The sequence below is a fragment of the Brassica napus genome, chromosome C5 (assembly GCF_020379485.1).
Source record: "Brassica napus cultivar Da-Ae chromosome C5, Da-Ae, whole genome shotgun sequence".
Lineage (NCBI taxonomy): Eukaryota > Viridiplantae > Streptophyta > Magnoliopsida > Brassicales > Brassicaceae > Brassica > Brassica napus.
This window is the reverse complement of record NC_063448.1, coordinates 52,211,939-52,281,349: the sequence shown is the minus strand read 5'-3', so window position 1 is coordinate 52,281,349 and position 69,411 is coordinate 52,211,939. Positions and strand designations below refer to the sequence as shown.

At 35.8% G+C, this 69,411-nt stretch overlaps 9 protein-coding genes and 1 long non-coding RNA gene across 20 annotated transcripts; 6 read left to right on the top strand and 4 right to left on the bottom strand.

Annotated features, from left to right (window-relative positions):
- Window positions 1–2,795: 2,795 nt before the first annotated feature.
- LOC106377157 (SCY1-like protein 2 A) lies at window positions 2,796–4,882 on the bottom strand. 11 transcript variants are annotated; one of them, XR_007324322.1, is made up of 6 exons: window positions 4,313–4,882; window positions 4,026–4,208; window positions 3,583–3,666; window positions 3,326–3,454; window positions 3,085–3,165; window positions 2,796–2,986 (listed from the first exon to the last, which is right to left on the bottom strand). XR_007324322.1 is itself a non-coding variant. In XM_022712038.2 (6 exons), exons 2-5 carry the CDS (start codon window positions 4,202–4,204, stop codon window positions 3,088–3,090), a joined length of 465 nt encoding a protein of 154 aa, XP_022567759.1. In that variant the 5' UTR covers window positions 4,205–4,208; window positions 4,313–4,881; the 3' UTR covers window positions 2,796–2,986; window positions 3,085–3,087. The 11 variants fall into 11 exon arrangements, 3 of the variants coding, with proteins under 3 accessions (XP_022567759.1, XP_022567760.1, XP_048615244.1); XR_007324323.1 differs by having other exon boundaries at window positions 4,552–4,881; XM_022712038.2 differs by having other exon boundaries at window positions 3,583–3,661; window positions 4,313–4,881.
- Window positions 4,883–6,381: 1,499 nt separating this feature from the next.
- On the top strand, window positions 6,382–10,866 carry LOC106374961. Its single transcript, XR_001275155.3, has 3 exons — window positions 6,382–6,823; window positions 8,354–8,499; window positions 8,575–10,866. It is a non-coding gene; the product is annotated as an uncharacterized LOC106374961 (long non-coding RNA).
- A 2,668-nt stretch (window positions 10,867–13,534) lies between these two features.
- LOC106377154 (serine carboxypeptidase-like 7) lies at window positions 13,535–16,296 on the top strand. The gene is made up of 14 exons (XM_013817332.3): window positions 13,535–13,715; window positions 13,800–13,945; window positions 14,021–14,097; window positions 14,220–14,345; window positions 14,419–14,521; window positions 14,615–14,652; window positions 14,737–14,838; window positions 14,916–15,002; window positions 15,079–15,156; window positions 15,231–15,302; window positions 15,499–15,617; window positions 15,706–15,819; window positions 15,899–15,944; window positions 16,035–16,296. The coding sequence occupies exons 1-14, from the start codon at window positions 13,573–13,575 to the stop codon at window positions 16,113–16,115; spliced, it is 1,332 nt and encodes a 443-aa protein (XP_013672786.2). The 5' UTR covers window positions 13,535–13,572; the 3' UTR covers window positions 16,116–16,296.
- A 6,248-nt stretch (window positions 16,297–22,544) lies between these two features.
- LOC106373955 lies at window positions 22,545–24,674 on the top strand. Its single transcript, XM_013814065.2, has one exon. The coding sequence runs from the start codon at window positions 22,545–22,547 to the stop codon at window positions 24,672–24,674; it is 2,130 nt and encodes a 709-aa protein (XP_013669519.2).
- An 8,916-nt stretch (window positions 24,675–33,590) lies between these two features.
- On the top strand, window positions 33,591–36,670 carry LOC106374959 (zinc finger protein ZAT5-like). The gene has a single exon (XM_013814873.3). The coding sequence runs from the start codon at window positions 35,318–35,320 to the stop codon at window positions 36,470–36,472; it is 1,155 nt and encodes a 384-aa protein (XP_013670327.1). The 5' UTR covers window positions 33,591–35,317; the 3' UTR covers window positions 36,473–36,670.
- A 2,531-nt stretch (window positions 36,671–39,201) lies between these two features.
- On the top strand, window positions 39,202–42,231 carry LOC106377152 (NAC domain containing protein 50). The gene is made up of 4 exons (XM_013817330.3): window positions 39,202–39,673; window positions 40,702–40,979; window positions 41,059–41,244; window positions 41,376–42,231. The coding sequence occupies exons 1-4, from the start codon at window positions 39,451–39,453 to the stop codon at window positions 42,042–42,044; spliced, it is 1,356 nt and encodes a 451-aa protein (XP_013672784.1). The 5' UTR covers window positions 39,202–39,450; the 3' UTR covers window positions 42,045–42,231.
- Window positions 42,232–42,595: 364 nt separating this feature from the next.
- LOC106377153 (protein BTR1) lies at window positions 42,596–45,374 on the bottom strand. Its single transcript, XM_013817331.3, has 9 exons — window positions 45,171–45,374; window positions 45,018–45,083; window positions 44,493–44,731; window positions 44,284–44,387; window positions 43,857–44,044; window positions 43,487–43,566; window positions 43,128–43,223; window positions 42,963–43,024; window positions 42,596–42,865 (listed from the first exon to the last, which is right to left on the bottom strand). The coding sequence occupies exons 2-9, from the start codon at window positions 45,076–45,078 to the stop codon at window positions 42,745–42,747; spliced, it is 951 nt and encodes a 316-aa protein (XP_013672785.1). The 5' UTR covers window positions 45,079–45,083; window positions 45,171–45,374; the 3' UTR covers window positions 42,596–42,744.
- Window positions 45,375–47,234: 1,860 nt separating this feature from the next.
- On the top strand, window positions 47,235–51,617 carry LOC106377149. Its single transcript, XM_048759285.1, has 9 exons — window positions 47,235–47,528; window positions 47,619–48,879; window positions 49,229–49,347; window positions 49,571–50,146; window positions 50,232–50,514; window positions 50,651–50,816; window positions 50,894–50,996; window positions 51,071–51,261; window positions 51,387–51,617. Exons 2-8 carry the CDS (start codon window positions 47,815–47,817, stop codon window positions 51,186–51,188), a joined length of 2,430 nt encoding a protein of 809 aa, XP_048615242.1. The 5' UTR covers window positions 47,235–47,528; window positions 47,619–47,814; the 3' UTR covers window positions 51,189–51,261; window positions 51,387–51,617.
- On the bottom strand, window positions 51,510–52,978 carry LOC106377150 (non-symbiotic hemoglobin 2-like). Its single transcript, XM_013817329.3, has 4 exons — window positions 52,779–52,978; window positions 52,570–52,684; window positions 51,872–51,988; window positions 51,510–51,789 (listed from the first exon to the last, which is right to left on the bottom strand). The coding sequence occupies exons 1-4, from the start codon at window positions 52,880–52,882 to the stop codon at window positions 51,640–51,642; spliced, it is 486 nt and encodes a 161-aa protein (XP_013672783.1). The 5' UTR covers window positions 52,883–52,978; the 3' UTR covers window positions 51,510–51,639.
- An 8,322-nt stretch (window positions 52,979–61,300) lies between these two features.
- LOC106452688 (cyclin-dependent protein kinase inhibitor SMR1-like) lies at window positions 61,301–62,206 on the bottom strand. The gene has a single exon (XM_013894859.3). It carries the CDS (start codon window positions 62,023–62,025, stop codon window positions 61,495–61,497), a length of 531 nt encoding a protein of 176 aa, XP_013750313.3. The 5' UTR covers window positions 62,026–62,206; the 3' UTR covers window positions 61,301–61,494.
- Between the last annotated feature and the right edge of the window lie 7,205 nt (window positions 62,207–69,411).

Genomic DNA, 69,411 nt, shown 5'->3' with positions numbered 1-69,411 from the left:
TAAAGAATAAATAAAATATGAAAAATGATGAGAAATATTTGGGGCTGTGCGTGCAGTCTCTTTTGTTCTTCACTGTTGGTGAAAGAAGCAAATGGTAGTTATCTCTAGGGATGATAAATACAGGGTTAGGGCCCAACCCTATTTTGTTTATTATAAGTCCAGCCCTATTTTAATCAAGCCCTATTTTAACCCTATTATAATCAAGGGTTAGGGCTGGTACCAGGGTTAGTTCATTTAATTGAAAAAAATATTTCATTTATTTTTGTTCTTAAATTTTAAAGATAAAACTAGAAAAATTTAGATATGATATGATTTTTTCCTCCAATTTATTGAACATCAAAATCAAAAGTTTTTCTCCCAAAATCGCAAAATCGAGTTTTTGCTCTACAACTAAAAATAAAGTTTTTCCGTCAAAAAAAAAATGTGTTTTTTCCCCCAAAACCACAAAATCAAGTTTTCCCGCCAAACCCGCAAAATCGAGTTTTCCCGCAAAAACCGCAAAATCGAGTTTTACTGCCAAAACCGACAAATCGAGTTTTCCCGCCAAAACTGTAAAATCGCATTTTCCCGCCAAAACAGTAAAATCAAGTTTTCCGCCGAAACCGGCAAACCGAGTTTTCCCGCCGAAACAGCAAAATCTAGTTTTCCCCTCAAAACCACAAAATCGAGTTTTCCCGCCAAAACCGCAAAATCAAGTTTTTCTGCCAAAACCGCAAAAACGAGTTTTCCCGCCGAAACCGGCAAGTCGAGTTTTCCCGCCAAAACTACAAAATCGCGTTTTCCCGCCGAAACAGCAAAAAACGAGATTTCCGCTGAAAATGACAAATAGGGTTTTCCCGCCGAAACCGGAAAATCGAATTTTTCCGCCGAAACCGCAAAATCGAGTTTTTCCGCCAAAACTAAAACCGCAATATCGAGTTTTCCCTCCAAAACCGGCAAATCGAGTTTTCCCGCCAAAATCGTGAAATTGAGTTTTACGGGTTTTCGAGTAAAAACTTAATTTTACGTTTTCACGGGAAAATTCGATTTTGAGGTTTTGGCGAAAAACTCGATTTTGAGTTTTTGGCGGAAAAACTCGATTTTGAAGTTTTGACGAAAAACTCGATTTTGCGTTTTTAGAGGGAAAACTCGATTTTGTTGTTTTAGTTGAAAACTCGATTTTGCGGTTTTTGACAAAAAATTTCGTTGTTTAGTTTTTGACGAGGAAACTTGACTCTAAGTTTTTTTTTGTGGAAAACATTATTAAATATTGTATAATAGTTGTGTGAATCAAAATAATAGAGTTAGAATTTAAACTCTAATCTTATTAGGGCCAACCCTGTTTAAAAAATAAGGATTAGGGTTACAAATGGGTTTGCAGTTAGGTTGAGCTCATATTAACATCTCTGGTTATCTCCAGCTTTGTATTCAGATATTATGCTTTCGTATTAATAAAATTTAAGATTAAAAAAATAAATATGGTGGCCGACAGTGCATGATTTTCAAGATCATTCTCAACTTCTTATCTTCGCTGCCAACGAATCCGTCTTGTTTTATGTTTTTTTTCTTCTAAGACCCAAGACCTCCTTCTCCGACTAAGCTTTGGGACTCCGGCTACCAATGATTGGATAGAACTGAATGGTTGGCGCGCCATTACACACACATCGCTGAGTCAAGGAGACCCCACAGTGTTATCCCAGTATCTACCCAACGTCCGCGTTAAAAATCTCTAATCGTGAATTCTCACCAGAAAAAAATATATTAATATGATATCTCACCACAGTATTAGCTCAGTATCTATCTATGGCCATCCCATCAAAGATTTTTCAAGAAAAAGTCACTTGCATATATTAAATATTTGAATGGAGAGTCTATCAAAATATTGAAAAACTCAAGCTAAATTTTTCAGTTTTTTTTCGATAACCGTGGAGATCCGGAGACCGAAATCAAACGACTAATCCCACGAGACCTGCAGCAGCCATGCATTCTTACCATTCAAGGCAGCTCGGTTAGCCAGCGGAGATCGAACCAAAGTTTTGCCTTACTTGGTTTTTATTTCACTCAAGCGCCATTAGACTACCGCCACTGGTTAATTTTTAAGTTTTTTTTTGAAAGATTCACTAATTAAATGTTTGATATTTTTTTTTGTAAAAAACTCCAACGGTGGATTCCCTAATACAACTAGTTTTAGCGTTTTCTTTTTCTAAACAATAAACTCTTAGAGCATCATTATCTCTGAGAGACACTTAAGGGCACTTAATCTTTTTTTAATATTTTTTAGTTGGAAAAGTGAGTTTAAGAAACTTAGTTAATAGATGAGTATATTTGTGTGGTCCAATGCAAGTTTCTTATTTAAGGGTTCTTAAAAAAATATTAAACATTTTTTTATTAAACTTAAAATTTATTGATTAAATAAAATATAGTAAACGATAACATTTTTAACATAGATTTTAAATAAAAACATAAAAACAAAGATTAGTAAAATAAACGAAAATAATTTGAAAGAAGCCTCCGAACTCAGTTGTTGTCTTCATCGCGTCTAAATTTACGTCATATATTCAACTAAATTAACTTTAAATTGTTGATGCATTTGTCTATCTTGAATTTTTGTTCGAAGACCCATTACATTAGCAATATTTATATGGATATCTATGAAAGAAACTCGTTTATAAAATTTAAACACAAGTCGAAGGAAATTTGTTTACAAACTTATTTTCAAAGAAGAACTTGAGTAGGAACTTGATTAACCCTTAATGAACTTGAGAAGGAAGGAGTAACTTGAGAATAAACAAACTTGTTTTCAAGAAAAAAGTTAATTGAGAAGGAAGAAGTAACTTGAGAACTTGTGAATACTAGTTTCATTTATACAAGTTTCTAAGACATGTGAATACTAGTAGTTACAAAAACATACAAAGTCCGTGACACTTCATTACAACAACACAAGCGAGTACAAGACATATCTTCCGCTGTCAACTTTCCTATAGCCTCCTGAGAACCACCAACGGTCCTGTAAGTGAACACAAAGTGTGTTCATGATAACTTCTTATCAACAATAGTTTATGTTCAGAAATCAAAACCAACAAAAGTAGAGAATCTTTTACTTACCCTTCAAACACAAGTTCCTTCTTCTTTTGAAGCTTCAGAATCTTTTCCTCCACTGTGATCTCTATTATGAATCTTCACAACCTGCAAGACAAGAGAGAAACAAAAAAAGAAAGATAAAATAACTAAAAGCCTAAACGTGTGTGACACTATCTATGTGCAAGCCACAGATTGAAATTGAATCTATCCTTCTGGACAGAAAGATTCTTATAATTAAACATAAGAAGAAAGCATTGAGCATTACCTGACCATCGAGTTGCTTAGCGACAGATGTTGATCTTTTAAGAACTTCCTCCTGTATGCGGACATCGTTATCATTGTAGGCTCGGAGAAGCAAAGGGAGAACATGCGATACAAGATGCTCGCTATCAGTCTGAAAAATTACATAAAAATATAAGTCAAGCAAGGATCTTACCCTGTATGCAATAGAAAACAAAAAGAAAAGTGATTTCAATGCATATTTAGAACTGGTATTCGGAAACATAGAGAAGCCAGTCTAACATCAATATGGAAGCTTTCAAAGCTTTCAGTACTCAGAAGAGGAACAAGAGCGGGCAGTGTTGTCAACTCAAAGTCATTCCTATCCTGTAAATGTAATTATCAGGTTGGTCAAGGAAACTTCAAAGTTTTGTACAAAGTTACAGGTTGAGAAATAAATACATACACCATTTGTTACAACTAAAAAGTTAAAGGAGAACCTTTGCTGAGCTCGGATACAAGTAGAGTAAATAATAAGGAAAACAAGTTTTATCTAGAAACCACTGAGATCTATATATCAACAACAATCTAGTGAAGAAACACATGGGAGACTGATTATCAAATTTAAAGTTACCTGAGACTGTGCTATAGTTAGAAACATTGGCAAGATGATTGGTTGCAAAACCAAATTCCGAAGATACAAAGCATGAGACGATAAATCAAAACCAGAGGGTATTGAGAGTTACCATCTTGACATTGTTATTGCAATCCAACAATGGTTTCCTAGCAACCAAATGATAGGCAATGCATCCAAAACTGAAACTGTCTGACGAAGCTCCAGCTGAAGGACTTTTGCTGCGCACAAATTCAGGTGCAGTGTAACATAGGGATGGCTGGACCAGCGGTATTGAATCCTCGACATCATACTCCTGCACGGTCCATATCAAAAGACAAGCATCATATCTCGCTTGTACATTTGAATACAGGAAGTATAAGTACAGAAGTCTAGTAACATTTAAAAGTCTAAACTCACAGAATAGTGGTCGCTTAAAGGGTTGAAGCAAAGTTCTGACCTTTGACAGAGTAATTAGAAAATTAAAGTAACAATGACGATCGCAAGAACTTTACAAACCCAAACTCTCAAGTTTCCAATAGAATATTACTTGCTTGCAAAGAGGAATTAAACACCAAAGCAGAACAGAACTACAGAACTACACAATCAACAGATCAGACTACAATAGATGGAGTAAGAAAGAGAAGATGGAAGGTTACTTATTTGCTTAAAAATAGGAGAGATGAAGCCACGATAGATATATTAGATCACACAAAAGCCACAAAAGCAGAAGGTGATGACGATGAACAAGAAGAAGAATCATCAGCGTGAGAAGCCCTATCGACCTAGGCTCAACTTAAGACGAAGGTCGAGACTGTTCTCTGTCGGAGAATAAGAGTGAGAATTGCCCAGAGAGATTAATTTGGTTGGAGATTTGATTGCAAGGGAAGGTGAGAGATGGGTTAAACTTAAATCCGAAGCAAAAGTTTACTACTTTGATCCAGAGAGAGAAAGAACAGAACCAAACGACTACACATGCTTATTAAGAACCGTCCCTTGCTTCCCCTCATTAAAATATGTCTGTTTTTTATTTTTTTTTAAATCAAAACTAGATCTCGAATTTTTATTTCATTTATTTTTATATAAACATTTTGTTTTCAATTATAAATTGATATATATTATAATATACATATGTGTATCAATTTTTAAAACATAATATATTTTTGGTATATTTTTTTCATTAAATAAATTATTTCAAACTTTCACATGTATTTGTATCTTCTTCTATATATATATTTTTGAATTATTATTTCATTATTAAAATCGTAACTATATATATAAAGATTAGTAAAATATTTTTTTATTGTCATATTCAAAGATATTGTAACATTTCACAAATTTAGAAAGTTTTTAAATGAGCAAATCTCCAAAATGACACATTTATAAGTTTATATCACAAAAATAGCACTCAAAAACTAAAATGACCAAAATAGCATTTTATCTTTTGAAAATTTTAATTTTTTTTATTTTTCAAAATTTGAAATCTTATCCCCAAAACCTAATTTCTCAACTCTAAACCCTAAACTCTAAACCCTAAACCCTAAACTCTAAACTCTAAACCTTAAACCCTAAACCCTAAACCCTAAACTCTAAACCCTAAACCCTAAACTCTAAACCCTAAACCCTAAACCCTAAATTCTAAACCCCACCCTTTAACTCTAAACCCTAAGTTTGTGACTTTTGATAAAACATTAAGTGCTATTTTTGTGACTTTTGACCTTTAGTGCTAGTTTGGGAACAAAAACTTGATTTAGTGATATTTTTGTCTTTTTCTCTTTTTAAATCTATATATATATTTTCGGATTATTATTTCATTATTAAAATTGTAACTATATATATATAAATTAGTAAAATATTGTTTTATTGTCATATTCAAAGATATTGTAACATTTCATAAATTTAGAAAGTTTTTAAAAGATTTAACTTTTCGCTTCATAGATTTATATTATCGAGTAAATAATTAAACACTTAGTTTTTGTTTAATTTTTAAAATAAACCATATAGTTTTAATTTTGTTTACATTGGTTTAAGGTAGTAAAGATTAATCATTGTTAGATAATATGATTTTTTTTATTTTAAAAATCTTTATAATTTTAAAAGTTAACATCAACAAATATTTAAATAATTATCATATGGAGGTATAGTATTACAACATTAAATTATATCTATTTAATTTATACTATCTATAAATTCAATGGATCATCTATTGTTTAAATCCAATTATTGATAGCCCAATAAAAATTTTCTAGTAGGCGCAAAATTTAAATGATAAGATCAAAGATTAAATATAACATGACTTTAGGAATAGATTTATTAGGTCTATTTTTTTAAAAAATCACATATGAATCAAGGTTGTGACTTTTGTTTTAATAAGATTAACTTAAGAGATCCACTAAGAAATTGCAATAATGATGCTCTGATTTATGCCGTGATTAATATGTTTTCTAATTTGTTTATTTTTATTAATAAAAAATACGTGATAGATTCGGATAAAAAGTAAAAACAAAAGATAAAATCCAAAGATGGAGACAGAGAGAACTATGAAGAGGAGACACTGCGATTTGCGACATGCAACCAATCGCAGGTCGCAGGTTACGCGACAGCAAAACGAACAACAACCTGCAAACTGCGATCAGGTTTCAGGTCGCATCGCAGGTCGCATGTCACATGTTGCATAGGTAAACGAACATGAACATGGCTAAAGTAAATTACGGTACGCCTTTTGTGTGTGTGCACTTTTCTAATATAAAAGGTTCAATAATTGGTCCTAAAAGACACTGGTTTATCTGAACACCGATGGCTAACGACTACATTTTCTCTATCCAGAAGCTCCTTCTTTTCTTCCTTATTATCTCGTGTCGCAATGCTGTTGGTTCTGCATCTATTATCTTCCTGGTTTTGATGGCCTCTTCCTTTTGAGCTTGAAACCGGGTTCGTTTCCTGAAAAAAAGCTCTACCAGAATAAACCGGATTTGTTCTGAGTTTGGAGTTAAGCAGGCCCAGCTCACAACATATTTAGGCCCCGTGCACAGACAAAATTTTAGGGCCCTTTCTTATACAAATCAAAATTTTAGGGTCTTTTTTTGCTTGTTTCAAAAAAACAAAAAAAAACTTTTTCTTGTATAAAATTAAAACTGCACGACTCTGAATATACAAAAAACTAGATGTTTTCATGCACCATATGCAGTAAAAAAAATTTAAAATATTTTTTAACAGATAAATATAAATTATATTTTAAAATAAAATTTTATTAATATTGCAAAAAAAAAATTTGTATCAATATTTTAATATAAATTTGACTTAATTAAACATAAAAATTATATTTAAAAATATGCATGTATATATTTGAAATTATAATCTTAGATAGTTTTCTATCTATTTATTTTAATTAAATATATTAAATAAATTTGTAAAAGTTGCTTAATTACCAAAAATTAAAATTAAACAATATTTATAAAATTTATAGATATATAAGAAAATAATGATTTTAAGATTAAATTTATAATTTTCTAAATTGTATATTTAAAAAATATATAATTAAATTATATTTCAAAATTTATAATGTCTTATTTGAATATATTTATTTTAATGATGATTTATGAGTTATTCACATATTCTAAAAAAAATTCTAAAAATATAAATTGACATTAAATGTAATATATGAGTTATTATCATATTTTAAAAAGTTTACCAAACATATAAATTAACATTAAATGCAATTGTCCATGTCATATTAAACTATAAGACATGTCATCAATTTCAGAAGCCATGTCATATTTTTTTTGTGAAATTGATTGTAGAAAGAACATGTGGCAAAATCACTTGGCAAATATAGTCTAGGGGATATATTTTAAAAATATATAATTATATTATATTTCAAAATTTATAATGCCTTATTTGAATATATTTATTTTAATGATGATTTATGAGTTATTTCCATATTCTAAAAAAAATTCCAAAAATATAAATTGACATTAAATGTAATATATGAGTTATTACCATATTTTAAAAAGTTTACCAAAAATATAAATTAACATTAAATGCAATTGTCCATGTCATATTAAACTATAAGACATGTCATCTATTTCAGTAGCCATGTCATATTTGTTTTGTGAAATTGATTGTAAAAAGGACATGTGTAAAAATCACTTGGCAAGTATAGTTTAGGGGAAACCACATCGTGGTGGTCTAGTGGTTTCCATTAGAGGAAGAGTTGCCCTGTTGGTCCAGGCCAGGGATCGATTCTCCTCAAGTGCGAAATTATTAGCTCCACATGCGGCCACGCGGATATAGATCTATGCTTATGGCCTATTTGAATACCCGGGAGAAGATCCATCGGTGGGTTGCACCTCCAGTCTAAGGGATTTACAAAAAAATGGTGGGACCCTGTGCCAAAGCACCGTCCGCACACGTCCAGAGCAGGCGAGGGAGTTCAGTTTGTATGTTTTTTTTTCTTGAAAGGTATATTGGTGTTGGTGAGGAAGAACAAGTGCAGTTGTTCTACTATTTCATCAAATATGAGGGGAATCCTGAAGAAGACCCTATTCTTCTCTGGTTAAGTGGAGGACCTGGTTGCTCTTCAATCTCTGGTCTTCTTTACGAGAATGGTAAATTCTTGTTGTTATCTTGTGTCTCTTGTTTTTGTTCAGTGAATCAAAATTAAAATAAAAATAAATAAACAGGGCCTATGACTATGAAGTTGGAGGTTTACAATGGAACTGTTCCTTCCTTGGTCTCTACTACATATTTCATGGACTAAGGTATATCACAAAGTGTTGTACGTATTTAAAAATATGACTGAGATTACAACTCCACGCCTCATCTTTTTCAAGCTGTGCATCAGATTTCGAGTATAATAGTTTGGACCAACCTGTTGAAACTGGCTTCTCCTACTCAACAACTCATAAACTCGCTAGTAAACCTAGTGATTCTGGAGAAGCCAAGTGTATCCACGAGTTTCTTCACAAGGTACTTTTAAAAAAACTTACTTGGGGGGTCTCTTGGAGCATTTATGAGCCTTTTTGTGTGTGGTTGTTGTGCAGTGGCTAAACAAGCATCAAGAGTTCGTCTCCAACCCTTTCTATGTAGGTGGAGATCAACGATGATACTCCAGAGAGCAAACCAAGTTTAGAAGAACTTGATGCCCTCGAGGTAAAACTAGCATCTCTTAGTTCACTAGGATTTATACATTTTCATGTTACAAAAGGCTCAATAGGGTTCCAACACTTGTCTAACAATGGAATACATTGTCATCCCAGGAGGTTGACCGGTGGAGCTTCTTCCAAGAGGGTCAGACATAATAGTCCGACGCAGCTAGAGCTGGTGGAGAGTTATCAACTCGCAGTGGAGAATCTGGGAACTCATCTTAACCCTCGTCTTCAGATACTTCCTCGTCAGTTTCGTAGCCGCGCCCTCTGTTGCCGGGAAAATAAAGGACGACTACAAAGACCAAAGACTCTTTTTATCTATTTTATTTTGTGTTGTCTCTGAAGTTTCACATTATTGTTCACAAGGAAACCGACATTTGAAAGTCGGTTTTTATTATGTTTGAACAAAAGTGGTTTGGTTTAGCTGTTTGACTCTTTGGTGGTCTATCAAATTCACTGTGGTTCCGAAAATATATGTGGTGCTGCTCGTTCCAAATTATACTTATTTGTTTTTTTTTTTTTTTTTTTTACTTATTTGTTTTTTATTAAAGGAAAAAACAGTGATGCAGCTGAAAACAAAAAAAATTATGTGGCACCGAATAAATCAAGACCAGTACTCTTAGAAATTAGATCCGCATGCACGGTTTCGAATTACACCAACTATATATAGGGTGAAACAAAAAAAAATGGTAATAAAACTAATGTCTTTGAAGCACAATATATCGGCAGAAACATCCTACATGCCGAAACCTTAAACATTTGCTACTCCAAGGCAATCAATCTTCTGACAAAGTTATCTACCTTTAATGGTTTTCATTATCAGATCATAGTGGTTGATTCTTTTAGAAACGTAATATAAATAATTATTAGCATCAAACAATTTCTGAAATAAAAATTATATGGAAAAACTGTAAAAATAATAATACAAATTTACTATTATTATGTATTTCATCTCTAATGGTAAGCTAGCAAATTTTTGTGACAGTTCATTGAAATGTTTGAATCAAGCGTAGCAAATTAATTGAAGACGATACGTTGATCCATGCGATGGATGAAATACATTTAGACTACAATATTTATGGGTAAACTCTTATTCATTTTTTCGCTTAGATCTATAGGGAAAATTGAGATATTTTTTTATTTTAAGTAAAAATTGGAGAATACATTAGTTATATTGTACAACATTTGTTCAAATTAATAAAGGCGGTTAGTTATTAAGTTTATCGAGTGAAACCAAAAAAATGTTATTAAATTTTTATTATTTATGTTTTGAGTCTTGTATTTGTGTCTTGTTTAAATTAAGTCCTCCGATAATCATTCTCGAACTCGTAGATCGTAACCAATGTTTCACCATTGAGAAACTTAAACCGGATATTGGAAAACCGTATGATCATGTAACCATCATCACGACACTTGTATCCAATCCCCAAGATATTGTAACGCGCCAAACATCGCAAGAACATTGTGCTTCTTTAATCTTTTTATTTGGCGGCAATTATCATCTTTTATCGATTTTAATATACAAAAACTATATTATTTTTTAAATATCCTCTTTCTTATTTAATGTTTTTTCTAAAAATAATAATTAAATTCACTTTTATGAATAAAAAGAAATAAAAAAAATTTGTAATTGGATATAATATTTAATCCATTACGGTTATTTATGTAATTGGTTTTTTAAGAATTAATATGAAGATGATTTCTCAAATTTATATCTATGTAAATTAATTAAATTTTCATTTTATTTTTTAGTATTTTTTCTTAATGTGGATGGGATTTGAGAAATACGATATTAGACTATCAGTTTATGTTATTTAAAAGTTATTTCCTTTTAAATTATTTGATCAAAATATAATCATAACAAATATTATTTAAAAAAGAATATTTAACTTCTTTCAAATTTTTGGCAAATTATGTTTATATATATAAAATTATATACTTTTAAAATTTATAGAATATTATTAAAAGAAAAAATAAATAATTTTTTTTAATTTTTCAAATGTGTTGCAAATTAAGGTTCATATATAAACATATATTTTGAATATTTATCACTACTTTTTAATTTCTGTTGTTTAGGTAAAATATAAAGTAAAAATCGTTTTATATATAAAAAATCTGTATAGTATTTCCTTTTATTATTTATGTGGTTTTATAAAAAGGAATTAAAATTAAAATGATTAATTTAAATTTATTAATGAAAAAGGAAATACATTTTTTTAGTATTGGCAATTGAATGTAATTTTAATTCATTAGAGATATTCATGTAATAGAATTTTGTAAGAATTAATATGAGTGCGACATGCTAAAAAACTGACTTCTCAAATAATATTTTAAATATTTATAGCTATTTTCTTTTTAAAAAAAATTTCTCTTGTTCATAGAAAATATATAAAATCTTTTGTATATACAAAATCTATATAATATTTCTTTTTATTATTTATTAAGATGATGAATTAAATTTAATTGTATAAATAGCTAAATTTTATTAATAGAAATTTTTTTCTAAAAAGAAAATTAAAATTAATGATGAATTAAATTTTGTTAATAAAAAGGAAATAAAACAATTTTGGTGGAGACAACAGTTTGACGATACTATTTTGGTGGAGACAACAGTATTGTTGATGCTTTGGCGAGACAAACAATACCTTCTCAACAACACTTTGTTTTTCATTTTTAAGTACCAAATTTCATTTCTAATTTGTGACATAATAACTATGTAAACTCCATTAACTAATCAAATGAAGAAATTATTTTTTTAAAAAAGTAATGGCAATTGAATGGAATTTTAATTCATTAAAGATATACGGAATTTTAATTCATTAAAGATATTCATGTAATTGAATTTTGTAAGAATTAACGTAAGCGTAACACGTAGAAAATTGAGTTTCAAATAATGTTTTAGAGATTGGCTAAAGCAATCGAATCGGTTAAGGATTAACCAAACCAAATCGGTGAGATTCCTTAAACCACGATAACAGTAGGAGACGATTCTTCAACCCGGTTTAATGATTGTTTGACTCATGCTCATGCTTCATTTTGGTTATTTGCTTCTTTTTTTTTTTTTTTGTCTTTGTATTTCTTAAGCAAAAAGAAGCATAAAAACCTCATATAAGTTGCAAGTCAAAGAAAGATCTGGAGGCGGAAATGCAAATCTTTATTGATCACGAACTTTGAAAGACATGCAACTAGTATGTATGAAAAAATTTGTTTGTCAAAATATCAGTTTATGTTAGGAAAATAGTGAGAGGTATCATCTTTAGTTTCGATGGAGCTTAAAAAAGAATCAGAGAACAAATCTAGAGGTGATGAAGCAGAGGAGATGAGAAAAAAAAACACATGTATTGGAAGACCATTAAAGGCAGGCGGCTACACGAAAAAAATCAAATTATACAAGGAAGTCTCACTAAAGGAGAAAATGCCGAGGGACTTGCGAGTAAACTTAAAACACTCAGAAAACTACATATATATCAATCCAAAATAATTCTACTAGGGGCCGTGCATGCAGCCTTTTGTGTTCTTCATTGTTGGTGAAAGAGGCGAATGTATGGTGGGCCACTTGATCAATAAGTCATGCCCGACACTGCATGTTATTCAAGATCACTCTAGACTTCGAGCATGCGCATCAGGAGTTCAAGGGGAGGGGGTCGCACGTTTTACGGAAAAAAAAAATATTAAAATAAGCATAAATGAAGACTTCGGTTCGTCCCGCCTCTCCCGAGTGAACCCGGGTCGTGACTGTTCAGCGGGCCCCACGCCACGTAGCCCGCTATTGGTCACTTTATTTAAATTTTTTTTTTTTAAATCAAACAAAAAAAACTAATAATAAAAAATTAGTTTCTTGAACCCCAATGAGCGGTTCACCGCTGCCCATGCTCTTATCTTCACTGCCAACGAATCTTTCTTATTTTATGTTTTTTTTTCTAAATCGACCCAACATCTCCTTCTCCGACCAGGCTTCGGGCCTCTGGCCAGCTAAGTGGCCAATGATTGGATAGAAGTTAGAACTGAATGATTGGCGCGCTATTACTCACGCATCGCTGGGTCAAGAAGGCCCCACAGCAATATCTTTCTACGGCCATCCCATCCCATCAAGGATTTTTCAAGAAAAATTTCTTACATATATTAAATATTATAAATTTATAATGGAGTCTATCAAAATATTGAAAAGCTAATGCTAAATTTTTCAATTTTTTTTGAAAGATTTAACTAATTAAATGTTATTTTTTTGTAAAAGACTCCAACTGTGGATACCCTAATACAACTAGTTTTAGCATTTTCTTTTTCTAAACAATAAGCTCGTAGGATTTATGCCGTGATTAATTCGTTTTATAATTTGTTTATTTTTATTAATAAGAAAAAACATAACAGATAAATAGTAAAAAACAAAAGACAAAATCCAAAGATGGAGACAAAGAGGACTGAGGAGGAGACAAAGTAAATTACGGTACGCCTTTTGTGTGTTTGTATGCACTTTTCTAATATAAAAGGTTCTATAATTGGTCCTAAAAGACACTGTGGTTTATCAAAACACCGATGGCTAACGACTACATTTTCTCTATCCAGAAGCTCCTTCTTTTCTTTCTTATTATCTCGTGTCGCAATGCTGTTGGTTCTGCATCTATTATCAAGTATCTTCCTGGTTTTGAAGGTCCTCTTCCTTTTGAGCTTGAAACCGGGTTCGTTTTCTGAAAAAAGCTCTACCAGAATAAACCGGATTTGTTCTGAGTTTGGAAGTTTGTATGTTTTTTTTTTCTTGAAAGGTATATTGGTGTTGGTGAGGAAGAACAAGTGCAGTTGTTCTACTACTTCATCAAATCTGAGGGGAATCCTGAAGAAGACCCCATTCTTCTCTGGTTAAGTGGAGGACCTGGTTGCTCTTCAATCTCTGGTCTTCTTTACGAGAATGGTAAATTCTTGTTGTTATCTTGTGTCTCTTGTTTTTGTTCAGTGAATCAAAATTAAAACAAAAATAAATAAACAGGGCCTATGACTATGAGGTTGGAGGTTTACAATGGAACTGTTCCTTCCTTGGTCTCTACTACATATTCATGGACTAAGGTATATCACAAATTGTTTTTTTTTCTTTTTTGAAAAAGGGTATATCACAAATTGTTGTACATATTTTATAATATGACTGAAATTACAACTCCCTGCCTCATCTTTTTCAAGTTGTGTATCAGATTTCAAGTATAATATATTTGGATCAGCCTGTTGGAACTGGCTTCTCTTACTCAAGAACTCATAAACTCGCTAGTAAACCTAGTGATTTAGGAGAAGCCAAACGGATCCACGAGTTTCTTCACAAGGTACTTAGAAAAAAAAACTTACTGGGGGATCTCTTGGAGCATTTATGAGCCTTTTTGTGTTGTTGTTGTGCAGTGGCTAAAGAAGCATCAAGAGTTTCTCTCCAACCCTTTCTATGTAGGTGGAGATTCTTATGCCGGTATGGTTGTTCCAGCACTCGTTCAAGAAATCTCAAAAGGTATGAATGTTTGTTCCAGCACTCGTTCAAGAAAATTTCATTTCCTAATCAATATTTTTGCAATTTCATAATAATATAGACATGATGATGCAGGAAACTATGTATGCTGCAACCCTCCAATAAACCTTCAGGTTCATAGTATCTACTTGTTACTTAGGTACACATATATGTACCTTGACGAACACATATAAAACTGATGGTTACATTCAAAACAGGGCTATGTGCTCGGAAACCCGTCAACGGAAGTTGCATTTGATTATAACCATCGCATTCCTTATGCTCATGGAATGGCACTGATCTCTGATGAACTTTACGAGGTATTGAAACACAGACATACGTACTGTTGTTTGAAAGAATATAACAAAAGTAGCTCAAAACTCTGTTTTGTAAGCAGTCATTGAAGAGAATCTGCAAAGGAGAATATGAAAATGTTGATCCAAGTAACACGGAATGCTTGAAACTCGTTGAAGAATATCACAAGGTACACATATTCATGAAGAGTTTAGTTGTTGTAAGATTTATCACTAACTCAGATTTCTGTGGTGCTTTTTTAATAGTGCGTTGATAAAATAAACTCAGCACTTATTTTAACGCCATTGTGCGAAGAATCTGAAGACACACTTCCCGATTGCTATGTAAGTAATCTATATTATCTTCAGTTAACTGTTACAGCATTGATAAAAGTAAACATGCGAGTTTTCATTTGCAGACTTATCGTTACGTCTTAACTGCCTACTGGACCAATGATGAGAGTGTCCGCAAGGCTCTTCAAATTCATAAGGTATTATTAGATATGGCAAAAGTTTCTCCTACTTTTTGTAACAAAAAGGAACAGTGTTTTTAACGTAAAATCAATTGGTGATAATGGATTGACCCGCTTCTCATATATCTTATTTAAGATATCTTCCAACTAACATATTCCCTATTTAGCAACAAAAAAAAAAACCCCAATGTATTCCCTAATACTATGGTTGCAGGAGAGTAAAGAGAAATGGGTACGTTGTAACTGGGGAATGCCTTACACACATGACATCAAAAGTAGTGTACCGTACCATATGAATAACAGCATCAATGGCTACCGTTCTCTCATCTACAAGTCAGAGTTTAGCCTCTTCCCTTTTGAAAGTAGTAGTGGATAATTCAAGGCTTTTTTGTAAACTTAAGTTTTTTTTTGGGGTGAACAGTGGTGATCACGATATGTTCGTGCCTTTCCTTGGAACTCAAGCTTGGATTAGGTCTCTTAACTATTCTATCACTGATGACTGGAGACCTTGGATGATATCCGATCAAATCGCTGGGTAGATTACTTTTTTCATTCTCTTGTTGTTTTCATTATTTAGTCGTACGAGCTCATTAGAGTCGCTCTGTTTTTGGCAGATACACGAGGACTTATTCCAATAAGATGACATTTGCGACTATCAAAGCAAGTCTTTTCTTTGTTCCCACTCAAACATTTTGATAGCAAGTTTCTCGCTTATGTTTCTCAACTGAAATGTGTTGAGTTTGATTGTAGGGAGGAGGACACACTGTAGAGTATAAACCAGAGGAGAGTTATATCATGTTCCAAAGGTGGATCAATGGCCAACCTCTTTAGCAAGAACAATATCATTCTATTAAAGCATATGTATATATATAGTTATCACGCCTTCTCCATAAGAAACCTTCAAGTGAAACTTTTAATGTGCTACTACATTTGATACTTTTATTTTGTAGTTTGATGTATCAACATTGTCTCCTATTATCACACATATTTAAATCTTTTAGAATAAGCCAAACTGCTGGGTTTAATCTTATTGTCATGCCTAACTTTCTGGCACTGGATGCAGACTGCAGCAAGAGTTTATTAGATAGTTCACGTTTCTGTACTAATTTTTGCATGGCCTTTTAAACTTTTTCATTTATAAATATTAAAAAAACACCATAAATTGCTTCACATTAGAGCATCACCCACCATTAGTTTCTATAAGAGCATAATTAACCCTACAACCCCATTAGGGTCTCTTAATGACTTTTTTAATAATAAATGTTAGTTAAGAACTTAGTTAAGAAACACCAACATTTTTTGTGCTCTAATGCTAGTCTCTTAATTAAGGGTTCTTCAAAAATACCTAAACAAATACAAAGATTCAGAAATGATTGATGGTTTATAATGGATAGTGTCTAATAAAGTATACCTGCATGAGAGGGAGAGAGATGGTTTCAGCAGAAGGTGCGAGAGAGTTGAAGAAATCAGGGAAAGAAGTTGCCAAAAGGATGGTGATGGCTGTAACAGCAGGAAGCATCCCTCCGTGGATCTTGAATAGCTCTGTCATCGAAATGGTAGCTTTACTTATGAGGAAAGAAACTGATAATATATACACAAAGAGCAATCAGAATCCAAGAACGAGATTGAGCTCTTGAGAAAATATAGATTTTAGCACTTGTAGTAGTACAGTTATACAATTATAAAATTATTAATCAAATGAAGCAATTCATCATCATTCATTGACTATAGTGGCAGTGAACAAAGTAAAAACTAATCAATCTCTTATTACTGATAGTGTAATAACTGACAAGCCTTCTCATGGACGTGTATCACTGTAATAATATCTTTATAACAGCCTCTTTATAACAGACATGTGTTTGTTAGAGTCCATGCAATCCACAGTCCCATCATTAGGCATACCCTGCTCAAATGAATCAAACGAGAAGGTTGATTTGTAAGAGAGAAATAGCACATAATTAGAGGAAAGAAGAAAACTGAAACAGCAGCAGTTGAGGCTCACCACCACCAGCCGACTCTAAATTCCTACAGTATCAGCTAAAACTTTGAACAAAATTGCCCGAGCTCGACAGCACCGACGCTTAATTTGGCCAAGCAACTGAGCATCATGGTTTTCTGATACGACTAGTATGTAAAACTTAGACTTGTAGAAACTGCAATGTAATTCCTTCAAGAACAAGTAATACAACGTTTAGAATTTTACTAAAGAAGTACTCTCTCTCCTCACAAGATGATCGATCTTCACACTCGATAACAAACTCTTATTCTCTCTTAACATATATAGAAAGCTTAAATGAATCTACACGTCACGTCTTCCCATGTATCCTCTCTCTCCAGGTTGTTACTAACGATCCTCCTCGCTAGATCTTTATTCCTTCTCACGTGTTGCTCTAGATCTTTTCCGAATCGATCACACGTGCGTTCCCTCCCTTCCTCTGACTTGGGCCTCTCCTGCGGTATTGGTAAACAATAGGCGGCCTACGGGCCTCATACATAACATTACCCCTCCCATTCAAACTGACCTTGTCCTCAAGGTCAAGCTCAAGAAATTGCTTCTCGATCAAGCTCTTCCATTCCCAAGTGCAGTCAGCGTCAGAAAGTCCTACCCACTTAATCAGCAACTCCTCATGGCCTGTCGTTTCATTAACGCGATGTGCCAGTACTGCCTCAGGTACAGTGTCCAAGATCCCCTCAGACGTGAGTTGAGGTGGAATAGTGGCCGGACTTATCGAGTCTCCAATTGCCTTCTTCAGCTGCGATACGTGGAACGTAGGATGAATACGTGCCTCCGGAGGTAGATGTAAACGGTAAGCAACCTTGCCGACCCTTGCAGCAACTTTGTAAGGACCATAAAAGCGTGCTGATAGCTTCTCATTGACACGCCTGGCCAACGAACGCTGTAGATAAGGACGAAGTTTGAGAAAGACCATATCCCCTTCTTGAAACTCCACCTCTCTCCGGTGCTCATCAGCTCGGGCCTTCATAGTCTGCTGAGCACTTAACAACTGCTGTTTAAGCAGGATCCCTTTCTTTCAAGCGTGATTCAAGGTCGGCGTGTTAGTTGAACCGTTCTCGTAACGTACCAACGACGTAGGTTCTCGACCATAAACAGCCTTGAATGGTGACATCTGAATCGCCGAGTGGAATGAGGTGTTGTAGCTGAACTCAGCCCAAGGAAGATACTGCGCCCACGTCCTTGGTTTTTCTCCTGCGAAGCATCGGAGGTACGTCTCCAAACCCCTGTTTGTCACCTGCGTCTGGCCATCAGACTGAGGGTGATAAGCCGTTGAGAAGCAGAGGTTAGTTCCTGACAAACGGAATAGCTCCTTCCAAAACTGACCCGTAAAGATCCTGTCTCTATCAGAAACGATTGTCCTTGGAAACCCATGAAGCCTTACTACCTCTTGCACAAACAACAGCGCTACGTCTACTGCAGTGAACGGATGTTTGAGACTGAGGAAGTGAGCGTACTTCGACAGGCGATCCACGACTACGAGAATGGTGTTGACGTCCTCAGACTTGGGTAATCCCTCAATAAAATCCAAGGAGATGTCCTCCCAAATGCTGTTTGGAATGGGTAAGGGTTGGAGTAATCCTCCAGGTGCAAGTGTAGAATACTTGTGGCGTTGGCACGTCTGACAAGCCGCCACGTACTTCCTGATATCCGACATCATTCCCGGCCAAAAGAATAACGCGCCAATCCGTTTCTGCGTCTTGAGAACCCCTCTGTGGCCTCCAAACTTACTGTCATGATACTCCCGTAAGATCACACTAATCATTGGTGACGCCTTAGGAATGACTAGTTTCCCTTGCCTCAATAACCTTCCTTGTACCAACTGATAATCAGGGTGCTGAGTGGGGTCTTGTCGGAGCTCCTGCATGATCTTAGCCAACTCTGGATCCTTTTCCACTTCAGATCCCACCTCCTCCATTTGTATTGCTACTGGTACTGTCACAGCAAACAGCACAGACACCGGGTTCTTTCGTGACAGTGCGTCAGCGGCTTTATTCTCCAATCCTGGTTTGTAGTGAATGTTAAAATCAAACCCCAAGATCTTCGTCAACCAACGCTGATACTCCATATTAATCTCACGTTGCTCCAACAAGAACTTCAAACTTTTTTGGTTAGTCCTCACAATGAATTTCCTCCCCAACAAGTAGTGTCTCCATTTCTGTATGGCAAACACTATTGCCATCAACTCCCTTTCGTATACTGATTTCAACCGCTGTCTCTCTGTCAATGCTTGACTGAAATAGGCAATGGGTCTCTGCCTCTGCATCAGTACTGCCCCCAATCCTACACCAGACGCGTCAGATTCGATGACAAACACCTCCGAGAAGTCTGGTAACGCGAGGACCGGAACCGTGGACATGGCGTTCTTCAGCTGCTGAAAAGCCCCGGCTGCCTCTAGTGACCATTTGAACTGATCTTTACGCAGTAAGGTAGTCAGTGGCCGTGCAATGTCTCCATATCCTTGCACGAACTTCCTATAGTAACCAGTGAGGCCAAGAAACCCCCGCAACTCCTTCAATGTCTTAGGCTCCACCCATTCTACCATCGCACGTATCTTCCCCTCATCTGCTGCGACACCATCTTTGGAGATGATATGCCCCAAATATTCGATACTTGAACTCCCGAACTCACATTTTTTTCTGTTAGCGTAGAGCTTGTGAGTCCTTAACACCTCCAACACCGCTTTCAGATTCTCCTCGTGTTCCTCTTCTGACCGACTGTAAACAAGAATGTCGTCAAAGAACACTAGGACAAACTTCCTCAAATAGCTTCTGAACACCTCGTTCATAAGTGATTGGAATGTAGCTGGCGCGTTGGACAACCCAAAGGGCATTACAAGGAATTCATAATGCCCATCATGAGTGCGAAACGCCGTCTTCTGCACGTCCTCCGCCTTTACCAAGATTTGGTGGTAGCCTGACTTCAAATCCAATTTGGAAAACACCACCGCTCCTTGTAACTCATCTAGCAGCTGATCTATCATGGGAATGGGATAACAATCAGCAATAGTCGCTTTATTCAAAGCTCGGTAATCCACGCAAAACCTCCAACTTCCATCTTTCTTTTTGACCAACAGGACCGGACTGGAGAACGGACTGTTGCTATCCCTGATAATTCCTGCTGCGGGCATTGCAGCTACCTGCTTCTCTATCTCCTCTCGCTGTGCTTGCGGGTACCGGAAGGGTCGCACACTCACGGGGTCAGCATCATTTTTCAGCACTATCACATGTTCTCTTCCCCGTGATGGTGGTAGCCCTTCAGGCTCCGCAAAGATGTCTCCATATTCTTCCAACATGTCCTGTAACGGAGGTGGAACCATAGTCACGTCTCCTTGCGAGCTTTCCACCAACTGCGCTCCATTATACTCGACCAACATTGCTTCTCCGTCATGTTGGATTGACTTCAAAATGGACTTGAGAGATGCCGCAGAATAACAAAGGCTAGGGTCTCCTCGCATTGTATACTTCGCTCCCTCAATTTTGAATTTGATGGTTTGCAGCTTCCAGTTAACCTTCATGTCGCCTAATGTCTCAAGCCACTACATTCCCAAAATTACGTCGGCACTCCCCAACTCTAATGGTAAAAAGCTTGAAACGATCGTGCAACCCTGCAACTTCAGCTCAAGGTCATCGCAAAGCCCATCTCCCCTGATCGTGATACCACCGGCGGTGAGTACATTGTAGCCCCGCGTGGTATCAGTTGCTAACTTCAACTCCTCCACCACTGCCTTGGATATGAAATTGTGGGACGCTCCGCTGTCTATCAGCACCACTACTTCTTTGTTCTTCACAGTTCCCTGTAGCTTGATAGTACACGGTGACGAGATTCCGACTAAAGAGTTTAGTGAAATCTCTGCCATCTCAACACTCTCCGTCGTCTCTTCTTCCTCCAATTCCACCGAACAATTTGAAACATCAATCTCAGTACCATCTTCCAACACCATCATCACTACCAACTCTGCCTTCTGACATTTGTGATTCCAACTATATTTTTCATCACACTGGTAGCAGAGACCCTCCGCTTTCCATTTTGCCACCTCCGCCGGTGTTAAACTACGGAAAGGAGCCTTCAGACGGTTGTGACTAGGTTTCGGGTTCGAGGCATTGTTCAACGGCGTTGTGATTGAACCGGGCCGACCCTTTTGTGGGTTCAGTCCTTGTACCATTTGTTGGGCCGGTTTCCCTTGTTGGGCCTGAAAGCGTCCATTAGATGAACGGGCTCCTCGACCAATTCCTTCTGTCTCTTCCGGTGTTTCTCCGACGGACCAATCTTCCACCAAAATCGCCACATCCATCATCCTCTGCAACCCTCGTGGCTCCATCATCTTTACCCCCGCCTTGATCTTAGGTTTGAGCCCATTCAGGAAAGCCATCTCCAGGATTGGGTCGGGGATCTCGGGCGCGTTAGACGCTAACGCGATGAAATCGCGCCGAAATGCTCGCGCCGTTCCCGTCTGGCGCAGGCTGAGGAGTCGCTCGCCGATACTGGTGTCTTGCGCCGGCGAGAACTGCTCTAGCACCCGTACTTCATTTGTTCCCAACTGAGTAATGGGTTTCGACTACGCTCCCATCAATACCACGGCAGCGCCTCTCCCGTAAAACTCATCCTCACCGCTCTCAATTTTTCTTCCTCCGTAAAATCTCCCAGCTCAAAGTATTGCTCGACGCGAAGCACCCAACGGTCCGCGCTTTCGCCGTCGAACAACGGAATCTCCATCTGACGAACCATCGATCCTTCTCTGCCCTCCAACCACCACAAGAAAACACGTTTTTGCCGACTGATTTTACCGACTGATTATGTAGTCGCTAAATATACCGACTGATTCACGACTGATTAGCGACTTTGCTACGACCGAAATAAAAGAGTAGGTAATCAGTCGCCAAATAACGACTACAGAATTCAGTAGAAACCTAGTCGTTTATTAGCGACTGACTACAGACTAATGTGTAGTCGGTAAGCATCGGTCGGTAATTAGTCGGGAAATATAGTGACTGTTTAGCGACTGATATATATTAGGTGAAACCGTCACATTTCGGTCGTCAAAAACCGGTATAAAACACGTGAATGTCGTTACTAGTTTGGTGTAACAACCTTTTACGACCAAATATATCAGTCGGCAAATTCAGTCGTAAATCAGTAGGAAAACAGTCGGAAACATTTTCTATATATACACCCAACCGAGTCATTTTTTCTTCGTGCGATGCTTGAAAGAATAAAAAAGTCAGAAAAAAATGTTCAGTCACATAATGGGAGGTAATTACAACTACACTAACTTTCGAGATTGGATGTACAAGAGGATCGATGAAGAAACGGGGAATTTCTCGGAAGAGTTCACAACGGGAGTAGAGCAATTCATGGCATTTGCAAACAGTCAGCCTCTAACACAGGATAATAATGGTAAATTCTTTTGTCCTTGCAGTGTTTGCAAGAATGAGAAATTTCTCCCGGGGCATCGAATTTTGAAACATATATATAGTAAAGGGTTTATGCTCGACTATTATGTGTGGTACAAGCATGGAGAAGAACTCGATATGGCTTTAGGAACAAGTTATGCTAATCCGACGCATTTAAGTGGTAGTGAAGATCACATTGGTAATGCAGTAGAAGATAGATATGTGGAAATGGTGAATGATGCATTTCGAGATAATGTGAGTTTTGATAACTATCAACATGGTGATAGTTATCAAAATGCAGTAGATCCGGAATGCAATCACTCGAAGAAATTCTACGACTTGTTAGAAGGAGCGAAAAATCCTTTATATGATGGTTGCCGAGAAGGTCACTCGCAATTATCATTGGCTTCTAGGATCATGCAAAATAAGGTGGATTATAATTTGAGTGAAAAGTGCGTTGATTCGGTATGTGAAATGTTGACAGACTATTTACCAGCTGGAAACCAATCAACTGGTTCACATTACAAGACAGAAAGATTGATGCGCAATTTGGGTCTCCCGTACTATAAAATTGATGTGTGTGTTAACAATTGTATGATCTTCTGGAAAGAGGATGAAAGGTGGGATAAGTGTCAGTTTTGTGATGCACCAAGATGGAAGCCTAGAAGCGAACGACGTAGAACCAAAGTGCCATATAGTCGTATGTGGTATCTACCTATTGCTGACAGATTGAAGAGAATGTATCAGAGCAAGAAGACAGCAGCAGCAATGAGATGGCATGCAGAGCACCAAGCAAAGGAGGGTGAAATGTCTCATCCGTCAGATGCAGCAGAGTGGAAACACTTTCAAGATCAACATCCCCGGTTTGTAGAGGAACCCCGTAATGTTTATCTCGGCTTATCTACGGATGGATTTAATCCATTTGGGATGTCTAATAATCATTCGTTATGGCCAGTGATCTTGACTCCATATAATCTACCTCCTGGTATGTGCATGAATCCAGAGTATTTGTTTCTCACAATTTTGAATTCTGGGCCAAATCACCCACGAGCTAGTCTAGATATCTTCCTCAAACCTCTAATTGCGGAGTTAAAAGAGCTGTGGTCTACTGGAGTTGAAGCATACGATGTCTCTTTGAATCAAAATTTTAATCTTAAGGCTGTGCTTCTTTGGACGATAAGCGACTTTCCGGCATATGGGATGCTATCAGGATGGACGACTCATGGTAGGTTGTCTTGTCCAATTTGTATGGAAGATACAAAGGCTTTTTATCTGAAGAATGGAAGGAAGACGTGTTGGTTTGATTGTCATCGAAGATTTCTTCCTCGTGGCCATCCATTGAGGAAGAACAGAAAGGACTTCTTGAAGGGAAAACATGCTATGAATGAAATTCCACCTGAATCTTTGAGTGGTGAGCAAGTTTATTCTGAGCGGTTAAAAGGTGTCAATCCACCAAAAACGTCCCAGTGCGGTGGAAATGGTCACGATAAGAAGAAACCCGGATATGGGAAGGAACATAACTGGCACAAGGAAAGCATATTCTGGGAGTTGCCGTACTGGAGGGACCTAAATCTTCGACATAATCCTTATGTTATGCATATTGAGAAGAATTTTTTCGACAACATCATGAATACTCTTATGAGTGTGAAGGGTAAGTCGAAAGACACAATCAAGTCAAGATTGGATATAGAACTTCTCTGTGATCGGCAACACTTACATGTTGATAGTCGTGGTCAAGCTCCTTTTCCTCCCTACACACTGGGAGAGAGCGCAAGAAAAAGTTTATTGGAATGTGTGAAAGTTGGGGTAAAATTTCCAGACGGTTATGCTTCCGACTTAGCTAACTGTGTTGATATAGAGAAGCGCAAGTTTTCAGGCATGAAGAGTCATGACTGCCATGTGTTTATGGAGAGGCTACTTCCATTTATATGTGCAGAACTCCTAGACGAGAACGTCCATCTTGCTTTATCAGGTACAAATTAATTAATTAATTATAGTTTCATAATATATTACATTTCGAAAAGTGTTTATAAGTTGGGTTATTAACGATTTTAAATTTGTTTATATATTGCAGGGATTGGTTTATTTTTCCGTGACCTTTGCTCGAGAACTTTGCAAAAAAATCGCTTAAAAAAACTTAAACAAAATATTGTTTTGATACTATGCAATTTGGAAAAGATCTTTCCACCATCTTTTTTTGACGTGATGGAGCACTTGACTATACATCTCCCATATGAAGCTGAACTAGGAGGCCCCGTGCAATATAGGTGGATGTATCTTTTCGAAAGATATTTTAAGAAGTTGAAAGCGAACGCAACGAACAAAAGCCATGCAGCAGGGTCGATAGTTGAAGCATATATCAATGCTGAGATTGCTTATTTCTCAGAACACTACTTCGCTGACAGTATACAAACGAAATCGAGGTAAATGTTATAAATAGTTACATGTTCGCCTTTTCATGTGTATTTATATGTTTTCTTCTAAAATGTGGATCTATTGTCCTAATATGGTAGGTTTACAAGATTTGAAGTAGGTGAAGTCCCTGTATATCATGTTGAAGGAGTACCAGATATATTTATTCAGGTAGGTCGTCCAAGCGGGGAAATGCAAGAAATTTGGCTTTCCGAAAAAGATTATCTATGCGCACATGCTTATGTTTTGCGAAATTGTGATTATTTTCAGCCATTTGAGAGGTATATATAATTTGAAAAATTAAATCCATACCTTATATTTCTCACACTAATCTAACAAATGCATACCTTCTCATATTTTAATTTTGTTGCTCTAATATAGCATGTTCGAAGATTTTCTTTCTGTAAAATATCCAGACCTTTCTGAAAGAGATCTCTCCACGAAGAGAGCTGAGGAATATCATATATGGGTGAAAGATTATGTACGTCTCAGTTATACTATTATAATACTTAATTTTACATAGTGTTAATCTTGTGTATATATATTTACAGGTTACTCACTGGAGCGAAACACATCCTTTTCCTGCTTGGGTTAAAGAGTTTGTACAAGGACCCGTGAATAAAGCCAAAACCTGGCCAATTTATTTCACTCGAGGTTTTCTGTTTCATACCCAAACGCATGGTGAGGGACGAAAGACTTGCAACTATGGAGTATGTGCTAAAGGAGAGAGTTATACAAATGCAGCTGATGAATCTCAGTACTATGGGATCTTAACATATATCATACAAATCAAGTACGAGGGTATAGTCGATTTGAAAATCACACTTTTTAAGTGTAAGTGGTATGACCCTGTTATTGGTAGAGGCACTCGGCGGAAAAATGGCGGAATAGTGGATGTTCTCTCATCGAGAAAATACTACAAATATGATCCATTTATTCTAGGTACGTTTGTATATATATACTTATTGTTTATATTTTTATTAACTATATTTATTTTTGTTTAACAGCATCTCAAGTAGATCAAGTTTGTTATATTCCATATCCATATGTAAGAAAACCGAAGCAGTCTTGGCTCAATGTTCTAAAAGTGAATCCGAGGAGAATCATTTTTGGAGAATATGAAGACAAAGATCCGGTGACTTTGCAACAAGAAAACGATGATGCTGTTTTGATGACCACAGTTGAAGACCTTGAAGTCGACCATTTGGTACATGCTCCTGGAGAACCGATCAATATTGATTTCGATGTGGCAGATGCAGAACCTAATGATGAATTCCGTTGTAATTTATCATCTTCAGATGATGATGAAGATGAACCGTACTAAGTTATTTTCAAATTTATTTGCAAATTTAACGACTGATTACCTACTTATTACCGACTATTAAGCCAAAAATTCGGTTTTGCCTCCAAAAAATTATTGAACCGCGAAAATATTTGGTTATAATTTGATATTGAATTTCAATTTAATTTTCATTTTAAAAAATGGTGACTGAATTCCGACTGATTGGCGACTGACGATCTAAACCGGGAAAACCTAAAATTTTTAGACTTAAAGCCCGCGTTAACAAAGCCCAAAATTTTATTTCATCTCTTCTAATTTCGCGGAAGAAGAAACAGAACCAACAAAAAAACCCTAATCTCACTCTCAATCTAGAGCCACTCTCTCACGATCTCAATCTCCATCTCCATCTCGATCTCGATCTCAATCTCTCCCACAGATCTCGACGGCCACTCTCTCCCACCGGTCTCGATCTCGATCTCTCCCACCGAGCTCGATCTCGATCTCTCCCACTGGTCACAATCTCGATCTCTCCCGCCGATCCCGATCTCTCCAGCATCTGTCTCCGAAGATGGGTGGAAAGAGGAAGCGAAATACCGTCAAACCCAACTCCTCTCGGGTTACACAACGCCCAGCTACTTTACCAGCTCAGTATGACTTCATACCGAGGGATCCATCTCCGTCGATCCCACCCGTTCTCCCTAAGAACAAACCTCTCCCTAAGAACAAACCTCTCCCTAAGAACAATCCTCTCCCATTTGTTCGCGATTATCCTCCTCCGAGAAAGCTGTTTCCGGAAACGAACTTCCCACCTTCTCAATCAGCTCCGTCGCCTCTCACTCCAGCTGCTGCGAAGTCTCAACCTCAACAGCGACAAACTCACTCGACTGAACGTATGAACAAACTTCCTCCAAGTCAACCGGCTCCAGTTCGAGCATCTCAATCGCCTCGCAGTTCTGAAGCACAAAATTCTCGTTTTCCAGATGAGGAGGAGGAGGAGGATATGTCCGATGTAGAGGCTCCGGTTCAACCTAATCTCGCCTCTGACCATATGGATCTTTTGAACTCCCTCCTAAACCAGCCAGGTCGAGCGAAGAACACAATTGTCCTGTCTCGCAACCTTGAGCATGGAACCACATGGTATTTTGTCTTCCTTTCTTACAATTGTTGATGATTCAGGAATATAGATTTGTTGATGATTCTTTGATGATTCATTGCTTATTGGTTATTAATCAGTTATGTTCTTTGCTTGTTTTCTTTTAGAAATTTAATTTAAAAATTTGTATTGATGATAATTATATGTTTGTAGGTTTGGGTATGACAAGTCGAGCTTGTCTAGAAAGATTACCAAGATTTTAAAGAACAAGTTTAATAAGCCTTTCTACAGGTGGACTCGTGTGCCTAGAGACAGACAAGAACGCTACTTTCTGGAATTTGCCGTAAGTTTCTCTGTCTCTTCTCTGTTTTTTGAACAAGTTTATTACACACTGTTTTTTTAATTCTTTGGTTTTTGATGGCTAACTAGTATCTTCTATGTTCATTTATAGAAAACTCACACATGGGATCCATCATTGACTGGTGTTGTGCAAGAACATTTCGAGGCCATTGCTCTTCTACGAATGAAAGACATGGTCAGCGAAGTAAGGACATCTCGGCAGCAGCCTAATTGGATAGGCGACACACTCTGGAAACTAATGACCGACTATTGGGACACTGACGCTGCGGTTGCAAAGAGTGCTACAGCATAAGCATCTAGAATGTCTGACCGTCAAGGTCTTGGCTTTCACACACATAACTCTGGCCAGAAGTCTTATATGCAGCTCCACCAAGAGATGGTGAGTCCCTACTTCTTATCTGTTCATTGTGATAAGTCTGTTTGGTTTTTAAACATTTTATACTGATCTTTTCTTCCATTTTACTTCAGGTTGTTGAATGGGGAAGACCAGTGAGCTTTGGTGAAGTATTCATCAGAGCTCATACAAAGTCAGATGGAACCTTTAGTGATTTCAAAGCTAAACAAGTTATTGAGGCTTTCAAGAAGCAAAAAGAAGCTAAGTTGGCCACCCTTGAGACTGATGATCACACCGAGACTGGGCAGCATCCACCACTATCAATAGAAGAGGAGAATGAGCTGTTTATTCAGGTTGGGTTTCTTACTCAACATTTTCTTTTTTGCATTCATAATAGTCTCTCACTTGTTATTGATATAGTCTTGCTTGTTATTGCTTGTTATAGGCCACTTTCACCAATGACGGGGGGCAAATTTATGGCCTTGGAAGCTTGAAGAACCAACTTAATGAAGTGGCATATGACCCAAGAAGCTTGTCCTCTTTCATCCAAATGCAACAGCAACTTGAAGAAGCTCAACGCCAAATCAAAGAACAAGCTGCTCTTCTTGCAAAGGCTGAGGAAGATCGTGCCCAAGCTGCTGCTGCTGCGGCAATGGTTGAGGAAGAGCGTTCCAGAGTTATAGCTACTCAGCAAGCTACGATCGATGAGTTGTTAATGGTTCGGAAGTACATCGCCACCACAGACCAGAGATTCTTGGACTTCATCTCCAAAGAAACAGCTTCATCTGATCCCCATCATGTTTAGGTCTTTCCCTTCTCCTATGTGAAAAACTACCTTTTGGATGTGTGAAACTTGTAAACTCTTTGGAGTTCTTTCTGTTTGAAACTTGAATACTCCTAAGTTATGGAGTTCTTTTGTTTGTGTATGGTACATGTATTTAAAACTTTTATGATTTCAAAATCGTTTTTAGTAGTACTAATAGCAGATTTAAATAACAAATCATGGACAAGAAAAACAATACACCAAAATCATATATTTAACAGCCAAAAAAATATGGTAATTAGTCGCGTATCAGTCGCTAAATCAGTCGTATATTTTAAGCATTTCAGTCGTGATTCGGTAGCAGTAATATACCGACTGTTTTCCTACAGAGATAGTTAGTCACTAAGTCAGTCGTGTAATCAGTCGCTAAATGCAGTCGTTAAACTCAGTCGTTAAATTCAGTCGCTAAACGCAGTCGTTAAATTCAGTCACTAAGCCGTCGTAGAATAGTCACTAAATAAGTCGTAAATCAGTCGCCATATGCCCTACTAATTACCGACTGAAGTTACGACTGATCATAATAGTCGTCAAACAGTCGCTAAATACCGACTGTTTTACGACTAAAATATTTAGCGACGAGGTATATTACGACGACTCTTATCAGTCGTCAATCAGTCGGAAATGACCATTTACCGACTGAATACCGACTAATACCGTAGTCGGAAACGACCTGTTTTCTTGTAGTGAACACTCCCCACGGCGGTGGTTGTGTCGTGACAGATCCTGATGATGGTCCATAGTCTCCCGCAAACCTTGCTCCGAACAAGTTTCGCGGTTCCTCCATGACTCCCTTTCCAGATCCTTCTCCGTGATACACCTTTGGCTTGATCGGCTCGCCTGGGTTGGAGATCACACCGGAGGTAACCAGCCCTGCATCTCGCCGGACTTCCCCCCCCCCGATCTGATCGTCCTTCCTCAGGTCGAGCTTCTCAAAACCCATGGTGAGCAGCTTCATCATCTCGGTCATCTTCGCCTCCATTCGTTCCTCCAGCGTGGACAGCTTCCCCTCCATGGCGATCAAACGTTCATCGTCACGTTGGATCTGCTCCACCGCTTTGTCCTCAGGTTTCCTCGGTGCCATCGCAAACGTCCAGGTTCGTCTTGCTCTGATACCAAATTTGATATGACTAGTATGTAAAACTTAGACTTGTAGAAACTGCAATGTAATTCCTTCAAGAACAAGTAATACAACGTTCAGAGTTTTACTAAAGAAGTACTCTCTCTCCTCACAAAATGATCGACCTTCACACTCGATAACAAAATCTTATTCTCTCTTAACATATATAGAAAGCTTAAATGAATCTACACGTCACGTCTTCCCATGTATCCTCTCTCTCCAGGTTGTTACTAACGATCCTCCTCGCTAGATCTTTATTCCTTCTCACGTGTTGCTCTAGATCTTTTCCGAATCGATCACACGTGCGTTCCCTCCCTTCCTCTGACTTGGGCCTCTCCTGCGGTATTGGTAAACAATAGGCGGCCTACGGGCCTCATACATAACATTTTCAAACAAGAAGGCATTTTCCTCCAGAGCAAGCTTTGAAGGGCTTTCCAGTGTAGGACGCTTGTAAAAGTCAGACACCTGTTTAAGGAGAATTCATAAACGCCTGAGAACATGCAATGCAAACCTTTAACAAAGAGAGAAAAGTCATTTTCCTACCGAAGCAGGATTTGAGCCACTGACAAGTGTGGTGGATCAACTGTTTTAGCATGGCGAGCTTCTTATCCTTCTGAAAATCAACAAGAATGACTTCAATTCTGACACCTTCCTCTCCCAAAGCATGAAGCTCATTCGGAGTAGGTAGTCTATTATATAGTTCCTTTACTCTCTTGTCCTGCAGCCAAAAAAAAAAAATCACGTTAGAAGCAGCACCTTCCTAAATAAGAAAAATAAAAACTCACCGGAACAACTGAGTAGAAACCATTAGAAATGGGTTCACAAAGCATTCCAGTATCCCAAAGAAGCTGTTGTGATGCTGTTTCTCTCTCTCTCTCTCTTGAGTTCCACAAACAACGATGAACAAATCGTTCGGTTATATCGAAGGAAAGGTACAAACAGAGAAAGAATCGCTTCTGTGTCGTGCAATCCCTAGTGAATAAGAAAGGATCGAGAGATCATCGGGAGATTTTTTTTGACACGTGTACTCAAGACACGGTTCTTGCTTCCGGTTTAATAAGACCATGATTAACCCATAATTTTTAGAATGAGATTCTTAACTCATGATTTAACATTTTTTTGTTTTTTTGTTTTTTTTTTACACTTTTTGGTTAAAAACCGACTTTTATATCTCTTATTTAAAACCGATTTTTAACTTTTCTTAGTTAAAAACTAAAAAACGGTTCTTAACCGAACCCAAGTTACTCATACTCTTAGGTAAGGTTAAGAGAAGTTCCTTGTATTAATTACAATTTAAAAAAAAATATATTACAATAATGCTAAGAAATAGAGACCGAATTTAATCATACTCTAAAAGTTATTATGTAAACATAATAATAACATTATCTTATTCTAATACAATTTTGTAATTAAATTTTATTTTATTTCAAAAATTTGTGGCTAACAATCTTACACATCAAAGAAGAGTATTATGGGAATTTCTTGCAGACTGTATTTTAAGAACCTTTTCTATTTTCTTTTTATTATTGTAATTTTCTTTATTTCATAAGAATCCCATAAAAAATCTTCATTGGACATGCTCTTAATGTTCTTATTAGATTAAAATTAAAATTAAAACTAAAACAAAACATTATTACTCCTAATAAAATTAATCATCTTCTTGTTTTTTCGTTATAGTCTTTGCTTTGTACTTGGTGTCAAATGAAGCTTGCTAAGAAAACACCGTAATATTTCGAAACCTCCTTCCTGATAATCGTGTTCTGAGAGTTAATTTTGAATCGAACAAAAAGGATTGTGAAATCGGCAAATTCAAAGGTGTTCCACATCGTATTAACATACGTGAGGCTTGCATTGAAAGAACAACTTGGACATGCTTATTGCAACAAGGAGGTTTCACTTCAATTTTTAGAGCATGGTTAGGAAATGTAATTCCTCGATGTGGAGAGTAACGATCGTATATGTTGCCAAAGAGGTTGGAATTTACAAATCCGAAAATGCTGGTCCAGAATTGTTCGACCAGCACACAAAAATATTCAGGGCTAAGCAGATTGGGGATAAGTTATATATATATATCAGAGATGGCAATAATAGATCTGGACAGCGGGCCTAGTCTGTAAAGGACTGTCGCGGGACGGTATTGGGACGAGATTTTCTAGCTCCGTAAATTTGCGTGCTTCGCGGGACGGGTCTTTGCTGGACTAGACCATTTGCGGAATGGGCCGAAACTGGATCATGTGGGATTACATTTTTTTCTTCATTTTTTATTTTACCTGAAAAAAACGAGAAAAAAGTGAGAAGAAAGCGATTCTTGTGACTTTGTCCCCAGAAAACATAAGGAGTTCTGACAATGATGATTCGAACTCCGGTGATGATGATTCGAGCTCCGGCGACTCCAACTCCATCGATGACGATTCGAGCTCTGGTGGTGTTTTGATTTGGTTTTCTCTTTTTATTACACACAACTATGAATTGTTTTATTACAGTGTGATATTTTTTGTTTAAGTTGATTGGTTTTGTTTTCAGTACTGTGAAATTATGTTTTTCTTAAATTAAATTTGGTTAAAATGGTGTTGTTTAGGAGAAAAGTTAGTTGTATATCACATCACTTGTATAATTTGGTAAATTATTACAAATTATTACAACGACAATAATTCAATCAGATTCAAACTTAACAAAAGCTTATGCTGATAATAAAATAAGGATTTTAACTCAAGAACGCAAGCACAAACAAAGCTTTGTGGCATTGATTTTGATAAGGCTTTTAGTGAAACCTAATGAACTCTCTTCAACTCTTTTACATAACTCTTCTACTTGAACATTCATGAAAGAAGCTGTAGCAGGCGGTTTGATAAGGAGGTGTCCTACGGGACGGCCTGCGAAGGCCTATATATTCTGCGGTATGGGTTTGGGCTCGCATTTTGAAGACCACAGTCCGCGCGGGACAGGTCCGCTATGACCCGCTCGACGACTTACCTGCCGCGATACTGGATGGAACGGGATGGGTAAACCTGTTTGAAATCTCTGAGATATATGTTTTCATTTTGCTCTTGATATTGACATTTTGGCTTTGACATAAGGGGAAGTAGTAAAGTTAATATTAAAATATCAAAGGTTTGATTTTTTAATTTATTTTATAATTTTTTAATAAAGAAATAAGCGATCTATAAAGCAAAATAATTAGAGAATTCCCATATATATGTCTAAGAACTGTTTAAACAATTATCACTATATTCTTAAATGATATACATTGCACTAGTTAAGGTGCTGTGTGGTTTCTTAAATGGATATTTGAAAATCATGAATTGATATATATTGATATATATATATATATATATATATGTATATTTTACCTTCTTAATTCTTTTACAATACTTAAGGATGTTTTTGGCCGGAACAATACTTAAGTATATAATACTGAAAGTATGTACTAATGTGTATTGAATGGTATGTTGTGGTTGCATGCACTCCATGTTATCCAGTCGACTCTTACATAATCATTGGGAATAAACAATTATTGGCCACTATCGTTTTTAAGCTAATTATTAGCTACATCCAACAATGTAGAGTAGACTTTTTAGAAAATAACACAGCACCTAAATTCACATATTTATTGATTTCTTATTACTTAGTAATATTCTTTACGTGAAGTGGGTGCTCTTTCAGTTACAAAAAAAAAAAAAAAAAAAGTGGGTGCTCTTCACATCATGCAACATGAACAAATCGGCATATACTTCATAATACGTACACACGCCAACATGTATTAACTATATTACTATTATATATTAAAACTGTAGTTTATACACAAACCACAAGTTAGACTTTCAGTTCACAGTTGTTGGCACAAAATATCAGTAGTAAATAATTATGCGAATATGCATGAAAATTGTAAATTAATAATCAACCGACCAAACATAACACCCTATTCCATTCTTCTCACATAAATTCATAGTTGACAATATTAACTGAACTCACCGCATTTGAAAAATGTATATAACACACATCGTTGATGTTAGCATGCTGATTAATTTTCCACTTGATTGATATGGTCATTTTTCTTCTCATGAAATTACACGTTTTGGAATTTGTTTCAAACTAAGAGAATTGGTCATTGTCTAGTTATGCTTCCCCAGTTATTGTCTCAACTCTCAAGTCTGGTTTTATAAGTCGTCGTACTCTTACGACTTATTGGGTGGACTTTAGTTTTTTCTTTCGTAAGTCATTAGAAATTAAATAGAAGAGTATTTATGCGCTAAACCAACACGTGCAAAGAGATGCGTACGTAGACGTATAAGAAATATGCCAAAAATGAAAAAAAAATATATATATATGCCAAAAATATAAATAAACAAAACAAAATAAAAAGGAACAATATGGGAGTGGAGTAATGGTAGAGAGATAGGAAGGCAGAGCCGTAGGTTCCGTGAGAGCCAGGCTTGCACTCTCATTAATTTATACATTCGTTCACCATAAGTAACCTCTAAGCCTCTACTTCCATTTTATTTTAGTGTTTTTGGCTTATCATTTATATTTTCTCAACGATGGTAGAAGATCACATAAGAATATTCAAAACTAGTTTTGGTAAATATATAGCTCTGGTGTGAAACTTATAAGGGATATACAATATAGCATATGATTAGTTAAAATTGGATCGTTATTTGTATCAGTCACAAGAATGTTATATTGATCAGTTTCGGTAATTAACCGAAAGATGTTAGTCCGCTTCGTATTTGAAACATTGGTATTTAGATCTCTAACCACATGTTATTATCTTTTTAAGAAGCCACGTGATTCTTTAGGCATAACAGAACTAATCCAAGAATAGGTTGTTTATACAGAGTAAAAGAAAGCGATGTTGAAGAGACAAATAATACATTACTCAAGTTATTGTCTAAATTTACACATAAAAATTGTAATAGACAATAACAGAAGTACTAAAATTTAAGAGGTTGCTAAAAGACAAGTCCAACATATTCCACACACTTGAGAATGTGTTGTCTCCCTTTGACTCCTCTCCATAAATCACTCTCTATTTATGTATGCATCTCTCCAATCCACACACATACATCTCTCTCCCTTAACACACATAAACATCCTAGTTTATATATTTGTAATCCTCACCATCTCCATCTTCAAATTCAACTCTCTCTAATTCATCTTCTAGCTCTTCCCTCTTTAATTACTTTTTTGAATCTATTTATATAGCCAATGGAGACAGCAGAGGAGGCGATATCGGCAGCTAAAGAGCAAGCCTTGATCCTTAAAGGGAAGAGGACTAAGAGGCAGCGTCTGCAGTCCCCAATCCCTTTCTCTATCGTCCCTCCTATGTCTTCTCAAGAACCTGATGTGGAAGATGAGTCCACCAGTCTTGTTTCCAAGGAGAAGAGTCTCAATGATGAGATCAACACCAACAAGAATGATAACAACATGTTAAGCAATGGTGTGACATCTCCTGCCTCTTCATCTTCTAACAACAATGCAACATTAAAGACCGCCGCTGACGAGGAAGACCAAGACATGGCTAATTGTTTGATCCTCCTCGCCCAAGGTCACTATACCCCTCAACAACAACCACAACAAACAAGACAGTTTATGATGAGTTACCAAGAATCTGGTAATAACAATAACAATGCGTATAGATCTAGCAGCAGAAGGTTTCTCGAGACATCTAATGGGACCACGAGTGGAGGCAGAGCCGGTTACTATGTTTACCAATGCAAAACGTGTGACCGGACTTTTCCTTCTTTCCAAGCTCTTGGTGGCCATAGAGCCAGCCACAAGAAGCCTAAAGCCGCAGCGGGTCTTCACTCCGACCATGACCTCAAGAAGTCTATCTACAACGACGCCGTTTCTCTTCATCTCAACAACGTCCCCGCCGCAACTCCTAACAATAATAGTAGCCACAGGTCGCTTGTGGTGTACGGCAAAGCGAATAACAATAAAGTCCATGAATGTGGGATATGTGGAGCTGAGTTCACATCCGGACAAGCCTTAGGTGGTCACATGAGACGTCATAGAGGCGCAGTGGTGGCCTCAGCAGCATCCGCTTCCACCGCAACGGTTAGGGTTGCGGCCACTGCGGGTACAGCAAACACGGCTTTGTCATTATCACCTATGTCGTTTGACCAAATGTCGGTTCATCCGGTTCAGGCTCCGGTTAAGAGAGCGAGGAGCGCGGTTGTGTCGTTAGATTTGGATCTGAATCTACCTGCCTCGGAAGATGTGAATCGAGTCAACGGATTAAGCTTTGCTTCAAAGCAAGAACAGGAACAGGAACATGAACATGAACAAACACATCAGAGAGAAGAACAAAAAACTCTTGTTTTGTCTTCCGCTCCTACATTGGTGGATTGCCATTACTAAGTCAAATATTTGATACCAAAATTCGTTTATTAATTTTTTTGAAATTTTACGCAAAAATTGATGAACCATTTTTTAAGAAAATTACTGATTCCTTGCTTGTACAAGAATTGCAAGATTCCTTTTTTTGTTTACTTCGTTTCAAAAGAAAACCCTATCATTATACAAATGCGCATATGCATAAATGCTATGTAATTACATCTACGCTAATGTAAGATCTTTTGGTTGAACAATAAAACTAAAAATAATATACTCCACGGTAGAAAGTCATGCTACATTTAATATCTAATTTTATCATTTAAATTTTGGACCTACCAAAATTTTTTATTGGGCTATCAATAGTTGGATTTAAACAATAGATAATCCATTGGATTTATAGATAGTATAAATTAAATAAATATAATTTAATATTATAATACTATACCTCTATATGCTAAATATTTAAATATTTGTCGATGTTAACTTTTAAAATTATAAAGATTTTTTTTAAACAACAAAAATCAAATTATCTAACAATGATTAATCTATACTACCTTAAACCAGTGAAAACAAATTTTAAACTATATAGTTTATTTTAAAAATTAAACAAACACTAAATGTTTAATTATTTACTCGATAATATAAATCTATGAAACGAAAAGTTTAATTTTTTAAAAACTTTATAAATTTGTGAAATGTTACAATATCTTTGAATATGACAATAAAACAATATTTTACTAATCTTTATATATATAGTTACGATTTAAATAATGAAATAATAATCTGAATATATATATATATATATATATATATATATATATATATAAGAAGATACAAATACATGTGAAAGTTTGAAACAATCTATTCAATGAAAAAAAATATACAGTAAACTTATTATGTTTTAGAAGTTGATAGACACATATATATTATAATATATACCAATTTAGAATTGAAAACAAAATATTTATATAAAAATAAATGAAAACAAAAACCCGCGCGGTTGCGCGGGTTGAGATCTAGTAAAACATTAAAAACAAATTTAATGTTAACTCTTTCAAAATAAATATAATGTTAACTTTGTTTAACGTCCCAAAAATCATGCAAATCATTAGAAAATGCAAGTATTTACTAGAATCGCAATTCACAAGTCACTAACACTTTTCTGGTACGGGACTTTGTCAGTCACGGAAATGGGCTACAAATGAATGATGGGCTTTAAAAGTATCCTATAATCTCAAAAGAAGTTAGGCCCAGGACTAAACACGAGGTTCGAACAAGTATGAGGCCGAAAAAGTTGTCTTGATATTTTAGCATTTTGTCCTTTATGGGGACAGTGGTGTGACGGGTGTCAGTTAGCTGACAACCTAAATAAATATTAAATTTTTGTATTTTACTGTTTCAAAAGTTATGTGATATGATATTTTCGTTTTGAAACTCTTGTTTCCAATAGTTAAAACGGAGCAGAACCAAACAAATAATGCATGTTATCATTACTGTTATTTTAAAATATATAAGTGTTGACAGAAGAATTATACCTATAATTTTGAATGTGGGAAAACACAATTTTAATAAACTTAAGAGAAGTAATAATAATGAAGAGTTATCGACTACAAAATCCAAACTACGAACTGAAAATTGAAAGAAAATTAGATTGGACTTGCACTATTAGTAGATTGGTAGATAGAACAAAGAAGCAAATTAAATGAAGATGAATAAATATTAAGAGAAAATGGGGAAGATGATGATTCGTGTGGACCAAGTCTTCTTCTCCTTTAGCTTGCCTTATTGGTAAAGTATCCTTTAGCAAGCAAACGTACCTGTCACTCCTTTATTTTGTTTTCACCTTCTATTCTCTCATTAACTTTTTCTTCTTCTTTTTGTTTGGGTCAACTTCTCAATAACTTTTGTGTACGTTTAGATTATTTTATCAACAATCAGTGTTACTATACTATATATATATATATATTTTTTTTTTTTACTATACTATATTTTAAACTGATGATATCTCTGGAACAAAGAAAACGACATTATCCTAGTAAAAGAAAATTTCTTAATTTTAAAAGGTTGGACAAAATTGGATACTGTTTCAGTTTATAAGGATTTAAAATATTTATTTGGTATGGAAATTGAACCGAAATTTCAAGGTTACATAAATAGCAATTTTTTCTTCAAAATTACAAAAATATATCGAAAACAAGATGCTTTGCATTTTTGATGATATATTAAAAGGGAATAATATCATAGTTTAAACATTTTCAGAAAAAATAAAACCATCCTATATTTTACATATATATCTCCCATAAATAGCAGTATTTCCTTAAGTTTTAACCCTAATTTGGTAAAATTTAAAATTTGAATACTCTTTAATAGAATATAAAATATTTTTTTACGATGCGTTTAGCAAAAAATAATTTTTAAATTTTTATTTCGTTTCGTAAAAAATATCACATTTAATTTAATAAAATATATATCACCTTGATTTGATAGACTTTTTATTGCATAATATGCTCTTTTGTCAACTATATATATTATTATTATTAAATAAATACAAACTATTCTTTTAGAAAAAAAAAGGAAAATACAATCTATTTTCTTTTACTTCTTACTTTTCAAACCACTAACAGTGATTCCTCTATTTTACTTCACAAAACGACAAAAAACTAAGCAGTAACATTTGCTAGGGTTTTATTACAGCAACCCTTTAGTGAGGGAAGAGAGAAAAAAAACATAAATAATCGAGAAAAAATGAAAAAAGCAAAACTGGAATCGCAATCCAAAACACTTGTTTTCTAACCTTCTCGGAAACGCAAAAAAAAGAAAAGAAAAGAAAAATAAATTTCTTGCAATTGAAGGTACCTTTAATCGTGGCCTTCTTCTCTCTTTGGTTTCTTCTCCGTATAATTAAAAAAACCCATTTCCCAACTTTCCTTTGGGTGTTCGTCTGGTGAGGTTTGGTGAACGAGAGAGAGAAGAAGACAACAAGTACGAGTCTTTTGCTTCAAATGGGTCGCGAATCTGTGGCTGTGGTGTCTTCGCCGCCGACGGCGACTGCGAGGGGTACTGCTACTGTAGCGGCGACATCGCTTGCTCCTGGGTTTCGATTTCATCCGACTGATGAAGAACTCGTGAGCTATTACTTGAAGAGAAAGGTTATGGGTAAGCCCGTACGTTTCGATGCGATTGGGGATGTCGATATCTACAAGCATGAGCCTTGGGACTTAGCAGGTGCTTCGCTGGGTTTCTCTAATCTCTCTTTGTCTCTTCCGTGTCTGGGAAAAGAGTTTAGCTTTATGGGTTTTTTTTTCTCTGCTTCTTCATGGTTTTGTCTCCTGATTCAATTCTGGGAAAAGAGTTTGGCTTTATGGGCTCTGAGTTGCAGATCTACCTTTTGCTATATTTAGGCTGTAAAACTGTGAAGAGATTGTGCATCCTATGGACTTATTAATTGGGCAAAATCTAGTTTTTTTTCTCTCAGATTTCTTGAGAAATTATGTATGAATTGAGCTTCAGTTTTGTTTGCTTGTGTTTCAGGTAATGAAGTTTGTTATTCTGTGTTTTTGTCTGTACTTTTTTAGTTTAGTGTTATCATGTCCAGTTGATATTGTCTTCTGTATTTCAGATTCCTTAAGGATTTCATGCTAACTTGTGCTTCCGCATTAGTTTGCTTGTGTCTCAGGACATGAAAGTTTGTTGTTGCGTGTCTGGGTATCTCAAGTTTGGGTTTTGTCCTCTGATGTGTTGTGTGTGTTCCAGTGTTTTCAGTTTTGTTTGCTTGTGATTCAGGAAATGAAGTTTGTTATTCTGTGTTTGGTTATCTGAAGGTTTTGAGTTTTGTGTTTCTTAAGCCAGGTTCATTTTTTGTCCACTGGTGTCATTTATTTCAGATTCGTTTAGGATATCTTGTTAACTTGTGCTTCCGCATTAGTTTGCTTGTGTCTCAGGACATGAAAGTTTATTGTTGCGGGTCTGGGTATCTCAAGTTTGGTTTCTGTCTTCTGCTGTATTGTGAGTGTTTTCAGTTTTGTTTGCTTGTGTTTCAGGAAATGAAGTATGTTCTTCTGTTTTACCATATGAAGTTTTGAGATTACTGTTATTAAATCAGGCTTCATATTCCTTAAGGATTTCTTGCTAACTCGTGCTTCCACATTAGTTTGCTTGTGTATCAGGACATGAACTTTGTTGTTGCTTGTCTTGTCTGAGTATCTCAAGTTTGACTTTTTCCCTCTTCTGCTGTGTTGTGTGTCTGTTTCCAGTGTTCTCGAGGTTGAAGACAAGAGACCAGGAATGGTACTTCTACAGCGCGCTAGACAAGAAGTACGGGAACGGCGCTAGAATGAACCGAGCCACTAACAAAGGCTACTGGAAAGCAACTGGAAAAGACCGAGAAATCCGCCGTGACATTCAGTTGCTCGGTATGAAAAAAACACTCGTTTTCCACAGCGGGCGTGCCCCGGATGGGCTCCGGACCAATTGGGTCATGCACGAGTATCGCCTTGTGGACTATGAAACTGAATCCAATGGAAACCTCGTGGTATAGTTTTTTTTATCTTCCAAAGAGTTACCTATCAGTTTGTTTGATACTGTCTAAAGAATCGTTTGTTTGGTTGCAGCAAGATGCATATGTGTTGTGCAGAGTGTTCCACAAGAATAACATTGGGCCACCAAGTGGGAACAGATACGCGCCATTCTTGGAAGAGGAATGGGCTGATGAGGGAGTCGCTCTGATTCCAGGAGTAGACGTTAGGGTCAGGGCAGAGCCGCTACCTTTTGCCAATGGAAACAACCAGATGGACCAGGTTTGTGCTTCCTTCATATATGCAAAAGATATGTGTTGAAACCATCTCTTAAGTAGTTCCAGTGGGTTCAGATCTTTTGTGTGTGCCCTCTTGGGTTCATATAACTTTGTAACTTGTCTTATGAAATTCAGCCAGCAAGCAAGGACCTCATTAACATCAACGAGCCACCAAGAGAGACTACCCCAATGGATATCGAAGTTAGCCATCAGAATCATCATGAGAATGCCCCCAAGCCGCAGGAGAATAACAACAATAACCATTATGATGAAGCTGAGGAAGCACTCAAACTTGAGCAAGCAGAAGAAGACGAGCGTCCTCCTCCTGCATGTGTTCTCAACAAAGAAGCTCCATTGCCTCTCCTTCAATACAAACGAAGACGCCAAAACGAACCAAACAACAACTCAAGCAGGACCACACAGGATCACTGTTCGTCCACAATAACAACCGTCGACAATACACCAATAACTTTAATCTCATCATCTGCTGCTGCTGCCACCAACACCGCCATCTCTGCATTGCTTGAATTCTCTCTCATGGGTATATCCGCAAAGAAAGAAAACACACCGCAACCTCCTAACAAGGAAGCTTATCCTCCTGCTCCGCTTCCATCTATTGAAGAGAAGCTTAATGATCTCCAGAAGGAGGTTCATCAGATGTCTGTTGAGAGAGAGACTTTCAAGCTTGAGATGATGAGTGCAGAGGCTATGATCAGTATTCTCCAGTCGAGGATCGATGCACTTCGCCAGGAGAACGATGAGCTGAGGAAGAACAACGCCACCAAGGGACAAGCGGTGCTCTAAAACCAACTCTTCAGGTTTCTTCTCCTTTGCATTCTAGCTGTAATATTATGAGCTATCTATGTAGCTTCTTCAGACGGATTGAGAACCATGTGAGTCTCTGTTGTAAAATTAGGATAAACCGGATCGCAGCCGCTGAGCTGGGTGTCTTTTTTCTTTCTTTCGGATGTTTAAGCATCTTTTGCGAACATGGTCAGGTTGGTCCATTGTCATATATTATCCTATCATGCTCTTTTCAGACAAGAACGCTATATGTTTGTTTCAAGAGTGCATGGTTTGATGGTCACCTATTTGGGCAAAAACCGTTAATAGTGGTCAGATCTGAGGGCATAATCGTCTCTTTACTTCTCGTACTGTATCTCATAATGTTCCGTCTTTATGAGAGTAAAGTGATTTTCAAGTAATACCGTGACTGGGGGTTGTCAGAAGGAAGGGCTTTATCGTCATTGACCAATTCCCGTAGGGCTACATCAGCGACAGCTACGGTAGAAGACTTTTGCTACAAGTGAAGAAACTAACAAAAGAGATGCTACTAATCAAATAAACATAGCACCTTTGCACACGGAAGAGATTTATTTGATGACCTCTCTTTGACATTTCAATGTTTGCATAGAAAGGGCATGCCTGCATTGACCGTTGAAGAGCTATTGATAATCTGAAATTGAGATTTTGATGTTATATACTAGAACACTTGTTTTAAAAACTAGTCTGTATCCATGTCAGTTTCATCCTTGGCCCTCCTCTTCGATGCCTTGTCAACTTTACGTTCTATAATCGATACAGCTAAATCGATCGAAGCTTGAAATCCAGAGATAGTAACTTTCCTGATAAAAAACATGTCAGAAGAAAGAAGTTAGACACTACATTGTTCAAGCTCTGCATGTTATTTCAGTAGCAAGCAAATGTTTTGTTAGACAATACCTATCAGTAGTTCCAGGGAGAAACCCTCCTCGGCCTGATATCTTTATTCTGGCACCACTTGACTGCCATTTTACAGATTCAAAAGACAACAAAGGCGTGAGAGATTGGTGATGATGAAATTGAGTGAGAAGAGAGTCGAAAGGGATCGGAAATATTGGAACGGACCTCACTGATCTCCATGATGTGACTTCCTTTACGGCCAATGACCACACCTATGTGCTCATCCGACACACCTATTGTCACCGAGTTGTAACTATCTTCCTATAATATAAACAAAAAAACATTTCTAAGTATTGGCTTAAACTTTTGAACTAAATATCTTATACTCTAGTTTCGTTGAGCAGAAAACAGCCATTCAAAGAAACATTTAAACTCTAAAATGACCTTCTTTCCAGGGAAGTCTAGATAAAGCATGGGCAGTCTCCTATCTTTTAGACTTTGCTAGCAGCCAGCATCATAGAATTTCTTTCATAATCACTGATATAAATTTATGACTGAAGATATATTGTGAGAAGAGAGAAAACCTTGTGATTTTGTTTACTTCCAAGAGATCTGCGTGACTTCACCGATTTCCATGCGTGCAAAATGTTGCGAAGACCTAAATCTGGCGTTGAAAAGGATCTTTAGAAGAAAATGAAGATTCACCAACCGACTTATTTGTTCGGAAAATTAGGCAAGTGACTGAAGTTTTGTCCTTGGAAGTTACAGTGCCTTACCAGATACCAATAACACTAACCTAATACTATCTATGACATATATAGCCGTGCCTAGTTGCTAGCAAATGCAGAAGTCATTACTTCTAGACACAATCACAGAAACACAGAACATGATAACGAAAGACAATTCAAGAAGGAGATCAAACTCAATTAGTAAGCCACTTGTGGAAGAATATACCTTTTCTATATGAATTGGGGGAGTGCATTTGCTGGGAGTAATCATCCTCTTCGGTAAGCTTAGTCAAAATCAAAGCAATTGCGCGCATCTGCTCCTCCATGGTTCCAGATAGTGTCAATAGCCTATCACTCAGCTCGAAGTCCAGAGGAGATATCTTGATACCAGCCTTGGAGTTTTCAATAAAGAACCTATGGCAAGACAATCATATACGTTAAGGGTTAGAAGATGTAGTAATGCCACATCCTGAAATTAAATATAAATATCCAAAGATTTGACTCTGGACCCCATAAAATCCCTTTTATTCTATGAAGAGAAGATTCCTTGTTCTCTTGAAGATATGAAGTATGAAACAATGACAACAACAAGAACACATTCTCATATGTCAATTTCCCAGATAAACTACGAGAATAGAAAGCAAAAAACTTACCTGATGGTGGCTCCTCCTTTTCCAATGATGCTTCCACATGAACTGTGTGGAATCACAACTCTTGTTCTCCTAAGCTCAACATCACTACCATCTTCAGCTTGAAGCTATCAAAAATGAGGAAAACCAAATAAGGATAAATGCAGACAGCTAGAAGCAATTGAGGTCACTGTGCAACATCACTGTGCTTCTAGCAATTCAGAAAAAATTACCTGACAGTGCAATTTAGCAAGAACAAGCTGGAATGCAGTGAGAACTTGTACAGTCGTGCCAGACATCACAACGATTCTACAAGTCGTTCCTGGGAAATATTCTTGATTACGCGAGAGCAGGATTTGAGCACCAGAGTGATCCTGGAACTGAGTGATGGTTGAGCCACCTTTCCCAATCACATAACCAGCCAACGCTTTGGGTACAAGGAAACGTATGTGCGTTGGCTTCTCACTAGAGTCTGAAACAGGATGAAAAAAAATACACCAGCCACTCTAAGAAACAAAGTATAATATCACCCACTAAATTACACTATTGGATCCTAGAGATAGTGAGCTCGATCTCTTTCCTTAAATTTTTAAATAATTTCGTCGATGATCTGAATATCTGATTATAGTCGAACTTGAGGGAAGCTAAACAGATAGAATGCAATCCAATCCAATCATCAGCGCCGCAAATCAAAACTTCTAGTTTTCTCTAATTCGATGGAATTATGCCGGGAGGAGCAAAATCGAATCGGAAAGTACCAGGTTCTTGCGATGGCTCCTCCGGGGATTCATCCGTCGTTTCGGACTCGGTGGAATCCATTTCCGCTGCGAAAGATAGAGAAACAATCAGCCGATGGAGTCTTGGAGATGAGGGAAAGAGAGAGGACTCGATTTGATGAAATCTGCACTTACCTCTCTGCTTGTGTAAGTATGAATCTCCTTCCGTTAACTCCGCCGCAAATTTTTCACTATGAGTTGTAAATCTCCGGCGACGTAGTGGTGATTCTCTCGGCGTTCGTAATCGTATTCTGTTAACCGCCTTCTTCGTGTTTGTTGCTGAGGTGGTTGGTTTGTTTGTCAACTCTGATTGAAAAAGAGTCAAACTTGTTATTTTTTTATTAATTTTGTTTTTTGTCAAATCCAACTTATTTTAATTAAATAATAATTAATTTAGGGGCAAATCTCCAAAATAGCACTTTTATAAGTTTATATCACAAAAATAGCACTCCAAAACTAAAATGACCAAAATAGCACATTTCTAAGTTTATCCTTTGAAAATTTTAATTTTTTTATTTTTCAAAATTTGAAATCTTATCCCCAAAACCTCATTTCTAAACCCTAAACTCTAAACCCTAAATCCTAAACCCCACCATTTAACTCTAAACCCTAAGTTTGTGACTTTTGATAAAACATTAAGTACTATTTTGTGACTTTTGACCTTGAGTGCTAGTTTGGAAACAAAAACTTGATTTAGTGCTATTTTTGTCTTTTTTTCTAAATTTAGTCCCGTTTTCCAATTATTTTTGTACGCAAATTCATTTAGTTCAAATATTCACTTCACTCTTTAGTCTTAAGTCTTAACTGGAAGTGGTCTCTCCTCTCTTTTAGAGAGAGGATTTTTTCTCTACTTTCCTTGTTCCCAAATTTAATCTTTCACAAGGAGTAGAGATAAGAGAGTTTTCCAGATCGGTTTTTGTTTCCGGCGACGCACTTTTTTCTTCGGTGGTCGGCCGGTTCTGTCTCCGGTGTCGCGTCGTTACTCTCGATGGTCGTCCGGCTTTTGTCTCCAGCGTCTTTGCCTTCTTCTCCGGCGATGGCGGCTGGCTTTCTTGGGTTGTAAAGGGTTGGGGCGGCGGATGATATCTCGATGATGGTTTATCGACGTTCTCCGCCGGTGGGTGATTCTGGTACATGTGATGTTTGTTCTGTGTGGGTGTGGCTCGGATGAGATCTCAAAATAGTTTGATTGAAGCTCTCCGAGAGTTAGTGCTCTGGCAATGATGGTGGATGCCGTGGAGTTGTGGTGGCTGTGATCGTGAGGTTTGGTCCCGGTGAGCCGGTGGTTTCCCGTGTCGGCGTTGTCGATTTGCATGTCGGGAACATGAAGGGGTGATTTCAACCACGTGTTTCTCTTTCACAGTGGTTTGAACACGTGGCTGCGTAGTCAATGCGTTTCCACTTTCGTGTTGGCGAATTGTTCAATGGGCCGTTGTTGGCCTTTGTAATGTTTAGCTGTGTTGGGTTTTTTGGTGGATTAAATACTTTTTGTAATGGACTTGTATGGTTACTACTTTTATAATAAATAAAATTTACAAGGAAAAAGAAAAAAAAGTCTTAACTGGAAGTATTTTTCATCTCTTTATATGATGTAACATATTTATTTCTTAAAGGTATCATATGAATGTAGCATTCAATCTACCTACCTACTCTAATTGAATACTTCTACCGTTTCATTTCATGTTGCTCTAAAAATTCTCACGTAGATTAAAAAAAATCATTAAATTTTATTATTTGTTTTATTTAATTATTCTCACATAGATTGAAAAAAACTATTAAATAAAAATCTTGAATATAAAACAACACTTAAAATGAAACAAATTTTTAACTCTAAAACAACAATTATGAAACAAAAGGAGTATACTTTATTCACTCTACAATTTTAATGTTTTCATAAATAATAATATTTTAACATTAATTTAAAAATTAATACCTCAAGAAAATAATGTTCTATTTTCTGTTTCGTAAAAACTATAAATTTATGTTTTTCTTACAAAAAATATAAATATTTTTTAATTAGCCCATGGATTTTACCACTTAAAATAAATATCTCATAAATTGTATTCATTTCATAAACTTAAGACAGATTGTAGCACATAACAGGTTGAAGATTTTAAATAAATTAAATACCACACATTATAAGGACATTTGCTGAATCATAGGCAGAAAGAAAATCCATTATCTTCTTTTGCCTTCCTCTAAGGTCCATTCGAAAAATCTAGAAGCTGACAAGTGTGAGGAAGAACATTGAATGAGCTCTTATTTTATGGTGACCAATGACCCATTAATAATTTTAAAATTTTTTGTTTTGTTTTCTTCGCTATCTAATATGACAATTGTCACCTTCTCTCTTGCTCCATATATTAACTGCCCATTCTCTTCTTCAATTTCTCTCCGGATTTTTCGTCGTGTTCATCAATTTTCTCAAATTTTATCGATTTGTTTTTGTTTTTCCCTTTCCGTTTCGCCATTGACGAAGTACTCGTAGAAGAGGTATGTCTCGATAATCTTTTTCCGGTTGATTTCATTATTGTTTGGTAGAAATTTTCACCGGGATGATCAACATTGTTTTCCTCTTTTCAGGGAAAGTTGAATTTAGGGATTTTCTGGGTGGCGATTGATGTTATTGTAGTAATCAGGTGAGATCGATCAATATAGAGGACGATTGGGTGTGAAAATTTTGAATCGTTTGATTTTTTTTGTTTTCCCGGGGAACTTTGTGATGTTATGGTTTAGATTCTGAGTGTGAGGAATCTTGTTAATTGCGAGGGAATTGAGGATGACTGATATTGATCCTTCGCATCAAAAGACGGAGTCTATGGATGGCTCCGGTGCTGACTTTGCTCGTCGTTTTGAGGATTTCAATGAAGGTTGCATCTCATTTGAGTCTTGCAATCCAGATAATGGTGATCAAGAGGATGAACATTCTCTGAGGAGGAGAAGGAGGTCTGACCTCGAAGGTGATGACATAGCTGAATCCTCTGCTGCGAGAAGGCGCCAGTCCCGGATCCTGAGCCGCTGGGCAGCAAGGCAGGCTCAGGAGATGATTACCACCATTGAGAGGAGGAACCGTGAGTCTGAACTTATTGCTATTGCTGGTTTGCACGCTGTCTCTACGCTTGACTCGTCTTTCCTCAGGGAGGAGACGCACTCTCCTCCTCCTCCTCCTCCTCCCTCGAGGCGTCGGGCTGCTGCTTCTGAGAGGCCTAGAACTCAAGCATCTGAGATTTTCCAGATGTGGAGAGAGTTGGAAGATGAACACGTGCACAATACGGCACGTGAGAGGCTGAGGCCGAGGCAAAGAAGTGCTAATGCATTTGTGAGTGGAAACAATGAGAGCCTGAGGGGATCAAGTGAGAGTGAGAATGATTACAGATCTTCCAGTAGAGAACAGTCTCCAGATCTTGGCGATGTTGAGAGTGAGAGGGTGAGACAAAGTGTGCGTGATTATGTATCTAATGTAAGAAGGAGAGACGATAACCGTAGAGGAGAGTTGGTTGGTGATACTGAAAGAGAAAGAGTCAGGGTTATCAGGGAGCGTATGCAAATGACGAGTCAGCAGAGAGGAGCTCGTGCAAGTCGAAGAGAAGATCAACAACGATCTCTTGGCTCACAAGATGACCGAACTCATGAGAGTCCACAAGCTCAGAGGGTCCGTGAAGGGTTAGCCGTTGAGAATGAGGAAGGGCAACGGGAGGATACTCGTAGAGACTTGCGGAGATTACGAGGAAGGCATGCATTTGTTGATTTGCTCATGAGGATTGAACAAGAGCGGCAGCGAGAGCTTCAGGGTTTGTTGGATCATCGTGCAGTCTCTGACTTTTCTCATCGCAACCGGATTCAGGTTTGTTAGTAGGACTATCATCTTTGTCTTCTTTGTTTAAATGTTTATTGCATACTAATGATAGGAGGGGACAACTTATAATATATGGACCGCACATAGGATGAACTGTAAAATCTAGAGTGGGCTATAGAGTTTGGGAGCATCTTTGCTGGTTATGTTTCCAAAATTCTCGTTTCCCCTTTAATAGTGAAACGTTACTGGTGTTTGTACTCCGATTGACAGAACCAAAGGTGTGAGAAGGAAGGCGTATTGTACGCTAAGACTGTGCTACTAGCACCATATGTTAACGTAATGATAGACCTTAAATCCCTGTAACTTATCTTTCTAACGGTTGTAAACCTTTCGACAGTTGCTACTTAGAAGAAGATTCTTGCGGAATGAGCCACGTACAGATGAAGTTAGAGCTCCATCAATGGCAGCAAGTGAACTTCGCCAGCTAAGAGATAGACATACAGTTTCTGGTTTGCGGTAAAAAAAAAAAAAAAAATTCTTTCTTGTTCAATTATACTTGTCACATAGTCATTGATTGTGAAGTGTGTATATGTTATATCCTTGCGTCTCATTTGTCTTCCCACGCTCACTGAAGATATGCATATTATGGTTGGCTTTACATTTTCATTTTATCGACTTTAACTTTTGACATTTAGCTTACTCGCAGCTAACTTCTCGATATTGATACTGATGATCACAGGGAAGGAGTCAGTGACAGGCTAGAAAGCAATACTAATGTCGATAACATCAATACTTCCAGGATTAACCGAACAATAGCTAATACTACTGAGGATTCTCAGAGGATAAATGAGAGCTTGAGTTCTTCTAGACAGGGGAATGGTACCCCACTCTTACCTAACGATTTGGGAAGGTCTGGAAGTAACCGAACAAATATAGATAGAAATTGGGAAGAAGAGACCAGTCAAGAAAGGGTTTGGCCTGAAGTTTTCAGAACAGACGAGAGGCAAAATTTGCTGCAAGCAACGTTAAGCCAGTTAAGTGAAAGGGATAACGGTAACGCAGTTATAAACGAACAAGAAAACTCAGTTGATGACCTGCACCAGGATGGAACTGGGAATTCAGATGCAACTGTTCTGATAGAAGATCAGAGTGTATGGCCTGCAGATAACACTAGACAGTCTGACGGAAATTGGCCAGAGACACGGTTTGGAGCACTTAGGAGTCGCCGTGTAGTACCTATGAGAAGAGTAAACAGGCTCCATTTACCTAATGACGATAATGTTTACAACATTGAGCTTCGAGAGCTACTAAGCAGGTACTGACATAGTGGATTCGTTTTTTCTGTTTTCCTGGCATATATTCTCTTTGTTAATGGAATTGTTTTCTTCTCACTCCTGTAGGAGAAATGTTTCTAACCTTCTACGCAGTGGTTTCCGTGAAAATCTGGATCAACTGATACAGTCCTATGTTGAGAGGAGAGGAGGACTTGCTCACGTTGACTGGGATTTTCAACCAGCAATATCGGATTCTCAAGGACATCATACAGAGCAGCAACGGTTTCTACAGGACGAGGATCAGCTTGATGGGATCAATCAAACGCTGCCAACTCCACCAGTGCCTCCACCACAGCCAATAAGTCATCATACCAACTACGCTCGTCACTCTCTGCATCGATCTGAACTTGTAAGCCTAGAACTTTCAGGCCTTTTAATACTCTCTTAACAGCTCTGTGTTCTGGTGTCTTATCATAAAAATGGTGTATTAGCTCTGAGATTTCTTATACTTTAAATGTCTTAATATGGATGGTGCTGGTGAATAGGGATGGGAGATGATGAACGACTTGAGAGGAGAAATGGCTAGACTTCAGCAAGGAATGAGTCATATGCAGAGGAATTTAGAAACTTGTATGGATATGCAGTCTGAGCTGCAGCGTTCGGTTAGGCAAGAGGTCTCTGCGGCTTTAAACCGATCTCCCGGTGACCAAGGTTTTTGCCTTTTCTATCCAAACTTTCATTCCTAGTCATATGGAACTATCTGTTAACTAAATGGATAATGTCATCAGGTCTTGGAGCAGGAACATCCGAGGATGGGTCGAGATGGGGTCATGTAAGGAATGGGACTTGCTGTGTCTGCTGTGATACTGACATAGATGCCCTCTTGTACAGGTAGATTATTTGCTCGAACCCGTGATTTACATAACCGAAAACCATAGTCTGATCATATCTTTGTGAAACTGTAGATGCGGGCACATGTGTACTTGCTCAAATTGCGGTAACGAGCTAGTCAGAACTGGAGGGAAATGCCCGTTGTGTAGAGCGCCAATCCTTGAGGTAATCAGAGCCTACACTGTCGCATAAGCCCTCTGAGATTGGAGAACAAGGAAAAACAAACAAAGATAATGTGATTGTATTGATGTCTGAGCAAGAACAGGTTCGAAATCTTTGATATTGTTTTAAAGACTCTTCACTACTTTGAATTCTTCCTCTGGTTAAGATCCTTGATCTCTTGTTTAAATCATGTTCGTCTCTAAGTTCTTCAAGCCATTGTCTCTGCAGATTGTTTCAGCGATGTAAACTCTCTGAAATGGATCAAACCAAGAACAGCAGACATAAATTTATTCGGTTAACAGTAGCCAGAGGTATATTTTTTTAATTTATTGAGTGTGATGTAGCTCTGTATAAGAAAGAACAAAAGTAGTTGAGATAAATTTCACAAAGATGATTTGATATCATACGTGTGCATACAGATTCACCATTTCATGAATATAACTAATACAGATTCACCTATGAGCATATACCCAAATGATATTCAGGGTTTCTGTGAGTTTTCTTGTTTCATCTCGGCCTTAATGGCTAAAGCCAAGTGATCATAAGCTTGAGACCAAGCTCCTTCCACTTCTTCATTGTATTTCTCCCCCAATCCTTCTTTCAGTGTCCTCACCAAAGCCTCTTTCACCACCTGAATTCACATACTTGCATTTATTAAACGTCTTTTTGTTGAAAAATCAACGAAAAACATTAGTTAATTGATTAAAAGAGACCTCAAAGTGAGGATCAAGAACTCCACTTTTGAGATGAACAGAACCCAAGTATTGGATGGTTGTGTCAGGCACAGCCACTTTGCCTTTCTCCCTCAGCTGTATTGCTGTTTCACATGTCTACACCCCCAAGAAAAGAAAAAAACTGATAATCTTAATGGTTACAAAATTTGAGCTTGATAGCTTTTAGCAAAACTAAAACAATGGTTTACTATCCTACTTAATCCCCCTATACAAAAATAAAAATCCAGAAAGCAAACCGAACCGAACCACTTGTATTATTCAGTAAGGCTTATATGTTGATAGGAATCGATGTAATGTTTGTTTTTGGTGGATTTTATGAATGAGTCAATACATATTAATTATTCTTTATTATACTAAAATAGAATTTATTATATTATCTCCAAGAAGAGGACAAAAGCAACTAGCTAAGTCCAAACAAGATAGACCGCAATATCGTGTGCACATGGCGTAGCCAATATAAAACAGACAACAATATTTGAAGAGTCAATAAAGATTCTTAGCTGTAATAATGAAACCATTTTAAATTTATCTAAGAGGTGCAATGAAGATTATGATACGATTCTAAGACTATGATACGATTCTATATGTAAGTGATACACATATATAAACGTATATATATATGTAGATCAGTAGATGTATCAGGTTCATGTATATCACAAAACAGGGTAAGTACATACCATCTTGAAGACTTTAACAGCATGAGCTTTGAGTTTAGGATTATTGTGAGGCACTTCATCTGTATCTCTTAGGAAAGAGAACATGTCTTTAGCTGGTGGTGCTATCTCCAGTATCCTATATATTATCAGTATACTGTTTATTAGCTCACATACATAAACACCAGATATAGATTACGTATTAACTATGCTTGTATGTATTATATGCTTACTGTGAGAAGAAGTGAAGGCTGTATTTGGGGATGTCGTGCTTCAGTATCTCCCAAGACTCCTTCACCAAAGCTTCTTGCTTGTCTGTAAACACAATCTCCCCCATCTCTCTCCTCTTTCTCTCTCTCTCACTCTTTGAGACCTACTAATTCTTTGTTTGTATGCATTTTTATTTCTGTTAAAACTTTCACTATTTTCTAATATTTTCCCAGTATTAATTATTTATCATGGGCCATATGGCCCTCATACGATCCTAAAAGATGTCCAGCCCAATACACATTTCTATATAGTACGTCCAATAAACCAACCCAAACAAAAATGAAATCTGAATAACTCGGTGTTAACTTCTCCAACAAACAGAACCGAACTGTAAACTAAAATCAGAAAATGTAGTAAAACAAGACAATAAAATCTGTATGTTTATATATCTATTCATAAACATAAGGAGTTTTTTATATATAAGGAATTACACCGTCATAGAATAATGGAAAGACTAGAAAAAGAAAATACAAAATATGGAAAGAGTATAAAACATAAACTAATAAGGAAAAAGAGAAAAAGGAAACTAGGGTTTCTCTCTCTCCAGCCACCAGCTCTCTCTCTCTAGGGCGAAGCCGTCTCTCTCTCTCTCTAGGTATGGGCCGGTTATGGACTGGGCCGGTTATGGACCGGGCCGGTTATGGACATCCACAATATGATTTATAACACTCCCCCTTGGATGCCATAACCGTACAGAGTTTGTAATACGCTTTAACTGTTGTCTCATTAAAACCTTACCAGGAAAACCCAGTGGGACAAAACCATGGTGAAGGAAAAAGAGTACAACACGTATTACTTTCTATGTTCTGAACATCACTGAAGGTCTTTTAGCCTACGCATCCCAATCTGATGCGTGAGCTTACTGAACGTGCAGGTAGGAAGTGATTTGGTGAACAGGTCGGCTGAGTTGTCACTGGAACGCACTTGGATGACTTGGACCTTGCCGGCTTTCTGAAGCTCGTGCGTGAAGAAGAACTTAGGCAGTATGTGCTTCGTCCGGTCTCATTTGATGTAGCCATCTTTAAGCTGAGCAATGCAAGCTGCATTGTCCTCATACATCACGGTTGGTGCGTCCTTGCCTTCGGTCATCCCACAATCAACTCGGATATGGTTGATCATGGACCGTAACCACACAGACTCGCGGCTGGCCTCGTGAATAGCCAAGATTTCCGAATGGTTTGATGAAGTGGCCGCGATTGTCTGCTTCATGGAACACCATGAGATGACCGTACCACCATGAGTAAAGACGTAGCCGGTCTGTGATCGAGCATTGTGAGGATCCGAGAGATAACCTGCATCAGCAAAGCCAACTAATCCTTCTTTGTTATGGTTAGTATAAAATAAATCCAAGTCTTTCGTTCCTTGCAGGTAACGAAGAATATGTTTAATCCCGTCCCAGTGCCTTTGGGTTGGACAAGAGCTAAATCTAGACAATAGATTCACGGCAAAACATATATATGGTCGTGTGTGACTAGCCAGATACATCAAAGCTCCTATGGCACTGAGATATGGCACTTCGGGACCAAAGGTATCTTCATCGTCCATCTTAGGACGGAAGGGATCAGTGTCCAGGCCGAGAGACCTCACGACCATGGGGCTAGATAAGGGGTGAGACTCGGCCATGTTAAATCTCTTGAGTATTTTTTCTGTATATGCCATTTGATGCACAAGGATTTCATCTCTTATGTACTCAAGCTGTAATCCCAAACAGAATTTCATTTTTCCTAGATCTTTCATCTCGAATTCTTTCTTAAGATATTCAACTGTTTGGGAAATCTTTCCAGAGGTTCCTAGGATATTCAAATCATCAACATACACTGCTATGATTACAAAGCCCTGGCCGAATTTCTTTATAAAGATACAAGGGCTGATCGGATCATTCTTATATCCCTCTTTCACTAAGTACTCACTTAGTCTATTGTACCACATTCGGCCTGATTTTTTCAATCCATAAAGTGATTTATTCAACTTTATACAGTGTTGTTCTCGAGTACTCGATTTGTTTTTCAACTCTATACCCTCTGGTACTTTCATATAAATTTCATTATCCAGTGGCCCATATAAGTATGCAGTTACAACATCCATTAACTGCAAGTTTAATTTTTCTCTTATAGCCAGACTTATCAGGAATCTAAAAGTAGTAGCATCCACCACAGGGGAGTATCTCCTCATAATCTATTCTTGGCCTTTGTGAGAATCCCTGTGCAACAAGCCGTGTTTTATATCTAACGACGTTACCATGTTCGTTTTTCTTTCTCACAAAGACCCACTTTTGGCCGACTGGTTTAACATCATAAGGTGTCCGGACTATTGGTCTAAAGACATCTCTCTTCTTTAAAGAGTTTAACTCCACGTTTATAACTTCTTTCCATTTGATCCAATCTGATCGTTGAGTGCACTCATGAATAGACGTGGGTTCATGATCCTCATTATCATCCATGATTTCAAGTGCTACATTGCATGCAAATATATCATCAATGTCGACATTCTTTTTGTTCCATTGTATCCCAGACAAGACATAGTTTATTGAGATCTCATTATTATCAGAACCTTCAGTACCTTGAATCTTGGCGTCCCAAGAATCAGTATTAGATACATCAGGGCCGGCCGCATCTAAGCATTCATGATCGGCCACGATCGCTATTAGGGTTTTGGGATCGGCCGCGGTAAGTCCCAAGATTTAGGAACGGCCGCGGTCGTGTCTAGGGTTTTAACAACCTCGGTTTCAATCTCTGCACCTTTCTTAGTTTTCCGAGGGTTCTTATCTTTGGAACCTATTGGTATACCACGTTTCAAACGTTGTCTAAACTCTGTAGCAACTTGATTGTGTCTCTCTTGAACATCAATTCTTATTGGTGCATTAGCAGCTGGTATATATGACTTAGTCACTCTTTTCGGGTCATCAAAGGAATCTGGCGTTTGATCAGCTAACTTTTGTAAGTGTATAATCTTTTGGACTTCTAAATCACACTCTTGAGTCTGAGGATCTTGCCAAGATAAGGATGTTTGATTCCATGTAATTTCTTTTACCAGTTTACTGCTATCTCCCCCTAATGTTGGATGTTTGGATTCATCAAAGTGACAATCCGCATACCTGGCCTTAAATAAATCACCTGTAGTTGGCTCAAGGTATTTTATAATCGTGGGAGAATCATATCCAACATATATCCCCAACCTCCTTTGAGGTCCCATCTTTGTTCTCTGTGGTGGTGCAATTGGCACATAGCCGGCACAGCCAAATGTCTTAAGATGGGATATGTCTGGCTCATGACCCGTAAGCAATTGTAATGGGGAATATCTATGCTCACTAGACGGTCTTATACGAATCAGTTCGGCCGCGTGCAAGACCGCGTGTCCCCAAGCTGTAGCCGGAAGCTTAGACCTCATAAGCAATGGTCTAACTATTAGTTGAATTCGTTTTATGAATGGTTCAGCCAAGCCGTTATGTGTATGTACATGTGCCACAGAGTGTTCCACACTTACCCCCATAGACATACAATAATCATTAAACGCTTGGGACGTGAACTCACCAGCATTGGTCTCTATCATTCCGACCTTAGCATAGTAAAAGGCCAGTAGAGAGCGCATGTATAGACTCTAGGACTTTCTTATAGCCTTGGTCGATCTCTATGATCTGAAGGAACTCTTTTTTTCCTTCGCCCTTAGTCTCAATGTGAAAGCAAATCATTCGAATGTCTTTAAAGATCAATAGACTTCTCTTAGAGCTGGGTGAATACAATGCATCAGATATCTCTAGATGCGTACCCTCGACCAAACGAGTTTCGGCCTCGATCACCATGTCCATGCCATTTTCCACGACCACGGCCGTGTTGGCTATCACTCTGGACATGGTTCGACTCTTTCTTATCCTCTACGGCCGCATGTGCCTCAGGTAATGGGTTTGTTCCAGTAGGTCTCAATTCACTGTTTCTCATCAACAGTTCATTGTTTTGCTCAGCGAGCAAGAGACAAGAGATCATATTAGCATAAGTTGTGAAGCCCTTCTCTCGGTACTGTTGTTGTAGCAACACATTTCTTGTGTGGAAGGTGGAAAATATTTTCTCAAGCATATCCTTATTCGTTATATCCTCACCACACAGTTTCAATTTAGAAACTATCTTAAACAGGGCCGAGTTATACTCGTCCACAGACTTGAAGTCCTGGATTCTGAGATTCCTCCAATCATACATAGCCTTTGGAAATAACATTGTTCTCTGGTGATCATATCTCGTTTTCAACTCTGTCCAAAGGTCTAGAGGATTCTCAATAGTCAAATACTGATCTTTGAGACTCTCAATAAGATGATGGCGTATAATTAATATAGCTCCATATCTATTTTTCTCACTTGCATTATTGCCCTCGATGATACATTCACTGAGTCCCTTGGATTTCAGGATGATCCTAGCATCAAGTGCCCATTGCAAGTAATTATCTCCAGAGAGATTTAGGGCAGCAAAATCTAAGTTGTTGATTTTCGACATCTGAAATCATATATTTCATTCTTAGGATTTATAATGTTCTTATAATGCATACAAGACAATCAGATATATAATGCAAATTGGTCACACAACCAAACGAAGATGATGCATTTAGTTTATACGATTATGAATGCATGATATGCTAACAAGCCGCACGGCCAAACAATCCGAACATGCATAATGCAAGACAAGCCGCACGGCCAAGAGTATGAACAATCTTAGCAATCTGTTTCTATATGATCTTAATGCAATCGGTTATTCATCTTTAGCAAGAACGATTCTAAGTGATCATGAAACATCAATAAAACAATCAAGCAATGCATCAAGGGGTTTAGTTACTATCAACCTAACGATCATATTCAATGAGATTAATGCAATTAGGGTTTCAATATGAACAAGCCGGTCAGTTTCAAGTTTTAAACAAGATGAGAACTAATCAACTTAGGCGATTTATATCGCAAGATAACATTCAATTAGTTCATCAATTCAATCAACCAAATTAAAGTATGAGATTAATCAATCCTAGCAATCGGTTCTATGTGATGATAACCAGATTCAAAACATTCAATCATATAAACAATCAAATCAAATTTCGATTATGGTTTGCATGGTATGCATGCGGCTAGGCTTTAGGGAATTAGGGTTTCGATTTTAATCAAGCAATAAGATTCAATTTAGGTTATTAGGGATTGGATCTATTGCCTTAGGGTTTGGTTCTTAGGTTTTAGTTTTACCAAAACCTCAAGTCGGGTTGAATGGACCACCGAATAGAGAATAACGCGAGCTGATCGTTGCTGCCGGGTCGCGAACAGGTTGCTGTCTGTCGCGAACGGATTGAAGCTGAGACGAGTCGCGAACGGGAGCAAGCAGCTATCGGGTCGTGAACGTACTGGCTATCGAACGGTATCGGGTCACGTCGAGCAGGTTGAGATCGTGTCTCGCGAACAGGCTGAAGTCGCGAACTGAGTAGCGGACTGAGGTCGCGTGCTGAGATCGGGAACGCCTTGAGTATGGGGTTTTAGGTTCTTGATCAGATTAGGGTTCGTCGTCGGGTTTAGGGTTTATCACCGGGATGAGATTAGGGTTTTAGGGTTCGGACTTTAGCTTAGGGTTTAAAGCGTAATCGTGCTGATAACGTGTTGTAAAACAAGAGAATAGAATCTGTATGTTTATATATCTATTCATAAACATAAGGAGCCCTTTATATATAGGGAATTACACCGTCATAGAATAATGGAAAGACTAGAGAAAAGAAATACAAAATATGGAAAGAGTACAAATCATAAACTAATAAGAAAAATGGAAACTAGGGTTTCTCTCTCCAGCCACCGGCTCTCTCTCTCTAGGGCGCGACGAATGTAAGCTCTCTCTTACATGCGACATGATGATACCGTTACGGTATGTTTTGTTATAAGAGACAATATGGTATACACACACTTGATTTTTCCTACTGAATAAGAGAAGAACTCAATCATGAAGAAGTAAAAAAGAGTAGCTTGTGTTCTAAGACAGTTCACTTGTTGGTTGCGTAGACATGGCTCCTCCTTCGTCACAGGACCGTATCATTACACTATATTTAATTCTCATTCAATTATATTGGTCTAATAAATAACCCCATTATTTCCATTTTTGTCGCAGGGACATGTAATTACTCTATACAGTATTTAATTTTCATTTAATTTTGTTGGTCCGGTGAAGTGGTGAGTAATCTTCTTGTTTTTGTCCGCCAGTTAGATAATTTTAAATTGTTGCTTCTCAAAGGAGAAAAAAAAACAATTGTCGAAAGAGACACAACACGCATACAAACAATTTAATTTTCTGGAATCACAATTCAATTTGTTTTCTTGTTCTGTTATATCATAAATACACGTAAGTGAAATATTCAAACCTAATTCAATTTATTTTCAAACTAAATGTCTCTTATATATTAATTGAAGATCATTTAAAAAGTTATAATTGTACTAAAACAAGACCATGTTTAGGTGTCACTTAATTAAGATGTCATTTTAACTTACGTGGCAGCTTGAGAATCAATTAAAAAAATGTTGGTCTAAATCCAATTACTAGAAACATTATATTAACTCAAAATATAAGAAATGTGTATTCTTTCCTTAAATAAAAGCTACGGAATTACCTAATATGATTAACATATATATGACAATTAATGACTATGAATATTAAAGATTTGATAATAATTTTAAATACTTCTTCATTTTTTTTAATTTTATATTATTAAAAAAATAAACAATCACATTAACTATATAATAAAAGAAATTAGATTTTTATTTATATTTTATATTTTGAATTTTTTAAAATGACTTTAAATAACAAAAATGAGGAAACCTTATATGTTATATTTTAATTTTTTTAAAACGACTTTAAATTACAAAAATGAGGAAACCTTATATGTTATATTTTTCTTATATGTTAGCTTTTTTCTTATATGTTATATTTTTAATTTTTTAAAACGACTTTAAATTATTAAGTTTTTCTTAAGCATACGACTAAAAGCATTAAAATGACATGTATTAATTCGATGGTTGATCTGAAACCTTTCAAAATCATATAGAAGAAGATACATGTCAAATAATTCAACTGTGGAAATAATACTATTTATTTTTTTTAAGAATGTGTTTAGTAAAAAAAATAAAGTTTTTGTGTCATAATTTGTTTAATGTCAATTCTGGTCAATCCTTGATATATTAATTATAATTTAGTTCCACAAGTTTTAATAAAAATTGATCCGGTTCATCTAAAAAAAATTATATAATAACAACAAAGAACATTGTATATGTATAAATAAAATGATCAAATATATATAAAAAATAATCGATAATATATACAACAAAGTCGTCTAAAAAGATTCAAGTGATTATGGTTTAGTAACAACCGATCGATGTATTTTACGTATGTAAATTTTACATATTAGCATATGCATAATTTCTGGTCCAGCAATTAAATTATCTGAATTCATTTCAATAATGATCTTTTCTAAATACAATGTGATTATTTTGAAGATAGTAAAGAATTGAACGACGGGTATCAACTTCGAACTTTGAAATCTTTAGAATATTTTCGATAGTATTATTCAATACAAAAACGATTTGCATAGTAACTACAGATCCCAAAGTTACGTACGTATGTCGCTCTACCGGCCGGTCAAAATGTCAGAAACAAGCATGAAATTCAGATCAGCAAATTTGATATTAATATTACTGAGCTAACTATATATATACATGTGCATGTTTTTTTACTGAGCTAGTATTAAAACATTACTACTTTTACAAAAAAAAAAAAAAACTACTTTGAAATAGGTATTTGTATCGTCGTCAAAAAAAAAAAAGAAGGTATTTGTATCACTACATGTGCATGATATTTACATTTGTAGAAGAAGAAAAGATAGTTGCATAGATCAAGGCTTCATTATCTCCGCGTTGTTGTTGCTTTCACAACGTAGGACACGCAACTGATACATCTTCTACCAAATTAGCACCTAATACTTTTAAACGCCATTAGCATTTTTTGATAACAAAATTAACTGATATCATTGATACTTGTATATTATTACAAAAATATTTCTATTAATGAAAATGAAATTCTGCAGTTAACTTTACTGTAGCTTGTTCAACTGATTGTAAATTTCGAAAGGGACCATTATTGATAATAGCTTATAAAACATATATTTGAAAAAAAAAATGGCGTCTACGGCTTCAATGTATGTGAACTATAGCAGAATCATTGCATTTAATTTCCCTTAGTCGGTTGCATAAATGCAGTGGTTTCATACTTAAACGTCGATGTACCACCTATAGGCTCATTAAGCTAACATGATATCACAGATTCACAGTAAGTAACTTAATACAGTACGTGGATAAAACAGTTTTATCTACTTGGACATATAGTGAAATTACAAAACTTTTCCACGCATGACGCTGGATCATAAATAACTCGATCTTGTCTCTTAGAAATGACATAAATATCCCAATTATTATTAGAAAACTTGGCAATTGGAATTAAATTTCATTTATTACGGAATTTACAACAACGACCCCTCCATGCGGAATTAATATGCGGCTACAGAAAATTATCCATCCATTTTGAAAATTAAAAATACTTATAATAAGGTTTTTAATTTATACTATATGAGAGTTCACAATATTTCCAGTAAAACTGTAGAAAATGTAAATCTTGAACTAAAGGCTCATCTTCGCGCACAATAAAGATAACGTCTCCGCCGTTTAGCCGTCGTTGACGTGTCACTATAGACAGAGGAGAAGAAACGGTCAATCTCTTCCTTGTTCATGATAATCTCAGGAGTTGACACTAAGAGCTTCCTCTTACACGATCTGATCATCAGAGCCGCTGTTGGCGACGGTTTTGAAGGCAGTGCACGAGGTTTTCTCGGCGGGGGAGGTGGAGAATCGTGGACAGAAGGAATCTTGTGTTCTTGAGATGTGGGTGTGCTGCAGCTAAAGACCTCGTCGTTATCACCATCGCCGTCTTTGTTGTCTTTAGAGGTTTTAGATGGGATCTTGATGGTTGCTGGGAAGTTGAATTGGGACAGATCTTGAAATAACTCAAGATCATCCATGTCTGTAAATGTGTGCTTATGTTTGGAAAACCTTTTTTGTGTGGATGTAGAAAACTTGTTGGATGTAGAGGGGCTTGTTATATGTGTTTGTGTCTTTGCATACATGTATATGCACACATGCGTGAAGTTAGAATGTCGCATTTAGAAATGAGAGTTACTTTTTGACATGATTGTGGAAAAAAAAAAAGAATGGAGATAAGAAATGTAAATATATATATAGGAAGGAGAATGAAAGTAATTTCCGAATTTGGAAAAATATAGTATTACTAGGGAAGGGATGATGATAAATTACTTGTATAGTTGTTTTTTTTTAACGACATATAATTGTATTTGTATGCATGTACAACTGGAGCACATGTGCTCACCGTTTTGATAGAGTTTACCTAATTTCTGAATAATAACTTTTATAAAACGAGGTTTTAATGGAGCACTGCAGTTAAATACGTGGGGATAATATAAATTAAATATATTATTTTTGAAAAATATATATAGTGAGGGCGTCTTAAAGACAAAGAGTTTGTATACTCTCCAATCTCTATGATTTTATCAATAAAACGAATTCGATGTAGTGATTGCCACAATAAAAGAATTATAAGGTAGCCAAAATTAATCTGAAAAATGAACTACTAAAGAGTTATTTTCAGTGTTATGCTAGTATATATGTAAAACCGGTCGACAAAATTTTTTTGGATTACTGAACGTAGTAAATTTACTGTCGGACAAGAATGTAATCCACGTGAATGAAAAAGAATGCGGGATTGGGGTGTGTCCAACCCAAAGTGGTATAGCATCGAACGCATAGATAAGCATTGTTGATGCTAATGGTCTTAGTTCACGCTCAAGACATTAGATCATGTGATGAGACTGTATCTAATGTTACAATTTGCCTTTTTTTTTTTTTTTTTTTTATGGTGCGTAAGGTAGGGTAGTTTTAAGATGAATGAAAATACTAGCAATGATTTGGGATAACCTTCTTTATATATAATATGAATGGAACCCCCGCGATGTCGCGGAGGAAATCAATAATAATAATTATGTATACAAATGTTTAGAATATAAAATAATAGTATATATATAGAAGTGAACATTTACAAATATTCTATAATTAATATACTTAAAATAAAAATATAATTTTTGAAAAAATATTTTTAATTTATTAAAATAATTAAATATAAAGTTATTATAAGAAAAAGCAATCTCTTAAATCTATTTTGGCTTAATATTCCTAATATATATATATATATATATATTAGCAAACGAAAAGTTTTTACAAAAGTGGTATAACTCTTCTAAACATTTTTTTGTAATGTTGAATTGTAGAAAGCAGTATAATATATAAAAATGATTTAAGAGATGAAATTTTAAAATATATATTATTAGATTATTTAAAACAATTTAGATGACTTAAAACAATTTATACTTAAATACCAAAAATGTATGGTGAAAAAAACCACTAATCATAGTTGTGTGTTTTTATTTTCTTTTATCTTTTAGAATAAAATGAGTAAATTTGAGAAATTTAGGAATTATCTAATCATTAAGCGAGATGAAATAGGTTATTTTGATGTGATTTTTGAAAATGAACTATGTGTGTTGTTATGTTTGCTCACGATTTTTTTTTTTTTAACTTATTTTGCAGTGAACTAATAATATGATTGATAAATTACCAATTGATATGGTGTCTCCCAAAGTGATGTTTTTTCATTGTATCTTGCCACTCTTCATCTCCTTCTAATAAATCTTTTGCAACACATGCTTCTAAAAGAACAGTAAATTTACCATCAAAATATTCTCTTAATTTTTAAAGTTGTCACATAATTGTTTAGCATTTGAAGATCAAATAACTTTTTTGAAAGGAGTATTTTGATTCTTGTTAAATTTTGAGTTACACAAAATATATTTGTAGGATAAGATAACCAAATACAAAAAAATACGAATAGAGTTTTCAAGGTTTATACGTGTTTTTCCAAAGATTGTTTATGATCTTTTGGGATAGTGAATCTCTCTCTCTCTTATTTTATCTGTTTCTTTTCTTTTCTTTTGATGTTTCTTGTTATTGCTTTTTTCATTCCTCACAACTATATATATAGATCAAAGATTGCAATGGTTAACCACCAAAGATTACAATGGTTGATCACCAAAGGTTGTAATTATTCATTTAAAAATTGCAAATGTTCATCCCAACAATTGCAAAGATTCATTTAAATGGTTGCAATGATTCATTTAAATCTCTAACATAAAATTATATATATGAAAATAAAAAATACAATTTAAAAAACAAAAGAAAATATAAGCGATGTCTAATAGGTGAAATAAAATAAATATCTACAATAAACAAGAAGAATTATAATAACAAAGAAATAAACAGTTATAAAGCAGTTTAAATGAAAAGGTACTATAAATATAATTGAAAATCAATTAAATAAAAAGAGATATAATTTTAAAAAATAAAAGCAGTTATAAATGAAAAGGTATCATAAACTGTTATGGAAAATGTATAATGAACAGTTATGAACAAAATTCTAATGAAAAGACATATCCCAAAATCAAATAAAAAAAGGTTGTATACATAAACGTTTATATAAACTAAATTGGGATATATTATTCGTGGGTTGGTTGGTTTGTTTTACAATAGCAACAATGACAAGAATGACACAACAATAACATGAAAGGGATATAAACAATTTTGTACGTATGAAAGAAAAACCTTTTCATCTAGTATAAGAAAAAATTGAGACTAATGATTTCATTATTTCGTTTTGGATTTTTAGCTAACCAAACACGTAAAACTCTTCCTACTATTTTTTGTTTATAACGTTCCATTTGAATATCTTCTAAAAATTTGTAACCAAGTAGCTGCATAGAACTTTTTTTTCCACCATTTTATTAGCTCGATAAGTGAAAATTTTAATTTGAGAAATGCATGTCAGAGACTATTTAGAGATTTTAAAAATCTATTTGAATAGTCACAACTATTCAATTTGAATAGTCACATTCTTCCAATTTAAAGGTAGTTATTTTCAAAAGATACTTATAAGAATAGTCACAACTTTTCACTTTTTAAAAGATATTTATATGAATTTTCAGAAAAGACACAACCTTCCAACATTGAACTTTTAGAAAAGATAACATTTTTGACATCTTCTAGGAAGGGCAAAACTTTTTAATTTATAAAAGACACAACCTTTTAACATAGAACTTTTAGAAAAGATACAATTTTTTGACATAAGACACAACTTTTCAACATAAGTGGGATTCACAACCTTTTGAATTAATTGGGATTGCTATTATTAGTAGATATGGCCATAAATTTTGTTCTAATGTAATTTTTTGGAATCTCCTATATATTAAAAGAAGAGCATTACAACTTATGAGGTAGCAATGTGTCATCACCACAATGATTCTTAGAATCCTTAGAGAAATATGTTGGTCCATCTAAATATATAATAAGTTTTTATTAAACTAACCATAAATTAATTATTAATGTTTTTAATTCTTTCCTTAAATAAAAATTACGGAATTTCCTAATGTTGGTAAAGTGTATATGACAATTAATTATTTCAAATAATAAAGATTTGATACAAATTAATGCACCCTCTATCATTTTTGTTTAACTTTAAGTTATTAAAATAAATTAAAAAATCACATTAAACATATAATAAAACTTTAGATTTTTATTATATATTATATTTTAAATTTCTTTTAAAGTCTCACATTAAAATTTTATGATCCATGGTTTAATTTTTTTATGACAAAAAATAATTACAAAATCATATAATTAGAAAGTCTCATTTAATAAATATCAAGATTAAAAAAAATATATATATATATATATTAATATCTTTTAAATTAAACTATATACCATTAAAAATACATAAATATTTTAGTTTTGAAATTTACTTTAAACATTTTTTTTGTAGAAGCTCTGAACAAATACTGACAACTTAATATTTAAATTTTAAAATTTTCATTCAATGTTTCTAAAGATTATAAATTACTAAAACTTTTAAACATCGCACAATGAAAATTTTGTTATCAATGATTTTAAAGTTTTTATTATAAAAATATACAAATCATCAAAAAAACAAATGAATAAAATACATTATTTTACATATATCAAGATTAAAAATATACTATGTATCTATGTATATATTTATATATGTATATATTATTTAAATTTAATTATATACAATATAAAATATAAAAGGTAATTGTTTGGATTAAAAAAAAATTTTACGTATTCGCACCAATATAATTATATAAGTAATAGTTATTGACTTTTTATATATCCAAAATATATATATATATATATATATTATTTTATAATATAAAACTGAACATATAATATATAAAAATAATTTAAATATACAATGTTCATCCCGCGCAAGGCGCAAGTCTTAACCTAGTACTAGTAATAATTTAGTAATTTTTTGATAAAAAAACTTGAAATTCTGGGAACACTGGGTTTTTTTTTTTGCAAATATACAAGAGACAAATTAAACTTAAATTTTGGAAGCGCAGTAATTAGCGGGCCACGGCAAATGAAACAAACGCAAATGGTGTTCTTGTACATCTAAAGACGTGTGGGTTATCGTCTCAACAACAACACTAAAGTCTGTACGTATGTACAGAAACTTTTACTTGATAAAAAGAACTGTAACGACCATCAAAATAATAGTAATACAATCTTGTAACTACAGGTAAAGTACATTTGCATATATACAAATTCTAGATCAACGTCTTATCTTAGATCTCAAACATAAAGTTTGGTTAAATATGTCTTGTAACTATTACAATCTAAAGACATGGCATGTGTTTAGATCTAAACTCTTGTTCATGCATCATTATATATAAGTAAACAACTGATTGCAAACAGTTTTTGTAATTTTTATATCTATCAACTAAATGTCCAATATGAGAAGCTGTATAGTTTTTATGTGACATTATGATTCCAAGATATACGATGGACCCACAACGTTTTACACGCCGAGATTAATAATATGAAAATACACTACCTTACATTACATGCCATATAACAATTATTAGGCTGTAACACGAGTTTGCTACTAGCCTCTATTTATGATTATGATTCAACTTCTACTAGTGGTTGCATTTTGGTCGATTTAGCTTTAGTTTATATTTTGCTACCTGGACTTCTTTTTTCTTTTGTCATCATTATGCTATGTCGTATTTGAAGTTAGATTCGATCTCTCTGTACATATACACTAGCTGCGCTGCGTGATGTACAACATGTATATATAAAAATTACAAATGATGTGTAGATATACGGCAACGTATGACAATTTTTGGACATGCCACGTATCGGAGTGCATGTGGTGATGATATAGAGTAGATCTGTGGAAGCAAGTCAGTAGTAATATCCAAATAAGAAAGTACAGAAGTAGAAAGATCTAAATGATCTCTCGCAGGAAATCTCGATCTCTTGTCCTTGCTTTTATTTACTTTTTGTTTTTGTCAACCTTTCTTTTTTACTCCATTCTTTTCTCTTGGTAATTGTAAACTTCTTATTTTGGTTTATAGACATTGACACGTTTTTGGTTTGGTTTAGGTACAAAGGGAGGTATGGACACAGAGAGATGTATTAGGATAAGCCGATGTTATTTGTGAGGCCATGAGACCATACAATCACAATCAAACAATCTGTAGCATTTATAATAGAATTTTTCTTGGGTTCACCCCCTAGGGTGAATCTTTAGGTTCACCAACCAATAGAAAGTTGTCCTTTTAGATCTAGTATCTTTTAATTAAGGAAACAAAACAACTTACCAAATTATATTATGCTTTTAAAATAAAAAATAAAAAATTAAATAAATAAAAATAACAATAGTTCTAAAAAAAGATTATTTAAAAAAAAATATTTATTTTTAAGATTTAGAGTTTAGTGTTTAGTGTTTAAGATTTATAATTTAGAATTTATCCAAATGTTTAGTGTTTTTCCAAGGGTTTAGGGTTTACCTAAGGGTTTAGGGTTTACCCAAGGGTTTAAGGTTTTCCCAAGGGTTTAGGGTTTAGGATTATAGTTTAGGGTTTAGTGTTTTGTTGACAACATGTTTAGTGTTTTTCCAAGGGTTTAGGGGTTTACCCAAGGATTTAGGATTTACCCAAGGATTTAGGGTTTAGGATTTGAGTTTAGGGTTTAGTATTAGAGTTTAGGGTTTAGTGTTTTGTTGACAACATTTTTTTTTTTTGATTTCGTTTTTTATATATTATTTTTATTTATTTTTAAATTTTATTTTGAAAAAATAATATAATTTGCCAAGTTATTTGGTTTCCTTAATTAAAAGATACTAGATTTAAAATGACAATTTTCTATTGGTCACCCTAGGGGGTGAACCCAAGAATAACATCAATTATGCACGATGTTGAAGTTTCGGTGGTCCATCATCTATACGTTTGTTTGATTCGGCCAAACCAAGCCGTCTAAAATTCAACTAAATTAGATTCTGGTTCTTAAGTGGACACTAGATGGGGAAATAAAAACAAGTGATCTGGATGGAAGTCTGAACTCTAAAACAGTCCTATAAAATTAAAATGCATTATAATAAAAATCAACTCAGATGATTGTACAGTGAAATCATATATAGTTTAATCAAATTCAGAGTAGATCTTGTTTCATTTGGTTACATATTTCCTATAAATGGAAAATATCACGAACCAAAGAGGACAAGAAAAAATAAGATTAAAGACTCCTGGATTTATAACACTTTTGTAAATCGATCAGGGGTTATATACCTGAAGAAAAATATTATAATATATTCATATTCATTATATTGAAATTCATATATACATCTTGAGTTGGAGGAAATATTCTCGCATATATTTTCAAGGTATGAACCATTATGGCCGTACACTAAAGAGTGATAACAAAGAGTATATATCGTAGGCATAAGAATCACTATGACATGTGGGTTACAAAGAAAACAAACCTAATTGATAAGAATGACCTTTTATTTTATTTTTGGCAAATCCATATAGTCGATCAAATCTACATAGGATTCCAGAATATTTCTGTTTTTTTAATCTAAATAACATAAATGATTAGCATTCACCACCGTTTTAGCATTTTATATGTTGTAATGTACAATGTAGACAAAGAAAGCAAGTGAAACGTAACGTGCATGGCCTCTAAATCATGAACTCATTCTTTTGTTATTTAATCTTATACACTAATATATTTAGATGTAGACAGCAATAAATTATCAAATACCATAAAATTCCAAAGACTATACCAATCGACACCAAAAGTAAAGATAAGGAGCATCATGGCTCTCCCTTGGATGGTTTATGAAACTTCATACTCAATTGTCTCCCTGTTATCAAGATGAACGAATGTATCTATCATACAAATTAAAGTTGACTTAGATTAATCGCATCATTTATCTAACCAAGAAAATTATCGTAATAGGTTGCTGATGATAGTAGTTGTTACTTTTTATTAGAGAGGCCGCCTGAGTCCTGACCGGACCAGCAAACCAGCAGTCACATGCGTGACCAAGATTTATTTAT

What these genes read in the sequence shown, in the direction of transcription:
- LOC106373955 (XM_013814065.2), top strand. Translation starts at nt 22,545, where the DNA reads ATGGGAGGTAATTACAACTACACTAACTTTCGAGATTGGATGTACAAG.
- LOC106452688 (XM_013894859.3), bottom strand. Translation starts at nt 62,025, where the DNA reads ATGCGACATTCTAACTTCACGCATGTGTGCATATACATGTATGCAAAG.
- LOC106377150 (XM_013817329.3), bottom strand. Translation starts at nt 52,882, where the DNA reads ATGGGGGAGATTGTGTTTACAGACAAGCAAGAAGCTTTGGTGAAGGAG. An exon ending in AGCCTTCACTTCTTCTCACA is followed by an intron (nt 52,685 to 52,778) that starts GTAAGCATATAA and finishes GATAATATATAG; the next exon opens with GATACTGGAGATAGCACCAC. An exon ending in CTGTTAAAGTCTTCAAGATG is followed by an intron (nt 51,989 to 52,569) that starts GTATGTACTTAC and finishes TTGGGGGTGTAG; the next exon opens with ACATGTGAAACAGCAATACA.
- LOC106374959 (XM_013814873.3), top strand. Translation starts at nt 35,318, where the DNA reads ATGGAGACAGCAGAGGAGGCGATATCGGCAGCTAAAGAGCAAGCCTTG.
- LOC106377154 (XM_013817332.3), top strand. Translation starts at nt 13,573, where the DNA reads ATGGCTAACGACTACATTTTCTCTATCCAGAAGCTCCTTCTTTTCTTT. An exon ending in CGTTCAAGAAATCTCAAAAG is followed by an intron (nt 14,522 to 14,614) that starts GTATGAATGTTT and finishes ATGATGATGCAG; the next exon opens with GAAACTATGTATGCTGCAAC. An exon ending in TGACATTTGCGACTATCAAA is followed by an intron (nt 15,945 to 16,034) that starts GCAAGTCTTTTC and finishes GTTTGATTGTAG; the next exon opens with GGAGGAGGACACACTGTAGA.
- LOC106377152 (XM_013817330.3), top strand. Translation starts at nt 39,451, where the DNA reads ATGGGTCGCGAATCTGTGGCTGTGGTGTCTTCGCCGCCGACGGCGACT. An exon ending in TGAGCCTTGGGACTTAGCAG is followed by an intron (nt 39,674 to 40,701) that starts GTGCTTCGCTGG and finishes GTCTGTTTCCAG; the next exon opens with TGTTCTCGAGGTTGAAGACA. An exon ending in AATCCAATGGAAACCTCGTG is followed by an intron (nt 40,980 to 41,058) that starts GTATAGTTTTTT and finishes GTTTGGTTGCAG; the next exon opens with CAAGATGCATATGTGTTGTG.
- LOC106377153 (XM_013817331.3), bottom strand. Translation starts at nt 45,078, where the DNA reads ATGGATTCCACCGAGTCCGAAACGACGGATGAATCCCCGGAGGAGCCA. An exon ending in TTGCTAAATTGCACTGTCAG is followed by an intron (nt 44,388 to 44,492) that starts GTAATTTTTTCT and finishes CATTTTTGATAG; the next exon opens with CTTCAAGCTGAAGATGGTAG. An exon ending in AAAGGAGGAGCCACCATCAG is followed by an intron (nt 44,045 to 44,283) that starts GTAAGTTTTTTG and finishes GTCTTGCCATAG; the next exon opens with GTTCTTTATTGAAAACTCCA.
- LOC106377149 (XM_048759285.1), top strand. Translation starts at nt 47,815, where the DNA reads ATGACTGATATTGATCCTTCGCATCAAAAGACGGAGTCTATGGATGGC. An exon ending in CATACAGTTTCTGGTTTGCG is followed by an intron (nt 49,348 to 49,570) that starts GTAAAAAAAAAA and finishes TGATGATCACAG; the next exon opens with GGAAGGAGTCAGTGACAGGC. An exon ending in CTCTGCATCGATCTGAACTT is followed by an intron (nt 50,515 to 50,650) that starts GTAAGCCTAGAA and finishes GCTGGTGAATAG; the next exon opens with GGATGGGAGATGATGAACGA.
- LOC106377157 (XM_022712038.2), bottom strand. Translation starts at nt 4,204, where the DNA reads ATGATGTCGAGGATTCAATACCGCTGGTCCAGCCATCCCTATGTTACA. An exon ending in GCAATAACAATGTCAAGATG is followed by an intron (nt 3,662 to 4,025) that starts GTAACTCTCAAT and finishes TTTACAGGATAG; the next exon opens with GAATGACTTTGAGTTGACAA. An exon ending in CTAAGCAACTCGATGGTCAG is followed by an intron (nt 3,166 to 3,325) that starts GTAATGCTCAAT and finishes CTTGTCTTGCAG; the next exon opens with GTTGTGAAGATTCATAATAG.